The sequence below is a fragment of the Stegostoma tigrinum genome, unplaced genomic scaffold (assembly GCF_030684315.1).
Source record: "Stegostoma tigrinum isolate sSteTig4 unplaced genomic scaffold, sSteTig4.hap1 scaffold_86, whole genome shotgun sequence".
Lineage (NCBI taxonomy): Eukaryota > Metazoa > Chordata > Chondrichthyes > Orectolobiformes > Stegostomatidae > Stegostoma > Stegostoma tigrinum.
In genome coordinates, this window is record NW_026728811.1 from 1,369,910 (window position 1) to 1,441,998 (window position 72,089).

At 44.7% G+C, this 72,089-nt stretch overlaps 3 long non-coding RNA genes across 3 annotated transcripts; 1 reads left to right on the top strand and 2 right to left on the bottom strand.

The window, feature by feature from the left end:
* Positions 1–21,328: 21,328 nt before the first annotated feature.
* Positions 21,329–35,622, bottom strand: LOC132209332 (uncharacterized). The gene is made up of 4 exons (XR_009445439.1): positions 35,446–35,622; positions 34,208–34,339; positions 25,191–25,304; positions 21,329–22,907 (listed from the first exon to the last, which is right to left on the bottom strand). It is a non-coding gene; the product is annotated as an uncharacterized LOC132209332 (long non-coding RNA).
* Positions 35,623–51,837: 16,215 nt separating this feature from the next.
* Positions 51,838–65,216, bottom strand: LOC132209330 (uncharacterized). Its single transcript, XR_009445437.1, has 3 exons — positions 65,107–65,216; positions 64,104–64,234; positions 51,838–53,447 (listed from the first exon to the last, which is right to left on the bottom strand). It is a non-coding gene; the product is annotated as an uncharacterized LOC132209330 (long non-coding RNA).
* Positions 65,217–65,440: 224 nt separating this feature from the next.
* On the top strand, positions 65,441–71,553 carry LOC132209331 (uncharacterized). The gene is made up of 2 exons (XR_009445438.1): positions 65,441–69,851; positions 70,899–71,553. It is a non-coding gene; the product is annotated as an uncharacterized LOC132209331 (long non-coding RNA).
* The last annotated feature ends 536 nt before the right edge of the window (positions 71,554–72,089 follow it).

The following is a 72,089-nucleotide window of genomic DNA, read 5'->3' on the forward strand; positions in this document are numbered from 1 at the left end:
GAGGGTTAGATAGCGTGAATAGGGAGAGCATTTTTCCTAGGATGGTGATGGCGAGCACGAGGAGGCATAGCTTTAAATTGAGGGGTAAAAGATATCGGACAGATGCCAGAGGTAGTTTCTTATCTCAGAGTAGTAAGGGAATGGAACGCTTTGCCTACAATGGTAGTACATTCGCCAACTTTCGGTACATTTAAGTCGTCATTGGATAAGCATATGGACGTACATGGAATAGTGTAAGTTAGATGGGCTTGAGATCGGTATGACAGGTCGGCACAACATCGAGGTCCGAAGGGCCTGTACTGTGCTGTTATGTTCTATACAACTGCACCGAGGCCGGTATGCCATTACTAAGTCACCCTTTATTCACTCCTGCACAGAACTTTGCCTGTGCCCAGCCAGCTCTCAGTCATTCTCCAGCACTCAGGAGATTATAAAAGTGCTGGTTTCTTTTTGCTATCTTTTTTCTTTTTTTTAATTTCTTTTTTCCTTCTTTGTTTGTTTTCCCCAACACTGCAGAAGTGTGGAGTGGATTCACACCAACAAATTGTGTTTCACTAATTGTGTCTAGGGTTTGGGTTTAATCCCTGGATTTTGAATGGTTAGGTGGATCAATTGAGCTGGTTCTCAACCGGTGACCTGAGAATGGTCAATACTGTCTGGGAAGCTTTTATTTATCTTGCGGACTGTAAGCAGGTAGTTTTGTGTATGGCATTGGTTAATCCTACACATTGTAAATGGTCAGTTCTGCCTGTAGAGCTTGATTTTATTCTGTGGACTGTGGTCATTTCTGTTTGAAGGCTGCAATTGACCTTGTGGACTCTGGTCAGTTGTGTGTGCAGAGCTGGTTTTAATTTCTCTGCGGGGAACTGAGTTTATTCTTTGTTTTTTTTAATGGCTAGACATGTCTCTGTGTGTGTGCATCTGTATGTCTCTCATTTCTGAAGAGCTCAATTCTCTACACAGATGCTGCCAACCTACGTACTTTGTGCACCAACTTCTGTTCTGTTTCAGATCTTCAGATTTCACAGTTCTTTGTTTAATTTTAAAGCTTTAATTTCACCTGTTAGGGTATAGGGCATACAACAGTCATGAACCAGAACAGGTCCTTCAGCCTATCATTTCTGCGATGACCATGATACTATTTGAAAATAATGCTATCTGGCTGCACATAATCCATATTCCGCTCTTCCCTGCCCATTGATGTATCTGTCCAAATGTCTCTTAAACATTACTCTCATCTCTGCTTTGACCAAATACCCTGGCAATCTGTTCCAGGCACTTACTCACCTCTATAAAAACTCTCATGTCTGCTTTAAACTTTCCCCTCTCAGCCTAAACTTATGACCGTTGTATTTGATATTTTTCACCTGAGGGAAAAGACTCCGATTATTCACTATCCTTGCTTCTCAGTTTTATATATTTCGACAAGTTGCCCGCTCAGCCACTGACCCTCAAGCAGAAACAATCCAAGTCTATCCACCCTGTTCTTTCCGCTCATACACTCTCACCCATTTAACATCTCGTTCAGCTCTTCTTCCCTCCTCTTTAAATCCTCCCCATCCTTTCACGCCTGCGTCTCGGTAATTCTGTGTGGACTGCTGGTTCATATGTTGTGAATTACAAATTGTGCATGATCTGTGGGGAGCTTTTATTTATCCTGTGGACTTCAAATGGCCGATTTTTATGATCTAATTTTCATCAAATGAATTGTAAATAGTCAGTGTTGTGTGGAGAGCAGGTTTTATGCTGTGGAGTTTGGAGTAGTAAGATCACACACAACTGTCATGAATGTGGAGCTGATCTTTATTGTGATTATTCATACGTGTGTCTTTGTGTGCTCGGTGAATGTTCCATTTTTGCATATATGTTGGCACCTCCTCCTCAAATAACAAACACACCCTCATTACTGTGACTTCATCCAGTCCCCACAGCATTCCTTATGTCTGTAAATGACAGAAGCCCTAACATCATCCTGTTGTGACATCTCCTCACAATATCGAACCTGTTTCATCGCCACCTGCCCTGTTGGCCTCTGGTATATCTCATACCGCTTTGACAGTTTCCATTTTTGAAGCCTGTTATGGATTACACAACGTGCTTTGCAGTTGTAATGGTCTCCATGTTCTGTAACACTCCATATCACCTCAACCAACTCCATTATGGGGTCGGCCACAGTCTAGTGATAATACCACTGGGCTGTTCATCCAGAGACATAGATAATGTTCTGGGGACCTGGGCAGATTGTGGAATTAGAATTCAATAAAAATAATCATGAATGGTATGTCCGTTGTTGATCATCTTTTTGTAAAAGAAAAAGTAATCTCAACTCAATGACGAATGCCCTTTGGGGAACAGCATCTGAACAGGCCTGGCCGACATGTGACTGCAGATCCATAACAAAATGGCTGACTCTTAACTCAAAAGTGCAATAGGCACTGAATACTGGCCCATCCAGTGATAGCCGAGTCCCAGGAATGAAGAAATAAAAGGGTGTATTTCCCTCCACAACCTTTGCAAACAGTGCAGCAATTCGTACTAGGTTTGTGACATTGTTCAGGCCAATGCCACACTCTGCAACGCTCTCACTACCTTCAACACTCCTTGATCCTGTCATCTCATGGAACCCCAACAATGATTCCACTTCCTACCATGTTCCTCCTGCGAAGAGACCCCTTACAATCTGTTTAACACCGACTTCTATACTTTGGTAGTCTGCTGTCATTTTTTGAACCACATTGTTCCTCTTCAGAATTTTAGGGTATTTTTTGGTTGTCTTCTCAGCCTGTATTAATTGCATCTGATCATTTACTCCGAGTGACATGCACATAGGAATTTCTTGCTGAGATTTTGCCTGTTTCAGTGGAATATCTTTTTAATATTTTACACTGTTCCTTCAAATGTGTTTCTGTGTTCATTTGCGGCCATACATTACAGTCTCTTTACACTGTTTAACTTGGCCGGTTCTCTCCCCCCCCCCCCCCCCCCCCCCCCCCCCCCACCCGCCACAAAACTCATGTAATTGGCCTTGTTTCTTTTTGTTTGTAATTTGTATGATCACTTCAAAACTTCATACTTCCTTTGAATTCCACTTTTTCACTATTTCCCTGAGGATCTCTCGGTGTGACATTACTCATTTGCTCAACTTCATGATACAGCGGACGATCTGGGACAGCTACGTCCCTAGCCTGTTGCACAACGTGTTATTCAAAGGAACGCTGACACAAACAATCTCCGAGCTCCCCTTCGAATGACACTATCTTACTGCATATACTTGCCCTTCCCAAAAGGAACATTGTGAGGTACATTTTACCAACATTCCCCAACACATACCAATTCACAAATGTACAGTTTTGTTGCTTCCTATCCCGATCTGCTTGTCTTCACCAACATCACCGTGCTGCTGTAATTCTTCAGCTTTTGCTTTGGTCTGGGAATCTCCTTTCACCTGACCCCAGTCTCAGCATCCTCTCTGTCAGTTTACAGGCCTGTCCATAAATCTGCCGACTTGATTGACCAGGACAGTGGTTCCAGTTATTATTTATTCACTCATGAGATGTGCGTGTCTCTGCCTGGAGAGCACTTATTACACAGCCTAAACTGCTTTGAACTGAATGAAATGGCACAGCAAGCCAGAAGGTAGTTGAGAATCTGCCACATCCCTGTGGGTCTGACCTGACCAAGTGAGAATGGCAGACTTCTTTCCCTAATTACTGAGCCAAACTCGTTCACTACTGTCATGGGAGGCCTACTTTAAGCATTTTTGTAGTATGCCTTCCAAAGATAGCATAGGAAGTTCAGTTATCATTGCAGGCCTGTGCTGTCTTTGTGAGGATCAACATAAAAGTGAAAGCAAATTTCCAACAAGAGGGCGGTAATGCTGCCTCTGATCTTTCTGCTCTGTGTTCCTCCTCTATGACTGTGTCTATGTGGTCAAATGTAGACTCTTGTGGACCAGAGTCTTCAACTGTACCAACTCCACTAACTGCTCCTATTTCTGTGACCACCTCCCCGCTCGACAGTCCCTCCATACATTTGAAATATACTCCAATCCTGACTACTATCCCTATCTCTATAACTTGCTTCAATGTCTGCAACTTGTCTCGTCTTAGTCGTCTCTTTCTCCAGTAATTGGAGTCATAGAATTTTGCAGCACAGAAACAGACTATGTGACCCAATTCATCCATAAGTGCCAGGTTTCCTGAATGGAATAAGTCACATTTGCCTGAGTTTGGCCCATATCCTTTCAAAACTTTGCTGTCTATGTACCTGCCCCATTATCTTTTCAATGTTGTAGCTTTCTCTGGCAGCTCGTTCCATATATGCACCATTCACTGTGTGGCAAATGTTACCCCTCATGTCTCCTTAAACCTTTCCCCTCTCAACTCAAACCTATGGCCTCTAGTTTTGGGCGCCCTTACCCTGGGGGAGAGATGTTGGCTATTCATCTTATTGATGCTCCTCAGGCATTAATTAACTTGTAAATGGTCACCCCACAACCTCCTGTGCTTGAGTGAAATATCTGTGCTCGGGGTCCAACAGATTCGTCCCTGGTTCCCCAAAAGACATCAGGTACACTTGATCAAGCTTTTTAAGACATTAACATCACTGTTCTGTCGTGTAGACTCTTTTCAGGATATTACTCTTTATTTACCTGAATTTACTAGTTTGTCCCCACAGTGAGTACTGATATGAAATACTGTTTAGCGTCTCACCCATCTCCTGTGGTTGCCCATGTTGGTGGCCTCTTTGATCTGTACAAATCCCCATTTTCTGCCCAGTCGCTCTTTTGCCCTTAATATCCTTATTGAATTTCTTCGGATTCTCCTTAACCTTATCGGCCAAAGTTATCTCATACCCCATCTTTGCTCTCCCGATTTCCTTCATAAAGTTTATCCCTACACTCCCATAGTCCTCAAGGGATTCATTTGATCCAGCAGTGTCCCATTTTTCTTGATCAGAGCCTCTATATCACAAGTCATTCAGAGTTTCCTACTTCTGTCAGCATCGTCCATCACACTAACAGGAATATGCCGGCTCTGACCTCTCATTTTTGAAAGCTTCCAACTTGCCAGATGCCCCTGCAAAAAGCCTCCCCAACCGTCTTTTGAAAATTCCCGTCAAATACCATCATAATTGCTCTTGACCTACTTTATAACTTTATTTTGTGCACCAGGCCAATCTTTTTCCATTGCTGTTTTCAAACTAATAAAATTGTGATCTCTTTGCCAAAGTGCTGCCACAATACCACATCAGTCCCTTGCCCAACCTTGTTTCTCATGCGGAGGTCTGATTTTGCCCCTTCTTCAGTCGGGCTATCTAAGTATTGTTTGAGGGAGTTATTTTTAAACACACTTAACAAATTCCACCCACTGAAAGCACATAACACTGTGTGGTATCAGTCTCAATTTGGAAAATTATAATCCCCTACCATTACACCCCCATTGTTCTGATAGATAGCTCAGACCTCTGAACATATTTGCTCTTCAATTTCACACCAATTGTTGGGTTGTCCAATTATACCAAAGCAATTGCCCACTCTTATTTCTCAGTTCCACAAAAATAGTTTTGCTGGGCAAACCCCTGGAATATTCTCTCTAAACGCTGCCGTCATGTTTCTCCAATTCAAAAATACCTCTTCCCCTCCTAACTTGCCTCCCCTTCGAACCTTCCTGTGGTGTCTGTACCCTGGTACATTGAGCTGCTCGCCTTTTCTTTCCCTCAGCTGTTATTTTTCTGTAATACGTTAGCTGTCCCAATCCCATGTCCTCATCCATTCTCTGAGTTTATCTGCCTTTCCTGTCAAGTCCATTGCATGGAAATAAGTACAGTTCAATTAATCACTTTTACTTCATTTCTTGCCATGCTTTTGCCTGTCTTGTCTATTTAAATTGCTGTCTTCAACGTCTTTGCCCGTCTCTGCTGTTTCGGGTCCAACACCCCTCCTAGGCTGGATAGATCCTTTCGGGTACCTCTACTAATTCACCTTGTGAGGACGTGGCCCCAGTTCATGTGTCTTCACCACCCTGTCACGCTGTGTACCAAGGTCCTTTTTGTTTCTCAGTACTCTGCCTGTACCTACTGTTCATTATGTATGTCCTTCACTTGCCATACCTCGCACAGTGTATTATTTCAAACTTATTAGAAATAAGTTCCATCTGCCATTGCGCTGCTCAGTTTATCAGCTGATCAATATCAGACGTTTGTCTGAGACCATCCACCTCACGATGGACAGCGCGTCCAACTTTTGTCATCTACAGCCCTACTGATGATACCATCTACTTTCACAACAAAGACATTAATGTACAGAATAAACAGTAGTGGGCCTTGCAGCGATCCCTGCAGTCTGCTGATGGTCAAAGGCTGTCAATCACAAAAAAATACTCTCCACCAGTGTAGGATCTATTTTTGCCGACTTGTCTCAATCTCATGGGTTCCTACCTTTTGAATCAGCCTTCCATGTGAAACATTGTCAAAGGCTTCACTGATTTTCATTCAAACCATTCCATTTGCACTGACCTCATCAATATTTTTCGGCAAAATTTGAAAGAACTCAACTGAATTCATCAGACAGGATCTCTCTTGAAGAAATCTCTGCTGATGAGCCCAATGATTCCTTCCTTTGCAAGTGTTGATTTGTCCTTTCCCTCAGAATTTCTTCCAGTAATTTTGTTGCGACCGATGTCAGGCTATCTTTTCTGCAATTACTTGGCCAATCTTTGCTCCCCTTCTTGAACAAATTAAACACATTAACTATCCTCCAGTCATTCAGCACGACACTGGTGGCCACTAAGCGATTAAATATATCTGCAAGGCCTCTGCAATCTCCTTTCTTGCCTCTTATAGTAGCCTGGGATAAATTTTAATGGGCGCTGGTAATTTATCCACCAGTATGCTTGAAAAGCATTTAATTCTTGCTCCTTATTAATTGGAACATGTTGGAGATCCTCACCATCCTGAGCCACAACAATGCCACCTGAAGGCGGCAGGGACAGTACCTCATATTTTGCTTGGGAGCCCCGCAGCCCAATGGTCTCAGTGTGGACTTTGCAAGCTTAAAAATCTCCCCACCTCTGACCTCATCCCAAAACCAGCGAAGCTTGTCCCCTCTTCCTTGACCTCTCCGTCCCTTCTCCCAACTTCCTGCTCCTCCAACCTCACTGACCACTCCCCACTCCCACCTCCTACCTACCAGCCACATCCACGCCTCTGTGACCTGTCGATCTTCCCACAACTGACCGTCCCCATCCCAACTCCCTGCCGACACTCACCTTGACTGGCTCCAGATCTGCCTCCATGGCCTGTCCATCTCCTCTCCACTAATCTGCTTTTTTAGCCATCCACCACCACCACCTCCCCCCAATTTATTTCAGAATCCCATTCCTCTCCCCCCCCCCCCCCCCCCTTTTTCTGAAGAAGGTTCCAGACTCGAAACGCCAGCTTTCCTGTTCCTATGATGCTCCCTGGCCTGCTGTGTTCATCGAGCCCTACACCTTGTTATTTTATCAAGCATTCTCATTGTATCACTTTATAACAGTTCCACTTTCCGAATATAGACTCAAATGCAAGTAGTTCCTCCCCACATCTATATGTGCCAGGTCCTGTCTAATGAAAGTGATAATGCCTAATGGTAGAGGTAATCTAATAATAAGCTGCATTCCTCAAATTTAGACACTTAACTTCAGTACTAAATTGTCATTTTCCATTATGACATCCAAACGTAGAATTATTATATCTATCTCCTAAAAAATGATGGTAGGAGGAAACTTTATTTGCTTTTTCAGATGTATATTAAAGGTTCCCACTGGAAAAGCAAATTAATAAATTTGGACCACGTGGACTTGGAGGTGATGTGCTGGCATGTGTTGAAAATTGTTTAACAGATGGGAAAGCATGTGCTTATAATTTTGTTGATTTGTGTGTTTGCAGGCTGTACCTTTTGAGTTAGAGGAAGGATTCATGTTTGGGCTCCAGCTATTCACAGTATCTATCAATCAGTTCGACGCACAGATCAAATAAAATTTTTCCATGTTTGTTAATGGCATAAACATAGATGGGATTGTGAGTTGCATAGAGAATACAAAGATGTTGAAGGGACATGAATTGTCCGAGTTTCATCACATTTCTTCAGTCGCTAATGGCGTCCATTTCTGTTTTGGATCCTATTTTCTGTGTACAATGCACCATTCCATAAAACATTCCCTGTTTTTTGTAAAGCACCCCCATCCTATAAGCATCCTTACCCCTGCAAACTGCTCCAGCCCTCCTAACCTCCAACAATGAACTCATGCAGCTCCTACATCTCTGTCTTGATGTGAACTCCTCTTAGTTCTAAGGTCCTGTCTACGTATGAAATCTCATCCACTGAGCACAGCCCTCCCAATCTTGACATCTATTGACGTCTGTGTAATCTCCTCTACTCCTGACAACCCTTCCTATTTGTATTACCACATTCAGATCATATGCTTTTTAGCTCCCTGAAACCCCTTCTTGTGATTGCAACCCTCCGTATTTATGTAAAATTCTCACGTGCACAAAATCATCCTGATCTCAGTCACCTCCATTTACCTCCGATGCTGTTCTCGGGATGTTTCAGAGATAGGAATGTTATAGAACCTGGACATGTTCCAGAGAAAGGGACATTTGCAGACATGGGAGAATAGTGCAAATGTAGGAAAAGGTGGGATCCTGCAGAATGTTAGAGATTGGGGGATGTTTATTACCTGTAGGATGGTACCAAGGTAGAAAGGGTGTGGAGTGAGAAGGAGGTTACTTTTTGTATCATGGATTTTCCTGATTGCATCATGAAATTGTAAAACAAAATGGTTTGTATCTGCAAATGCAATTGTGAGATCTTGCTGAGCTGATATTGAGGCTGATTACTTAAATGTCTGAGCACCGCCTCAGATTCCCAGGCTGGGAGATGTGAGCTGTGATGTAAATCTATTTGCCCAGTCTGTCTGTGTATCTGACACTCATCTGGTACAGCTCTAGTCAGAAAGCACTCTGCATGCGTCAGGTGATCCCCACATCGACAGGACTGGCCAGAACTCCCCTCATCAACGCATTCATTTGGACTTTTTTTTTGATGTTACTTTGAAGTAGCAGTTTTGTGAGCTACAAAGAATTGTTCTCCAATGGGACAGAATGAAAAATGTAGTCTAAAATTTTGGCAAAGATCAATAGCTCGGGTTGTGGATAAGACTGTTGACTTGCTCACCGAGCTGGCTTGTATTTGTTCAGGCGTTCTGTCAGCGTGCCTGGAGACAGCCTTTGAAGCAATGTTATTCTACTCCGCTGGGAATTTATGCTGTCCGGTCCATTATGGTGAGTACTGTCATTTTCAGTTGTGATCTGTGTGGGTTTGTAAATAGGGTCCAATTCTATATATTTGTTGATTGAAGTATGGATGGAGAATCATGCCTCCAGGAATTCCCATGCATGTCTGTGTTTGGCGTGGGCTACTGTGGCCACTTAGCCTCAGTTAAATTGACGGCCTTCATTGTCTCAATGCACAGATATTGAGGAGAATTCATTGTGCCATTTTGCTGCTAGCTGATGTTCACATATTCTGATGGCTAATTTCCTTTCGGTCTGTCCAATGCCATGTTTTATGGTAGTTGTGGCATGGTATTATGTTTTGGAATAGACAACAAGACTGGATCTAAATTTGCTCACTGAGCTGGAAGGTTCATTTTCACAAGTTTCGTCGCTTTTTTTATTTGAAAAAAATGTACTTTATTCATAAGATGTACAAAAAAAACATATTTATACACCTAGGTAATAAAATGTGAGGCTGAATGAACACAGCAGGCCCAGCAGCATCTCAGGAGCACAAAAGCTGACGTTTCGGGCCTAGATCCTTCATTAGAGAGGGGGATGGGGTGAGGATTCTGGAATAAATAGGGAGAGAGGGGGAGGCAGACCGAGATGGAGAGAAAAGAAGATAGGTGGAAAGAGTATAGGTCGGGAGGGGATAGGTCAGTCCAGGGAAGACGGACAAGTCAAGGAGGTGGGATGAGGTTAGTAGGTAGGAGATGGAGGTGCGGCTTGGGGTGGGAGGAAGGGATGGCTGAGAGGAAGAACAGGTTAGGGAGGCAGAGACAGGTTGGACTGGTTTTGGGATGCAGTGGGTGGAAGGGAAGAGCTGGGCTGGAGGTGTGGTGCAGTCGGGGGAGGGGACGAACTGGGCTGGTTTCGGGATGCGATGGGGGAAGGGGAGATTTTGAAGCTGGTGAAGTCCATATTGATACCATGAGGCTGCAGGGTTCCCAAGCGGAATATGAGTTGCTGTTCCTTCAACCTTCGGGTGGCATCATTGTGGCACTGCAGGAGGCCCATGATGGACATGTCATTATAAAGAATGGGAGGAGGAGTGGAAATGGTTTGCGACTGGGAGGTGCAGTTGTTTTTTTGCGAACTGAGCGGAGGTGTTCCGCAAAGCGGTCCCCAAGCCTCCGCTTGGTTTCCCCAATGCAGAGGAAGCCACACCGGGTGCAGTTGATGCAGTATACCACATTGGCAGATGTGCAGGTGAACCTCTGCTTAATGTGGAATGTCATCTTGGGCCCTGGGATAGGGGTGAAGGAGGAGGTGTGGGGGCAAGTGTAGCATTTCCTGCGGTTGCAGGGGAAGGTGCCGGGTGTGGTGGGGTTGGAGGGCATTGTGGAACGAACAAGGGAGTCATGGAGAGAGTGGTCTCTCAGGAAAGCAGACGGGTGGGGATGGAAAAATGTCTTGGGTGGTGGGATCGGATTGTAGATGGCGGAAGTGCCGGAGGATGATGCGTTGTATCCGGAGGTTGGTGGGGTGGTGTGTGAGAACGAGGGGGATCCTCTTTGGGCAGTTGTTGCGGGAGCGGGGTGTGAGGGATGTGTTGCGGGAGACGCGGTCAAGGGCGTTCTCGATCACTGTGGGGAAAGTTGCGGTCCTTGAAGAACTTGGACATCTGGGATGTGCGGGAGTGGAATGCCTTATCGTGGGAGCAGATGCGGCGGAGGCGGAGGAATTGGGAATAGGGGATGGAATTTTTGCAGGAGGGTGGGTGGGAGGAGGTGTATTCTAGGTAGCTGTTTTCTTGAAATGGATATCAGTTACAAGCTGGTTGCCTGAGATGGAGACTGAGAGATCCAGGAAGGTGAGGGATGTGCTGGAGATGGCCCAGGTGAACTGAAGGTTGGGGTCGAAGGTGTTGGTGAAGTGGATCAACTGTTCGAGCTTCTCTGGGGAGCAAGAGGCGGGCCGATACAGTCATCAATGTAACGGACGAAGAGGTGGGGTTTGGGGCCTGTGTAGGTGCAGAAGACGGACTGTTCCACTTAACCTACAAAGAGGCAGGCATAGCTGTGGCCCATGCGGGTGCCCATGGCCACCATATTTATACACCTACCCAGTCATGCAAGCCGCACCGGGTTACCCAGGTGGTACGTACTCCAAATAAAGGAAGAAAAAACAAAACAAAGAAGAAAAAAAACAAAGCAAAGAAAATACCCCGGCAGTCGTCACCCCGCATGGTCCCAGTTGCCCCCCTGACCAGTTGTGGAAGGCGCCAGCTGGGCACAGTTACCAGATAGGGCCCTTTTTTCTATTCTGGACGAGGGGCTTCATACGGTGGTCTTTCCCCACCGTGCCTTGGCAGCGGCTGCCCCAGGCTTTAGTGCGTCCCTCAGCACGTAGTCCTGGACCTTGGAGTGCGCCAGTCTGCAACTTTCGGTCGGGGTCAGTTCTTTCAGCTGACATACCAGCAAGTTGCAGGCAGACCAAAGAGCGTCTTTCACCACATTGATGGTCCTCCAGGCGCTGTTGATGTCGGTCTCGGTGTCCGTCCCGGGAAACAGCCCTTAGAGCACGGAGTCCCACGTCACGGAGCTGCTCGGAATGAACCTCGACAAATACCACTGCATCCCCCTACAGACCTCCTGTGCATAGGCACACTCCAGAAGGAGGTGATAGACAGTCTTGTCGCCCCCGCAGCCACCTCGAGGGCAGCGCGCAGTGGCGCAGAGATTCTGGGCATGCATTAAGGATCTCACTGGCAGATCCCCTCTCACCGCCAGCCAAACAATGTCCTTGTGCTTGTTTGAAAGTTCTGGCGATGAGGCATTCTGCCAAATGACTTTGGCAGTCTGCGTGGGGACCCACACGACGGGATCCACCCTCTCCTTTTCCCGAAGGGTCTCGAGGATACTACGTGCTGACCACTGCCTGACAGCCTTGTAGTCAAAAAGGTGTATCCTTTCAAAAATTTCTCTACGAACGACAGGTGGTAGAGGACGGTCCAACTACTTGGAGTGTTCTGCGGCAATGAGGCCATGCCCATCCTTTGCCACACCGAGGACGGACAGGTAGAACCTCAGTAAGGAGTGACACTTGGCGTTTGCGTACTGAGGATCTACGCACAGCTTGATGCAGCCGCACACAAAAGGTAGCCATCACGGTGAGGGTTCGCGTTTGGTACACCCTTTCTCCCCATTTTCCAGGTCTTTGTACATGGTGTCCCTGCGGACCCGGTCCATCCTCGACACCCAAATGAAGTGGAAGATGGCCCGGGTGACCACAGCGGCACAGGTCCAGGGAATAGGCCAGGCTTGCGCCACATACAACAGTACCAAAAGCCCCTCGCACCTGACAACCAGGTTCTTATCATTTTTGGAGAGGGACCGGAACGTCCACCTGCCCAGTTTCTGCTTCAGTTTGGTGATACAATCCTCCCAATTCTTAGTGCACGCCCCAGCTCCACCAAACCAAACACCCAGCACCTTCAGGTAGTCTGTCCCTACGGTTAAGGGGATGAAAGAGTGGTCATCCTAGTTCCTGAAGAACATGGCCTCGCTCTTACCCCGATTGACTTTGGCCGCAGATTTCCAACAACCTACTCACCGACAGACGATCGATGCAGAAGACGGTGACATGGTCCATGTACAGGGAGGTCTTGACCTGAAGGCCTCCGCAGCCTGGGATAGTCACGTCCTTCAGGCTCACGTCCTTCCTGATGGATGCGGCGAAGGGCTCCACACAGCACACGAACAAGGCAGGAGAGAGCGGACAGCCCTGCCTGACTCCAGATCTGACGGGAAAACTGTCCGATTCCCACCTGTTGATCGAGACTGCACTAATGATGTTGGTGTAGAGCAGCCAGATCCAATTGTGGATGCCCTCCCCGAATCCCAATTTGGAGAGGACGTCCCTCATGTAAGCCTGAGAGACCCTGTCGAAGGCCTTCTCCTGGTCCAGGCTGACGAGGCAGGTGTCCACCCGCCTGTCCTGCACGTAGGCGATTGTATCTCCGATGAACGCGAGGCTCTCAGCGCTCTTCCTGCCCGGCGCAGCACAGGTTGCGTCAGGGTGAATCAGCAACTCCAGGACAGACCTGACCCGGTTGGCTATGACCTTGGCCAGGATTTTGTAGTCCACGTTCAATAGTGAAATGGGACGCCAATTCTTAATTTCTTCCCTCTCCCCCTTCCTCTTGTAAATGAGGGTGATGATGCCCTTCCTCATGGACTTGCACGTTTCCCCTGCCTGAAGCGCACAATCGTACAGCTCCAGCAGGTTCTGGCCGACCAGGTCCCACGGAGCGGAATACAGCTCCACTGGTAAGCCGTTGCTCCCGGGAGTCTTATTCCTCTCAAAGGACTTGAGGGCTCTGCTCAGCTCGTCCAGGGATAACTGCCGGTCCAGCCACTCCCGCGTGCCGCCGTCTAAGACCTCCGTGATAGATTACAGGAGCAAGTCGGAGGCTGTGCTGGCCGTGGACTTCGCGTCACGCAGTCTGGCATAGAAGGATCTGCTGATCCTCAAAATGTCAGGCCAAGACGACGTCACCGAGCCATCGGTCTCCTTCAGCCGGCTGAGCACAGAGCTCTTTGTGCACCCCCTGAAAGAAGAAACGTGAGCACATCTCGTCCTGCTCCACGGAGCGGACCCTGGACCGGAATATTAACCTGGAGGCCTCCGTGGCAAAGGGGGAGGCTTGCTGGCCCCTCACCTTGCAGACGTCCTCCGTGACATTGACCCCCATCGACTGCAGAAGGAGCGGGTTCTGCGTCCTTTTCTGGAGTCGCGACAGCTTTCCCCGCCTTTCTCTCACCTTCCGAACACCCTTGAGCACAAAGAACCTCTTGATGGTCTCCTCCACCTTATCCCACCAGTTGCCCGGACACTCAAAGAGGGGTTTCACGGTTCTCCAACCGGCGTACTCCCTCTTAAGCTCCTCAACGTTCTCTGTCGTCAACAGAGTTGTGTTGATGTTCCACGCCCCATTGCCGGCCTGCTGGTCGCCCAGTATGTGACACTCGGCTAGCAGGAGGCAGTGGTCAGAGAAGAACACCGGCTCGATGCCAGTGGACCTGACCGAGGAACGCTCGTGACACAAAGAGGAAGTCTACCCTTGAGCAGATAGACCCGTCTGTCCGCGACCAGGTGTATCTCCGCTGTGCTCCATCTGCAGGGGTGCCGAAGACGTCGGAGCTTGGCGTCCTTCACAGCAGGAATCTGGACGTGGCGTCTAGTTTACTCTCCCCACCCACTGTCCCCACGCTGGATCTTCCATCTGCATCAATGATGCAGTTGAAGTCTCCACCTAGAATGACTGGCCTAGACTTAGCCAGCAGGGGTGGAAGCTGCTGCAGGACGGCCAACCTCTCACTCTGGACCCGCTGGGGCCCTCCAGCGCGCCTTCCTCCTCGGCTTCCGGACCGTTGTCCACTCCCCTGGGTCACCTGTCGCCGCCTCCATCGACTCCGGGTTGTCGGAGGGGTGGGGCGGAGAAAGTGGAACATGCAGGGGCGCTTTGCTTGCCTCGGTTCCATCCTGTGGGGCTGGTCCCTCCTGCGCAGTAGGACAAAGGTCCTTGCATGGGCCTGGTGCATGCCTCTCCTACGGGGGCGGCGGGGACTTGCCCCGCATTGCCCCTGCTAGCGACCTGGACGTAGGTGGTCCCCCGCCGCGGTCATGGCCTGCAGATGTAGCCTGCTTCCCTACAAAGGTTGCAGCTTTTTTTCCTTTGGGCAATCCTTTGCAAGGGGTCCCTCCTCCTTGCAGTTCCATCAGATGGTGACTTTGCAGTCGGCCGCCACGTGACCTGACCTACCACAGGCATGGCAGACTTTGGGTTGCCCTGCGAAAGTCAGGTAGTCCTTGCTCCCGCCAATCGCGAAGCTGGCTGATGGATGTATGATGTTCCCGTCCATGCTCATCCTCAGCATCACCCTGACCTGCCTCTTACTTGTCCAGATCCCAAAGGGGTCCAGGATGTTGGTTAGGTCCCCTTCCACCTTCACGTACCTTCCAAGGAAGGCCAGGACATCAGCTGCTGGCACATACGGATTGTACATGTGTACAGTCACGATATGGCTCCTCGGCGCAGGCATCACAAACAGTAGGACAGCGGTCAATGCAGAGTGGGGGCCCCTCACCTCCTTTCTCCTTGAAAACCTCCAGGAAGCGCTCGCAGAGCTTGGCATTCCTGAAGGTTACATGGTTAAAAACCTCCTCCAGGGAAATCCTGCAGGCAGTAAATGTCTGCAGCAGCAAACCCACAACTGTCCAAAAGAACCCGCTTCACACAGAAGATGCAGTCCACACCTTCATCCACCTTCTTCACGGAAACATGGATGGTGTTCCGGACCCCCTGACCTGGGGCCCGAGCACTTGCTGCAGCCATCGTTGCAGGTTTGCTGCTCCCCTGAACCAGCGTTAGGCCAAAACCAGCATTAAGATGCACCGATTGTGCACCCTTGCAATCAACCTGACAACTTCCTTCCACCTCCAACACACTCGCTCTAACCTTATCTTAGTCCACAATTATAAGAACAGGTAAAAACACACCCTTGATCTTAGCCAAAAAAAGGCAAGAAGCAATGCCATTGTAACACTGGAATATCTTAGATCCCAGTTACCTTCCATATTTTCCATCAGCCTGAGTGAGTGCAAAGACTTGTAAATCACTGCTGACAGTTTTTACTGTTGTTCCTGTACTCCTGGGTTTCCGAAGCGGGGGAAACCGATAGTCAGTTTACACCAGTACTTTTTCAAGACCTTTTTCGATAAAAATCTCTTCGCAATGAGTGTAGATCATTGGAAATGTACCAATCAGATCAGGTGGGGCATGTCACTAACAAGCCTCATCAACCAGCTCCCTGCCTAGCAGAGGGTCAGTGAGATTGCAGCAACAATCGGTACAGAACCGCACACTCAGAGAATGTCCCAGCACAGAGGAAGGTGCTTCAGCCTGTCACTGTCTGCATCAGCTGTCTGTGTGGGCAACTTCACCAATCCCACCCACCATGCTCTTACCGATGCCCTATTAAATCTCTCATCATTCAACTCTCTCCTGAGTGTCACGAATGATTCTGCTTCCAGCACCCTCTCAGGCAGTGCACAGCCGGCAGGAACCACTCGCTGAAGACATTGGGTCTATCTCCCTCGATTAAATATGACGCTTTGTTGCAAAAAAGGCAAATCACCACCCCCTCCCTCCAAACCGATCCCACCCCATCTGTTTCTTTGGAATGTGCAACTGCCTGCAGTGTCAATGTGCCTGCAGTTGCTGAAAGGGTCTGATTTTGTGCTGTTCTATTTTGCACACTAAACAAACTGAACTGTTAGCAATGCAAAAAATGCCTGCCTCTTCCCAAATCAAATCAAATACTTGAAACAAATTCTAATTCTGATCAAGTAATATCACTGTCAGGAAGTACTGGGTCACAATTATAAATAGATTTTCTTAGACTAATCCATCTTATCTGGAATATATTGAACTCTGGTTCCCAAGCCACTCCAACATCCCTAACATCACTCCCATCCCTTCATGGATGGTGGATATGAAATTCAGTACATTGAATAAGTCACAAATGGTTTGGCTTCGACTCCAAACATTCCAATTACAATCTGCTAATTTAGAATTGCAAATTAAGATCCAAGAGCTGTAGAGATATAAAGGATGGAAACAGACTGAATGCTGCAACTTGTCAATTCGAACCAGATATCCAAAATAATTTTAGTTCCACTTGCCAGTATTTGTCTCATATCCCTCTGTCCCCTTCCTATTCATTTCCCAATCCTGATGCTGTTTAAGAGCTGGGATTGTACCACCTCCTCCATACATGCAGCATTCTCTACATGTAAAACTGTCCCTCAGGTCCCTTTTAAACCTTGCACCTCTCAACTTAAACCCATGCTCTCAGGTTTGGATTCCTTTCCCTAAGGAAAAGATATTGCCAATTCACCCCATCCAAGCCCCTCATGATTTTATTAACCTCTGTAAGGTCACGCGTCAGCCTATGACGTACCAGGGAATCAGTCCCGGCCTATTCAGCCTCCTCTCCCAGTAGCTCGAACCATTCAATCCATGTCCCATACTTGTAAATCTTTTTTTTCTCTGAAACCTTTCAGTTCAACAACTTCCCTGTAGCAGGGATATTATAACTGAGTGCAGTATCTGTACATCTGCATTGGAACGTCCAAACTCCGATAGTCAATACATTGATCAATAAAAGCCAGCATGCCAAATGCCTTCTTTGCCACCCTGTCTAACTGTGGCTCCGCTTTCAAGGAACTATGCATCTGCACCCCAATGTCTCTGTTTGGTGACACTCCCCAAGGCCCTACCATTAACTTATAAGTCCTGCCCTAGTTTGCCTTACGAATTCGCAACACCTCACATTTATCTAAACTAAACTCTATCTGCCACTCCTCGGCCCATTGGCCCATCTGATCAAGGTCGCGTTGTACTCTGCGATAACATTCCTCACTGTCCACAACAACATGAATTTTGGGGCCATCTGCAAACTTACTAACCATCCCTCCTATGCTTCCATCTAAATGATTTATATAAAATTATGGATAAGCAGTGTCCCAGCACTGATTCTTGTGACAAACCACAGGTCACAGGTCTCCAGTCCGATATATAACACTCTACGATCACTCTGTGCCTCCTGCCTTCAAGCCAGTCTTGGAACCAAACCACTAGCTTCCACTGTATTCCATGTGATCTAACCAGTCTACCATGAGGAACCTTTTCACACACCTTTCTGAAGTGCATCCAAACAATGTTTACCCTCTCTGCCTTCATCAATCTTCTTAGTCACCTCTGCAAAATACTCAAGTTAGTGGGACGTGATTTACATCACACCAACACCAGAGTCAGATAACTGAGAACAGCACGTGAAGCAAAATATGTACATGAGATAACAAAGCATGGAGCTGGATGAACACAGCAGGCCAAAAAGCCCACCGCCTCCACAGCCAGCAGCCCCAGAGGAGACAGCCACGCTGAACCCTGCCGAGTTTTCACCGTCACCCCTAGACCTCCCACTGACTGAGGTCAAATGGTCAGTCCTCAGTCAGGGACTCACCTTTATCCCCCTCTACACACACATCAACGAATACCAAACATGTTTGGACATCGAGCAGTTTTTCCGTTGCCTTCACCGCTCCACCTATCTTCTCCACTCTCCCTCTTTGATCCGCCTCTCCCTTTTTATTTCCGAATCCTCTCCCCATTCCCCTTTTCTGATGAAGGGACTAGGCCCGAAACGTCAGGGTTTGTGCTCCTAATCTGCTGCTTGCCCTGCTGTGTTCATCCAGCTCCACACTTTGTTATCTCAGATTCTCTAGCATCTGCAGTTCCCATTATCTCTGATACAAAATGTGTACATTACTGGTTAAAAATACTGAAATAAATTCATTGTCTTCAACTTTAAAACCAAATGCTGGAGTCTGCAGCTCAAAAGGCATCAGAACCATTGGGGTCAGAGGAAACCCACAGTTCATGAAATGCCCATGAATTGGGGTGATGTCACTAAGCAATTGCCCGTGTGTGATAACATCACCCACTTGAACACAGAGCATTCGCGTCTGCACAAACGGGTGGTGTGCACCAAGGATGTGAGGGTCTGTGGAGTGATTGAAAGGAGATTGATCAGAATGATTCAGGAACTGAGGGATATTAGTTGTAAGGTCAGGTTGGAGAAACTGAAGCTTTTCTGCATAAAGCGAAGGAGACTGAGGTGATCTTTGACAAAGGTGTCTAGGTTTATGATAGATTTAGATCAGGTAGGTAAAGAGCAGCTGTTCCTCTTCACTGATCGTAAAATTATTAGAAACAGAGATTTAAGATATTGGGCAATAGTTACTGGGAGATGAAAGGAAGTAACTTAATGTTACTTTTATTTTTCTCAATACTGACATTCAAAGACCAATATTATCCAGTGATGAATGATTAAAGAATCAAGTGGCACGCTTAGATCTTGCCGTATCTAAGCAAGTTTCTGATCTGCAAATCCTTTTCTAACGCTCTGAAGCTCTGGAATTCATTTCCTTCATCTGCCCAAACACTGTACTGCAAAGTAAAAACCTTGCTCCTTATTGAAACATGCAGGTTTTTTGGAGAATTAACGGTTTGGTTGCAGAAAGGTTGGTTCCGTTCTAGGACAGTCTAGGACCAGAATATCTCATGTCAGAGTGGGGTTTCATATTTAAACCAGACATGAGGAAGAAATTTTCTCTCAGACAGTTGTGAATTGGTGGAATTCTTTGCAGCAGAGGTTTGTTGTGGCTGGGCCAATAAGTATATTTAAGGCTGAGATTGACAGATCTTTAAGCAATAAAAGTATCAAGGATTATGGGGAAAGGCAACAAAGTGCAGATCAGACAGGATCTCATTGAATGGCAGAGCAGAGGTGATGGTCTGAATGGTCTCTTTCTGTTTGTAAACTCAATGGTCTTGAAATGAGGCTGCAAAACTCTCCGCAGTAAAATGTGCAAAATGAAAATTGCATGGAACCCCTCAGAAAGCTGAACCAAGGTGAGACATGGAAAGGGCAACACACAAATGATTGTCAATGTGGGTGATTGATCCGGAGTGATCTGTGTACCAGGGTAAACAGGAAAACTGGTCTTCAGCTCTCACGCTGAACTCGGCTCAAAGTTTTGGCAAAGATTTATAGCTCAGTTTGTGGGTGAGTTGTTGACTTGTTCGCCGAGCTGGCTTGTTCTTGTTCAGATGGTTCATCACCATGCTACATGACATCATCAGTAGAGCCTCCGTTGAAACAATGTTTTTCTCCTCCACTTGGAATTTATACTGTTTGCTCTGTTATGGTGAGGAGTGTCATTTCTGGTTTTGATCTGTGTGGGTTTGTAAATGGGGTCCAATTCTTTATGTTTGACGATTGCATGACGGATGGAGAACAATGCCTCGAGGAATTCCTGTGTGTGTCTATGTTTGGCTTCGGCTACTATGGTTATCTTGTCCCAGTTGAACTGATGGCCTTCATTGTCTGCGTGTCTCAATATTGAGGAGAGTTTGTCATTCCGTTTTGCTGCTGGTTGAAGTTTTTGAATTCCGATGTCTAGTTTTATTCTTGTCTGTCCGATGTAATGTTTACAGTTGTAATTGCATGGTATTTTGTAAACTGCATTGGTTCTGCATGTTGTGGGAATGGGATCTTTAATTCTTGTACGTGTTTGTCATTGAGCGGCTGTGGGTGTGTCTGGCCACCATGACTCTCAGTGGTCTGAGGGGTCTTGTTGTCACTTCTAATATATTCTTGATGTATGACAGTGTGGCCAGTGTGTGAGGCCGTACTGTGTCCTTCTATTGTTGTCTGTTTCACATCAGCAACCTCACCAAAATTCCCTCGCACAAGGTACTGCTGCAGAAGACCAGATAATCCCAGTTCCCAGGCCTGGAATCAGAGCCGCAGTGGCCCAGATACGAGGATACAACGGGAAATGGGGAATGGCAATGAGCGCTCTGGGCTACTTTGTGGTTCCTATCACACAATCGGTGAGCGTGCGGTCCTTCTGTGATGGTACAGAGGTGCGTAAAATGCCAAGGCTGTGAACTTGAACCTCACCCAGAGCTGCTTTTATTAACATGGAGCAGGGAATATTAGGTCATCAGGCTGTGGGAAATATCACAGAGCGATGTTGGTATGAACAGAATTTGTAAAAAGACTAGCTTCTTTTGTTGGATCTTGAACTGTTCTGGATGTGAGTTTGCTCGCTGAGCTGGAAGGTTATTTTTCAGACGTTGCGTCATCATTCTAGGTAACATCATCAGTGAGCCTCCGATGAAGCACTGGCGTTATGTCCCGCGTTCTATTTATCCGGTTAGGTTTCCTTGGGTTGGTGATGTCATTTCCTGTTCTTTTTCTCAGGGGATGGTAGATTGATTTGGAGCCAATGTGTTTGTTGATGGAGTTCCGGTTGGAATGCCATGCCTCTAGGAATTCTTGTGCGTGTCTCTGTTTGGCTTGCCCTAGGATGGATGTGTTGTCCCAATCAAAGTGGTGTCCTTCCTTATCTGTATGTAAGGATACGAATGATAGTGGGTCATGTCGTTTTGTGGCTAGTTGATGTTCATGTATCCTGGTGGCTAGCTTTCTGCCAGTTTGTCCAATGTAGTGTTTGTCACAGTTCTTGCAAGGTATTTTGTAGATGACGTTTGTTTTGTTTGTTGTCTGTTTAGGGTCTTTTAAGTTCATTAGCTGCTGTTTTAGTGTGCTGGTGGGTTTGTGGGCTGCCCTGATGCCAAGAGGTCCGAGTAGTCTGGCAGTCATTTCGGAAATGTCTTTGATGTAGGGGAGCGTGGTTATGGTTTCTGAGCCCGTTTTGCCTGTTTGTTTGGGTTTATTGCTGCGGAATCGGCAGACTGTGTTCATAGGGTTCCCATTCTTTTTGAATACGCTGTATAGGTGATTTTCTTCTGCTCTGCGCTGCAGTGTGTGGTGGCTCGTTTGAATAATGTTCTAATGCAGCTTTGTGACATTGTGTGTAAGTTAATCATACATTGGTGTGTGTGAGTCTGTGTGTGTTTGTGTGTGTGTTTGTGTGTGTGTGTGTGCGCACTGCCATTCGAAAGCAAGAAGGAAGTCAAATGTGTTCCAGTTGAGTTACCTGGCAGGGCGTGGTGTAAAGGGAGCATGCTGGGCCCATTACCCAGAAGGTCACTGGATTGAAACCATTCTCTGCTGTCGTCACCAACAAATTGATGTTTGTTAGCAGCTAAGTTAATTTTGCTCACATTGTCTCTGCATCAGCTTCTTGCTCTCAGTAACCACTTCAATCTACATTAAACCACATTTATCCTGACATGGCACACATTGTAAATGTTGCAAACATGCATCAGCTGGTACTTTTTCCTTTCACTCAATCCCTTTCTCAACAAGAACCAACACCGGTGTGATGGTCCAAATGGCCTTCTCCTGTTCTGTCACTCTGGGATGATCTGAACAGTGAACATTATCCTCTACAGTAAGGCAATACAGCGGAGAGATAGCAGTGCAGTGGTGATAATCCCTGGGGACTGAGACACAGCAGCTGCTGGAGTTTAAATTCAATGAATAAAATCTGGAAAGTAAACTTGAATTTCAGGAACAGAGGCCATGGCTTTAATTTCCTGAAATCCCATTCATTCATGTCCCTTTGGAAGGGAAGTCCTTGCCTGGTCTGGCATACAAGTGGCTTGAGGCCCACAACAACATGGTTGATCCCTATCTGCCCTCTGACATCAGTTCAAGGTAAATTAGGGATGAACAACAAATGCTGTCCTGACCAGCAATACCCACGTCCAACAGGAGAATAAGGAAGAACAAAAACACATTCACAACAAGAAAAAAATAGGCCTTCTCTCTGCATTGTCTCAATTTCACCTGATCGCCCAATCTGGACAAAGACAAGGACACGCACAGCACAGAGAAACCAGGGAACTGCATTTACGTATCGACAGGCCAGACAATTGACTGAAGGCTTGTCCACACAGACCACCTGTATGGTTTCTCTTCACTGTGAATGACACTTGTTCCTTAAATGTTCAAAGCTCCTGAGAATGAAGTGAATCTGACAGTTCTTGATCCAAAGTTTGAGTTGAGCAGCCTGTCAGTAAATACTTCCTTTCCAATTCCCTGGAAAAATAAATTTACAACAGTTAAAAGTAGAATGAAAGCTGCTAGATTGTCACCTGGATCATTAGAAACTGCAGATGCTGTAGATCAGGAGTGAAAAATAATTTGCTAGTAAAGCTCAGCAGGTCTGGCAACATCTGTGAATGAAAAAAACAGGTTAATGTTTCAGGTCTGATGATCCTTTCTCAAGTTCAGAGGAAGGGTCACCGAACTCAAAACATTAACTCTGTTCTTTCCTTCACAGATGTTGTCAGTCCTGCTGAGCTATTTCACTTGGATCATTTGATATCTTTGAAAGGACAGAAGATGAAAAATACAGGACAAATCAGGCTGTGGGAACTGGCTGCAGAGCCAATCATTATTTGTGCAGAGCCAGAGTGGGAGGTTTCAGTGAGACCACAACAATGCTGTCGGTGTAACAATACAAACCGTACACCTATCTGACCATAACCTGTGTCACTCTGTAACTGGATACGTGTAAATGACCGAGGCTTGCTGAAAATGCATTCCTGTAAGCAAGTCGGAATTCATGGTCCTCCTTTCGATAATTAATTCCCCTTTTGCACTGGTGGGATTTGTATTTGGAGTACTGTGTTCAGTTCTGGTCACCCGACTTAAAGAAGGTTGTTATGAAACATTTCAGGGAAGATTCAATGGACTAATATCTGGAATGATCTAGAGGAAAATACAGGCTCGGCCTGTATTGTCTGGAGTTTAGAAAAGAAAGAGGAGACTAAATTGAAACATGAAAGATCCTGAGGGGACCTGACCAGATGCATGGTGAAAACATGGTCCCTCTTGTGGAAGGATCTAGAACTGAGGGTCATTGTTGAAAGGTAAGGGTGAGTCCATTTGAAATAGTGAGGAACATTTATTTTCTCTGAGGGCTGAGAATCTTTGTGACTCCCTTCGTAAAAAGGTAGTGGATGCAGCATCTATTTTTTTTTAAAGGCAGAGACAGATTCTTGTTGACCAAGACAATGAAAGATATTCTGAGATATATAGGCACATAGAGCAGAGGTTGAAATTAGATCAGCAGTGATTTTATTGAGTCGCAGAGCAGGCTCGAGGGGCCGAGTGACCCACACTTGTTCCTCATTCCTACGTTTGAATAAACCGCAGGACAAAGAAGCTCAAGTCTTGTCTGATTACTGTGGGTGAGGAGGGTGTTTGTGCTCCCACTTCACTCACCCAGTGGATTAGTTCCTCTCTACACCCCGACCAGCTTCAATTTACATTTGAAAAGTTTTAATCACATCAGCTGTCATCCTTCCAACTTACAGGGAATACATCATTCCTGGTGAGATGATGCATTTTAATAGGAGTAGAGAACACACAAATTAGGAATCAGTTATCCATTCTGCCTCTCGAGCTTCAAAAAGGTCAAAGTTGATCTATTTAGTCTTCAATTCAACCTTCCCACTTGGCCTCGATAGTTTTTTTTTAAACAAAATCCTGTGGGCATTGCTGGCTGTGTTTAATTGTCATTAAGAAGGTGGCAGTGTTCTGTGTCCATGAACCACTGTAGCCCATGAATGGTAGGTGGACGCATAATGCTCTGAGGGAGAGAATTCAGGATTTTGACCCAGCAATACATTTCCAAGTCAGGATGGTGAGTGGTGTAGAGGGAATTCACGTCCAACGCAGAGTCTACAGCACGGAAAAAGGCTCCACTGGCTCTGGCTGATCTTGACACTACCTTCCAAGTGCACTGTTATTCCATCTTTTATAGCTGACCCGAAAATATTTTTTCAACTATCAATTTTATGCACATTCCCTGTTTTCTTTCTCACTCCCTTCTTACATATTAGGGTTACATTAGCGATCCTCCAATCCATAAAAACTGAGTCTAGAGAATTTGGAGGAAAACCATTTGTGAATCTGCTATTTCTACAGCCACTTCCTAAGGTACTTTGAGATGAAGGTTATCAGTGTCTGGGGATTTATCTGCCTGTTATCCCATTAGTTGTCCCAATATCATTTTCCTACTAATACTGATTCCACCTTCCTATTAGACCCTGTGATCCCCCTTAATTTTGGGACGTTATTTGTATCCTCCTTATTGAAAACGTCAGACATATCTAATTGGTCTGCAATCACTTTGCACCCCATTATAAATTCCTTGTTTCTGCTTGTAAGGAGAGCCTATATTCTTCTTGACCAGTCTTTCACTGCCAATCTTCAACTAAGAGTTTAATGATGATCATGAAACCGTTGTTGATCGTCAGGAAAAACCCATCTGGCTCACTAATATCCTTCAGGGAAAGGAACTGTTATCCTTACCTGGTTTGGTCTGTGAGTGCCTCCAGCCGTACAGCAATGCAGCTGACACTTGATAGCCCTCTGTGCAATCACAGATGGGCAATAAATTCTGGCCAAGCCAGCAAAGTCCATGTCCTGTAAATGAATATAAAACAACATTTTATTGGGTGTATGGTCCCTGCAAGCATGCACTCATGTTCTGTTTTGTCACTCTGATTGAATCCCTTTGTTTCCCTTTGCAGAAATCTAAACTGCTCCCAATCCTGTTGTCAGTTGTTTTATTGGCCTAATTGTGTATGCTGCTTCCTTAAATTTAATACCTGTTCATTTCCATTTCTGTGCTGTGGTTTGATCATGTTTCCCATTTTGTTATTATGCCAGGCTGCGATGAATAACTTCCACAGCTTGTCATTGTCCTCTTTCAATGTTTGTCATTACCCATTTCCCATCATCCATTTAAACACTGATTCACCATTTATCACAACTAGCTCGTGTCTCATACCATTTTAACTTCTTTCATTTAATTACAGGACCTGAGTCTCAGAAACTACAATATCACTCTCCAGCTTTGTGAAGAATTCTATCCTATTGTGGTCACTCATCCTTAAGGGCCCATACTCAACTGCATTGTCAATTATTCCATCCTCATTGTACAAAACCCATCTGCTTCTTCAACATGTTGATTCATAAAATTGTACCATATAGACACTAAAGATTCCTCCTGCACTGTACTGTTACAAAGTGCAGGACCCCCACAGCTACCTAGAATACACCTCCCCCCCACCCACGCTCCTGCAAAAAATTCCATCCCCTATTCCCAATTCCTCCGCCTCCGTTGCATCTGCTCCCACGATAAGACATTCCACTCCCGCACATCCCATGATCACTCTCCAGCTTTGTGAAGAATTCTATCCTATTGTGGTCACTCATCCAACCTTAAGGGCCCATACTCAACTGGATTGTCAATTATTCCATCCTCATTGTACAAAACCCATCTGCTTCTTCAACATGTTGATTCATAAAATTGTACCGTATAGACACTAAGGATTCCTCCTGCACTGTACTGGTACAGTGTGATTTGGGCAATTTATAAGTAGGTTGCAGTCACCTGTAATTAAAGCCATAACTTTATGCCTTGTATCTCTCAATTCCACCCTAATGCCTTCCCCAATATTACTGCAGCTTGGGGTCCATATGCAGCACTAAGGTCATTTTCTGTCCATTGGTGTTTCTCAGCTCAACCCAAACAGACTCTACTTCACTACACCCTATATCCTGGTTCACATGAGTTTCCTGTTTTAATCAGCAGCTCCTGACAAATCCTTTACCATCTTTCCTGCCCAGTCCATCTTCCTCAGACAACCCACTGATTGCAGGTTTCAATCTTGTAAACCTCCTCTGAGACACTTTGAATAAAAGAACGGAAGGCCAAAACCTGATACGGTATTTGAGATTTGGTCTGACCCCTTCCTTGTACAAATGAAGCAGAACATCTTTTAATTGATTATTACTTGTTGTCATAACAAGGGAGATGGCCTCGTGGCTTTCTGGATTTCAGAGAGATCTTGATCAATTGGAGCAATGGGCTGATAAATGGCAGATTGAATTTTATCTGCATAAATGTTTGTTTTACCACAACACAATACTTCACAAAGGCAGGACTTACACAATTAATGGTTGGGCTCTCGGTAGTGTTGCAGAACAGAAAAAAACCTCGGGTTTCAGGTACATCATTCTTTGAAATTTGCATCACAGGTAGACAGGGTGGTTAAGAAGGCGTTTAGCACACTTGTCTTCATTGCTCAGGTCTGAGTACAGGACTTGGGAAGTTATGTTGGCTAGTCCTCTTCGGTCGGACTGTGTGCTGCTCTGGTCGTCCTGTTATGGGAAGATTATTATTAAACTGGAGTGGGTTTGGTCAAAATTACCAGGATATTGCTGGGAATGGAGGGTTTGAGTTATAAAAATACGCTGGATTGGCTGGGACTTCTTTCACTGGAAGCTAAGGGGTTGAGAGATGGCCTTATATAGGTTAATAAAATAATGAGAGACACAGATAAGGAATAGCAAAGGTATTTTCCCTCAGGTGGGGGGTTTCAAAACCAGGGGCATTTTTTTAAGATGAGGGGAGAAAGATTTAAAAAGGACATGACGGACAACTTTTTGTTTTACACAGAGTGCTCAGTGTGGTGGATGTGGGTACAGTTACAATGTTCAAAAAACATTCAGATAAGTACATGAATTTGAAAGGTTGAGTGCGAATATGGGCCAAACGCAGGAAGATGGAACTAGTTTAGTTTGGGAACATGGTCGGCATGAACTAGTTGTATCGATGGGCCTGTTTCCATGCTGTATGACCCTCTGATAACATTCTATATCTGCACACTAACTCTGAAACTCAATTTCTTAATTTAAATTCTTCTGCACTTCAGAATTCCATTTAATGAATATTTTGCTCCATTCATTTTGGTAGGAAGAATTTTTCCACTTCATCCAACTCCTGCAAGATATTTTTCCTGTAATAATGTTCCAGATTTCAGAGGAAAGATCGAAAGGGGGGCAAAACAGGTGAGGGAGTAGCTTTTATTAATAAGGAAAACATTGCTGCTATCACCAGAAGAGATATTTTAGAAACACCATCCAATGAAAACATATGTTGAAATTAGAAATAAAAAGGAACGATCATCTCATGGGATTGTACCATAGGCTTCCTAATAGTCAGAGGGAAATTGAGGAACAAATGTGCCGAGAGATCTCAGATAGGTGTAAGAATAATAAGATTATAATAGTTAGTGATCTACAGTTTCCAAACATTTAAATGGGTTGACAGAGTGTTAAAGATTTGGATGGTGAGTAATTTGTGAAATGTGTTCAATAAAGTTTTCTTTACCAATAAATCAATGTTCCTATGAAAATAAAAAGCTTTTCTTGGTTAATAAGGCACAGCAAGTGACTGAAGTGGCAGAACAGAGAAACTTTGAATCTTGTGATAGTAATTCTATCAGTTTTAAAACAGTTGTTGAAAAGGATGTGTCTTCCAGAAAAAAATTACAAGTTTTCAATTGGAGGAAGGCAAATTTTAATGATATAAGACAAGAACTTTCAAAAGTTCCGAGGAAGGATCAACTGACCCGAAATGTTAACTCTGATTTTTCCTCACAGATGCTGGCAGACTTGGTAAGCTGTTCCAGCAACTTCTGTTCTTGTAACTTTCAAAAGGTATCAGGAGTAGACTGCAGGTATAAGGATGTCTGATAAGTGGGAGGCTTTCAAAAGTGTGATAATTCAGAGTCATTATGTCCCTTTTCGAGTGAAAGGTACAGCTGGTAGGATTAGAGAACAATGGGTGAAAAAGATACTCAGGTTTCAGTCAAGAAAATAATAATAATAAATTATTAGATGCAAACAACTTGGCTCAAATGAATATCTTGAACAGTGTAAATAGTGTTAGGGGAATTCTTAAACAGGACGTCAGGACGGCAAAAAAGCAACTTGAAACTGCCATGGTAAATAAGCTTCAGAATAATTCAGAGTTTTTGCAAGTGCATTTAGAGGAAGAGAGCACCGAGAGAGCAAGCAGGGCTCCATAAAGTTGAAAAAGGTCAACTTTGTGTTGAACCACAGGAGGAGAGAGGGATCGTAAAGGAATATATTGCATCAGTTTTTACTGTTGAGAAAGAAATGGAGGCTAGACAAGTCAGGAGTAGAAATATTTTGGTTTGAAAACAGTTCACCGAGATGGGGGAGATTTTAATGAATTTCTTCTCAGTGTTTATTAAGTAGAGAATCATGGATGCTAAGGAAAAAAAGGGAAGTAAGTGGGGATGTTCTGGACCATCGCGGAGGTGTTTACAGCCTTAAAGCACTTTAAGGTTGATAAATCCACTGGACCTGATGAAGTCCAGCTTCGGACACTGCGGGAGGCTGCGGAAGAAATTGCAGAGATTTTTGCTTCATCTTTTGCCATTGCTGAAATTCCAGAAGACTGGAAGGTGCCTAGTGTTGTCTCATTGTTTAAGAAAGGTAGCAAAAACCAGCCAGGGGACTACAGTCCATTGAACTAGTGGTAGACACGGCATTGAAGAAGATATTCAGAGAGTGGGTGCACAAATGCTTGGATATTCAAGGTCTGATTTGGGATAGTCATCATGGCTTTGTGCACAAGAATCATGTCTGACAAATCTATTCATGCTTTTCGAAGAGGTAAGCAAGAGGATTGATGAGAGTAAGGCAGAGAATGCTGTCTATGTGGACTTTAGTCAGGCCTTTAACAAGGACCTGTACAGCAGGCTAGTCATGAAGGTTCGGTTGTGCGGGATCCAGGGAGAGCTAGCTCATGTTTTCGATGGTAGGAATAAGAGCCTGATGGCTGAAGGTTGGTTCTTGGACGGGAGTCCTGTGGCTCATGGTGTAACACGGGTCAGTACTGGGACCTTTGTTATTTTTCACTTTCATAAACGATCTGGATGTGAATGTACACAGCATGATTAGTAAGTTTGCGGATGATACAACATTAAGAGGTATCACTGATTGCAGTGAAAGTTATCAAAAATTACAGCGGGAAGTGGGCTGAGGATTGCCAAATGAAATTCAATACAGCTAAGTGTGAGGTGTTGGCCTTTGGAAAGTTCAACCGAGGTCAGAGCCATACAGTGAATCGTAAGTTCTGAGGAGTATTGTGGGACAGAGACACTGAGGAGTACAAGTACATAGTTGGTTGAAAGCAGCATCACAGGTAGACAGGGTGGTGAGCAAAGCATTTAGCAGGCCGGCCTTCTTCGGTCAAGGCAGTGCTTATAAGAGTTGGGACATTAAAGATGTACAAGTCATTGGAGAGGCCACATTTGCAGTGCGGTGCACAGTTTTGGTCATACTGTTACAGGAAAGGCATAGCTAAACTGGAAAATGTGCAAAGAGGAGTTACAAGGATGTTGCTAGGAATAGTAGGCCTGGGTTCTGAGGAGAGGTTGGCCAGGATTGGATTTTATTCCTTGGAATGTAGGAGAATGAGAGCTGACCTTACTGAGGTGGATAAAATCATGAGGGGCTTAGATAGGAAGAATGCATGTAGTCTTTTTCCCAGGGATGGGGAATGGGAAACTGGAGTGTACAGATTTAAGGTGAGAGGGGGCAGATTTAAGGAGGATGCGAGGAGCAACTTCTTCACATAGAGAGTGGTGCATATTTGGAACGGGCTGCCAGAGAAAGTGGTTGAGACAGGCTCAAAAAGAACAATTAAAAAAAAAACATTTGGGCAGGTACATAGATGGAAAGTGTTTGTAGGGGGACGTGGACCAAATGCAGGCAATTAGAACTTGTTGAGTGGGCAACAGAGTCAGCATGGACCAGTTTGGGCCGAAGGGCCTGTTTCCGTGCTGTGTTACACTCTGACTTTAAACCTTTAGGTCCTGCTCTAGTGCATCAAACCATGTTGTGGGAAGTTAAAGAGAAAACATGGGGCCCCCTTGCAGAAATATTTGTATCATCTATAATTACGAGTGAGGTGCCAGATCACTGGAGAGTGGCTAAAATTGTGCCTTCGTTTAAGGGACATAAGGAGAAGCCTGGGAACTATCGAGCTGAGAGTCTGACTTCGGTTTTGGGCATGTAGTTGAAGGTAATTGTGAAATGTAGGATTTATGTATTTGGAGAGATAGGAATGATTAGTTGATTGATTTTCTTGGAGAAGTAACAAAGAAGATAATTGAGGGCGGAGTGGTGGAAGTAGTTTATATTGAGAAGACTAAATCCTTTGACAATGTTCCACAAGGAGGACTAATTAGTAAAGTTAGATCATATGGGACTCGGGGGGAGCTTGTCAACTGGATACAAATATGGCTTAGTGACAGGACACAGACACTGGTGGTGGAGGGTTGTTTATCAGACCGGAGGCCTGTTCCCAGAGGTGTTGCACAGGGTTCAGTGCTCGCTCTAATTTTGTTTGACTTTATATAAAAAAGCGATTTAGATGAGAATAGTGGAGACATGGTCAGTAAGTTTGCAGATGACACCAGAATAAGCAGGATAGTGGACAGCGAAGTAGGCTGTCCAAGATTACAAAGAGATCTTGATTTATAGGGTCAACAGGCTGAAGAATGGCAGGTGGTGTTTAATTTGGATAAAGGCGAGTTATTTCATTTTGGTAAAACAAACAAGATCAGGACGTAGACAATTAAACGTAGGGTCTTGGGGTTAGTGTTGTCGAACAGAGAGACCTCAGGGTTCAGGCCCTTAATTCTGTGAGGTTGGCATCACATGTAGAAAGGGTGGTTAAGTCGGTGTTTAGCCTGCTTGCCTTCACTGCTCAGATCTTTTGTGTATAGGAGTTGGGATGTGATGTTGAAGTTGTGCAGAACATCAGTGAGGCCTCTTCTGGAATAATGTGTCTACTTCGGATCTCCTGTCATACGAAGAATATCATCATGCTTGGAAGGGTTCAGAAAAAAATTATCAGGATGTTGCCAGGAATGGAGGCTTTGAGTCCTAAGGAGAGGCTTGATCGCTTGGGATCTTTTTCCACTGCAGTCTAAGAATTGGAGGCGTGGACTTATATGTTTATAAAATCATGAAGAGTACAGATAAGGTGAATGGAAGTTCCCTTTTCATTCACGTGAGGTATTTCAAGACTAGGGGGCTGGAGAAAACCAGCTGAAACGTTCACTCTCTATGTATGAAGTTGGACAGTCCCTTTTGCCAAACTATTTGACGAAGGGCCAAACAGATGGAGACTATGTGATGCTTCTCGTGGTTGGATTAACTTTCTACTCTGGGTGGCTTCATGCCACACTTACAGTCCATAGTTTACCAGTACTGGAGGGTATGAGTTATGAGGAGAGACTAGGATTTCACTTGAAAATAGGAGGTTGAGGGATGACTTTAGAGAGGTTTATAAAATCATGAGGGGTATAATGTGTACAGCAAGGGTCTTCTCCCTTGTAGAGGGGAGTCCAAACTGGAGGGTATATTTTTAAAGGGAGCGGAGAAAGATTTAAAGGTAGACAAGTGGGAGCTCTTTCAAACAGAAGGTTGTTTCTATGTGGAATGAACCGCCAACGGAAGTGGCAGATGTAGGTACACTTCCAATATTTAAAAGACATTTATACAGGTACATGAATATGAAAGGTTGAGAGGGATATGGACCAAACACAAGCAAGTGGGACTCGTTCAGTTTGGGAAACTGGTCGGCATGGACAAGTTGGAACGAAGGAGGCTGCAGAACTCAAATAATTTTTGACATTTTGGAAACAGTTCATGTTGCAGGAGAGGAAGAGTTAAATGTCTTGGAAATATGAAGATGGATAAATCTTCAGCACCTGATCTAATGTATCCCAAGACATTATGGGAAGGGAAGAAATTGCAAAAATGTTGGTATCATCTATAAATATGGGTGAGGCGCCAGATGGCCAGAAATGGCTAATATTATGCCTTTGTTTTAGAAGGGATGTCGGGAGAAGCCTGAGAATTATAGACCTTAATGTAACACTGGAAGACAGTAACAGAATTAGAGTCAGTATGGATTTATGAAAGGGAAGTCATGCTGGACAAAACTGCTGGAAAGTTTCATTTGGAGTTGAAAATCCAGTGGATGATGCTCATGTGCGCTTTGAGAAGGCGTTCAAAAGGTCCCACAGAAGAGATTAGCAAATAAAGTTAAAGCATATGAGATCTGATTGCTTCTGTGTGCCAGCCAGTGACCAGTGTGATAGTGTAGGGGTCAGTGATGGACGCCAGGTACTCACATCGTCTATTAGCTATTTAAATGAGAAAACTTGAATATCGTATCTGCAAGCTTGTAGGATTAGGACAGTGATCTGTGAGGAAGATGCAAGCATGCTTCAGTGTGACTTGGAGTTGAGTGAGTGGGGCAAAAATGCAAGGCAGATGAAATATAATGTGGATAAGTTCAAGACTATCCAGTTGGATTACAAAACTAGGAAAACACAAGTCACTGACAGTAAGCATGCAGGTGCAACGGGGGGCAAAGAGGGCTAATGGTATTTTGACCCTCAGAGTGACAGCATTTGAGTACAGGAGCAGGGATGTCTTGCTGAAATTGTACAGGATCTTAGTGAGACCACACCTGGGATGGTATGTGCAAATTTGGAATTCTTATCTGGAGAAGGATGTTCTGTCTATGGACGCTATTCACAAAGTTGATGAGACTGATTCCTGGAATGGCAAGACTTACGTATAAGTCCAGCACTGATTGGTTAGGATGAAATTCACGGGAGTTTAGATTAGATTAGATTCCCTACAGTGTGGAAACAGTCCTTCGGCCCAACAAGTCCACACCACCCCTTGAAGTATCGCACACAGACCCATCCCCCTCCAACCCACGTACCCCCGAACACTACGGGCAATTTAGCATGGCCAATCCACCTAGCCTACACATCTTTTGACTGTGGGAGGAAACCGGAGCACCCAGAGGAAACCCACGCAGACACAGGGAGCATGTGTAAACTCCACAGACAGTTGCCCGAGGCTGGAATCGAACCTGGGTCCCTGGTGCGGTGAGGCTGCCGTGCTAACCACGGAGCCACCGTGCCGCCCTAGTTTAGAAGGATGAGGAAAGATTTCACAGAAGCCAATAACATTCTAACAAGCCTAAATTCAGGACGGATGTTGTCAATGACCAGGGAGTCAGATCTTAGGGGCATGGGCTAAGCTGTTAACGGCTGAAATGAGGAAACCTTTTTTAAAAAAAACAGAGACTGGTGACCCTGTGAAATTTGCTGCCACAGAAAGCAGTTAAGGCCAAACACTGATGCTGATGATGATGACGACGACGACGATATTATAGTTGTGAGGGCTTAAGGGATCAAAGGGTATGACTATCACGTGGGAAGAGGCTGAGTAGAATGATCAGCCATGATCAAAGTGACTATCGGAGAAGGATCAAAAGCTACAATGGCCTGCAACTGTTCCTATTTTCTATGTTTCTAATATGGTGAAGGTGGAATAAGAACAAAATGATTACAACTGACACAAATATCAGCACAACCTTATCACCACTGGATGAAAATCCTATAACTCCTTACCAAATTGCAACATGGGAGCTACGTCACCACATGGATCGCAGCAGTTCAAGAAGGTGCAGCGTGATTTTGGAAGCTTCTGGAGTGGCTGCTCTGTCTCTCATTTTCAATCCAGTTTTCAAGTTGTTGAATGCCCTGAGAAAAGCAACATAGTATGTCAGAAATATCTTTGGACGTTTGCTGATACTGGGGGACCTGTGGGGTGGGACAGTGGCTGGGGGTACAGGAGGGGGTAAAGTTGGGGAAGAGGGACAATGAGAGAAACAACTGGCTGGATTTTGTGTTGGGGTGATGGGCGAAGAATAACCCCAATATGCAAACCACACAGCCACACCCTGTGCAGCTCTCTCCCTCCACTCTGGTCTTTCTCTGAGCCTCTGCCACACCAGCAGTCAGCTCAGCAAAGATGTGCATGAAGACGGACACTTTTCCATCAGTCTCAGGCACGAGGACAAGCATATTGCAAACAGTCTTCAGTGTACACAGCAATGATTTAAATCATTAGCTTTTGATACCAGCCCCATTCACACCAAAGACAGTCACAAGATAAATTTAAAAAAAACAAAACTGACCACATTACATAAGCAGTTTCCATGATGCACTGTTTCACATGGACAGAGGATTGTCAAATCTTTACCCTGTCACATCAGCAGATAAATACCTTTTCTCAGAAAGCCCCTGTTGTAAAGTCCTTCTGTTTGACCATGTTCCCTCCCAGACTTGCTGGCACCTGTTCTCAGATGCTGACCTTATTAATGGCCAAGAGTCTACACAGTTTTTGAATAAGAAACATCCAGCAATTAACTTTCAGGCCTGGCCTCAGAAACCAATAATTGATTTTGTATTTTTTAAGCACAACTGCTGCTCACAGCCCAGACGTCACCGTTCAACTCACAGGTTCAAGCCAAAATGACTTTTAAAAACTCAGCGAGGGTGCTAACACAGGTCACAGTGGAAAGACCTCTAACCAATGAGTGCACATTGGAGTTCTGCTTTACTGAGAACACCTCTCATTGCTGTAATCACATTCTGAAGTGGCTTGACAGGGTAAAACCTGACAGGGCTTTCCCTCTCACAGGACAGTCTGGGCCTGTTTCAGGGAGGAAGCCTGAGGCTCTCTGCAATCTACACGCAGCACCAGAAGACCCCTGTTTGAGACTTGAGACCTAAACTGAGCTGTCATGCAGCCCTCTTACTCGAATACAGCACCGAAGCTGCCCTCCCCTTCAACCTGTACTCACCGCTTGTGGCTCTCATGGAGGACCATTTCATTCCGGATATCCCTCCCAATACGCATGCTCCATAGCTGACCAAAACATCTAACGACCAATAACAAGCAAGAGGCGGAACAGGAAGAAGGCCCCGGATGTGCTTGTTCTCCAACCAATCAGAGGACGAGGCCACAATTCTGGGGGCGGGTCCCCGGATCCGAAACGTTAAACTCTGCCTGATCCTTCACAGATGCTGCAGACAGGCTGAGCTTTTCCACCAAAACAAAGTGAGGGGCTGGATGGACGCAGCAGGACAAGCAGCATCTCAGGGGCACAAAAGCTGGTGTTTCGGGCAGTTTTAATGCAGTTCCCATGATCTCTGAGCTTTTCCAACAGAGATGGTAGGAACTGCAGATGTTGGAGGATCTGAGATAACAAGGTGTGGGGCTGGATGGACACAGCAGGCCAAGCAGCATCAGAGGAGCAGGAAGGCCAACGTTTGGGGCCTAGACCCTTCATCAGATGTTGGGGAGGGGAAGGGGGCTTAAATAAATCGGGCGAGATGGGGAGGTGGATAGACGTTGGAGAGAGGAGAAGATAGATGGAGGGGAGACAGACAAGTTAAAGGGGCGGGGATGGAGCCAGGAAAGGTGAGTGTAGGTAGGGAGTTAGGGAGGTGATAGGTCAGTCCATAGAGGACAGACAGGTCAAGGGGCGGGATGAGGTTAGGAGGTAGGAAATGGGGTGGGTGGAAGGGATAGGTTGGGGCAAGAACAGGTTTAGTGAGGTGGGGACAATCTGGGCTGGTTTTGGGATGCGGTAGGGTAGGAAGATCTTGAAGCTTGTGAAGTCCTCATTGATACCATTGGGCTGCAGGTTTCCCAATATGAGTTGCTGTTCCTGCATCCTTCAGGTGGAATCGTTGTGGCACTGCAGGAGGCCCAGGATGGACATGTCGTCGAAGGAATGGGAGGGGGGTTTGAAATGTTTTGCGACTGGGAGGTGCAGTTGTTGAGTGTGAAGCCAGCATAGGTGTTCTGCACAGTGGTCCCCAAACCGCCACTTGGTTTCCGCGATGTAGAGGGTGACACAACGGGAACAGCGGATGCAGTATACCGCAATAACAGATGTGGGGTCTGGGATGGGGGGGACAGGGGAGGTATAGGTGCACGTGTAGCTCTTCCTGCGGTTGCAGGGAAAAGTGCCGAGTGTGGTGGGGCTGGAGGGGAGTGTGGAGCAGGCAAGGGAGTCATGGAGAGAGTGGTCCCTCCAGAAAGCAGATAAGGGTGGGGAGGGAAAAATGTCTTTCATGGTGGGGTTGGATTGCAGATGGCTGAAGTGTCGAAGGATGATGCGTTGGATTGGAGGTTGGTGGGGTGGTACGTGAGGAGGAGGGGGATTCTGTTTTGGTTGTTATTGCGGGGAGGGGGTGTGAGGGATGAGTTGTGGGAAATGCAGGAGACATGGTTGAGGGCGTTCTCGATCACTGAGAGAGGTGGTTGTGGTCCTTGAAAAATGAAGACATCTGAGATGCACAGTGGTGGAATGCCTCGTCCTGGGAGCAGATGTGGCGGAATTGGGAATAGAGGATGGCATTTTTGCAGGAAGGTAGGTGGGAGGAGGTGTATTCTAGGTAGCTGTTGGAGTTGGTGAGCTTGAAATGGATATCGATTTCTAGGTGGTTGCTGAAGATGGAGATAGAGAGGCCAAGGAAGGAGAGAGAGGTATTAGAAATTGTCCACGTGAACTTAAAGTTGGGGTGGAAGGTGTTGGTGAAGTGGATGAACTGTTTGAGCTCTTCCTGGAAGCATGAGGCGGCGTTGATACAGTCGTCAATGTAACAGAGGAAGAAAAGGGATTTAGGGCCAGTGTAGGTACGGAAGCGGGATTGTTCCACGTAACCTACAAAGAGGGCGGCATAGCTTGGGCCCAAGCGGTTACCCATGGTCATCCCCTTCATCTGTAGGAAGTTGGAGGAATTGAAAGAGAAGTTGTCGAGTGTGAGGTCGAGTTTGGCTAAGCAGATGAGAGTGTTAGTGGAGGGGGTCTGGTCAGGCCTGTGGGACAGGAAGAAGCAGAGGTCCTTTAGGCCATCTGTATGGGGAATGCAGGTGCACAGGGACTGGGTGTCCATGGTAAGAATGAGGTTTTGGGGACCAGGGAATTGTAAGTTCTGGAAGAGGTGGAGAGTGTGGGTGGTGTCACGGATGCAGGTAGGGAGTTCCTGGACAAAGGAGGAGAAAATGAAGTCCAGATAGGTGGAGATGAGTTCGGTGGGGCAGGAGCTGGCGGAGAGAATGGGTCAACCAGGGCAGGCAGGTTTGTGGATTTTGGGATGGAGATGGAAGTGGGCAGTTTGGGGTTGGGGAATGATGAGGTTGGAGGCTGTGGGTGGGAGGTCATCTGAGTTGATGAGGTTGTGGATGGTTTGGGAGACGATGGTTTGGTGATCGGGCGTGGGGTCATGATCAAGGAGACAGTAGGAGGTGGTGTAGGAGTGTCGGCATACAGCCTCAGCGATGTAGAGGTCAGTGCACCATACTACAACTACGCCTCCCTTGTCCTTGGGTTTTGTGGTGAGGTTGGGATTGGAGCAGAGGTCTGCACGTTCTGCAGGGGAGAGGTTGGAGTGAGTGGGAGGGGCGGAGAGGTCGAGGCGATTGATGTCATGACGGCAGTTAATGATGAAGCGGTTGAGGGAGGGTCGGGGGTCTTGGGATGGTGTGCAGGAGGGGTGGGTGCGTTGGAGGAGGGAGAAGGGGCCAGTAGAGGGAGGGTTAGGCTCACGACTGAAGAAGTAAGCGTGGAGGCGGATGCGGTGGAAAAACTACTCAGCGTCCAAGCATGAGCGGTTCTCGTTGAATTGTGGGTGGAGGGGGACAAAGGTGAGCCCTTTACTGAGGACTGACCGTTCGTCCTCAGTAAGGGGGGTAGTAAGGAAGGGAAGGTGTAGACTTGGCAGGGCTCAGTTTTTCTGTTTCCTCTGGAGCTGCTGGCTGTGGAGGCGGTGGGCAGAGTTGCTTCGGCAATGGCGGGTGGAGTTGCGTCAGCGTCAGCAGTGGGCAGAATTACGTACGGTGGCAGTGGGTGGAGTTGCATCGGCGGTGGGCGGAGCATGGTAAGAGGTGGCAGCCGCGGTGACGGTAGGTGTGTCCTCAGTGTCTATGGTGTTGGACTCGGAAATGGAGGCAGTGGCATTCACTGTCCTGGAAACGGTGTATCCGGCGGCGGAGGATGTGACATCTTTCCTGGTGGCTCCGACAGTGGCCACATGGCCAATGGTGGCGGGCACATTGTGGGGGAGTTCCTGGGTAGGGTTGGCGATTTGGGTGGTGGAGGAAGCCCGTTTTGGATGGTAGGCACCAGTAAGTTTACTGTACTTATGGTTTTTTGTGTCCACTAAAGCTGAGTAGAATTGTGAGTTCAGGTTGTGGATCCTACGAAGAATAAAAGAAAACAGAGCTCCTTTGCAGGTCTGAGAGAGGGAGGCTCTGAGCTGGGGAAGGCTGGATTGCAGTGCCTGGAGATGCCGGCGCATTGTTGCGAGTGTGTGTTTCAGGAGGCACAGGGAGAAACACTTCTGAAATGTCTTAATGTACTGAACGCTTCTGAAGTTCTGGATGTAGACATTGTCACGTTCGGGGTCAAATTGGGAAGGCTTGAATGTGGACTGTAGTCCAACGGGGATGATCTGGTTCCATAGGCAGGGACGCAGAAAGGTGATGTGGCAGTAGTACCTGGTTTGTTCAGGATGTGGTCGAGCAGTTTCAAGGCTGAAGAGGGAAGTTTTTGGAAGCTTTTCCAGGGTAATGGTGAGACTGCATTGAGAGCACTGTGGGCACGATGAAATCAGAAGCTATCCAGAGATGATTGGCTGAACTGATTCCTGTGAGAAATATTTATCTTCAGAGGAAATCATAACCAGACTGGCCCTGGATTTATTGGACTTTAGGCGAATGACACATGGTCTTGTTTAAACCCAAAATATTCTGAGCAGTCTTTTCAAGTTGAATGCTGAAACAATATTTCCATTTGTGAACAGTGGATGGACTGTAAAATGGAGAATATCTCAGTTAGACAATGGTGACTTATTTCTTTTACCCTTTCAAAGGATTGTGTGCTTATGGAAGTCTTTCCAGAGAGAGATGGAGGATAAAAAATTGAATATTCTTAAGGGAGAGGCAGAAAGATTCTTGACTAAGAATGGCACACGAATGTTATAAGGGGTGGAGAGGAATGTTTATTTGAGGCCACATCCAGATCTTTCAAGAACTCATGGCATGGCAGACTGGGTTTGATTTTTCTGATCACTTACTTCTGATCCAAGTTTGTACGTCTATTGTCTTCATAAACTGGAAAATAAGGAAAGAATTCATGTGGCCACGAAGGCTCTCCCTTTCAGAACAATGGGTACAACTTCCAAATCCGATTTTTAAACAGCACTATGAAAATATTCGGGAAAGTTTCATGGTTTTCCAGAAAGAACAGAGGAATAGAACAAAGTTAAATTCTCATTAAAACTGCTTTAGTAAACAGATTGGGCTGAATATATGTCTTTAATAGAACAGATTACTTTTATTTGTTCTGGTGAGATGAGTTTCATTGACAAGAGCAGCATTTATTGCCTCTGTCTAATTCCCATTCAGAATATGATGATGAAACCCAGGGACACTAACAGATATGTTTCATGGAGAAGTACAGGATTCTGAGCAAGTGACAGTGAATGGACAATGATATATATCCAAACCAGGATGCTGTGTGGCCTTGGACAGCGTAATCCTCAACATTTGATGCTCACAACATATGGAAATTGTAAGACTGTATTTTCTGTTTTCAAAAATTAAGGTCAGAGAGTCATTCAGTTGACAAACAGGACCTTCAGCTCAGCATGTCTATTCCAGTCAAACAAACAAAACTGCATTAATCACACTTACCTAGAAGTCTACAGCCACTAGGCTCTGGCATTTTGAATGCTCCTCCAGCTGCTTCTCAAATGCTGAGTTATCTAAATTATCTGTGACCTGAGATTTTGCTTTTTTCTTTCACTTTATGCTTGAACTGCGTTTTGCAAATATATCCCACAACATCAAAGACAGTGATTAGCTCGATAGATCATTACAAATGTCTACATTGTTTTATAATCTTCGGGAAAATCAGACTTTCTTTTGAATTCATTTGGGATTTTAATGTAGCTAGATCAGCCCTAATTGACCTTGAAAACTTCCAGCCCGAATTTCACCAAATTGGAAATGTCGTGGACACTTAAAAAGGTTACTTCAGAGTACAATGGGATCTTGTTCAGATGGGACACTGGGCCACGAGGTGGTAGATAGAGTTTATTTTGAATAAATGTGATGTGCTGTGTTTTGGAATTCAAATTAGGGCAGGACTTGTACTCTAAATGGTAAGCCCTTGGAGAGTATTGCTGGAAAACGTGTCCTGTTAGTGGGCGCATAGTTCCATGAAAGTGGATTCAGAGGCAGCTAGGATAGTGAAGAAAGAATTTGGTACAACTTGCTTTTATTGGCCAGTACATTGTGTATCGTAGTAGGGAGGTCCTGTTGCAGCTGTACACTAGTTAGGCCACTTTTGGAATATTGCATGCAATTCTCTCTCCCTGTTATCGGAAGGATGTTGTGAAACTTGAAAGGGTTCAGAGAAGATTTATAACGGTGTTGCCAGGGTTGGAAGGTTTTAGCTGCAGGGGGCAACTGAATAAACTTTTTCCTGGAGATTCGGAGGCTGAGGGGTGACCTTACTGATGTTTGTAAAGTCAGGAGGGGAATAGATAGGGCATCCAGACAAGGTGTTTTCACTGGGGTCGGGAAGTCTAAAATTACACGGTGTGGGTTTAAGGTAAGCTGGAAAATATTGAGAAGGGACGTCAGGGGTAACTTTTTCACACAGAGGGTGGTGTGAGTGTGTGTGGAATGAGTTGCAAGGGGAAGTGCTAGATTTTGGTACAATTACAACATTTGAAAGGATGGGTATGTGATTCGAAAGGGTTTAGAGGGATATGGGCCAAATGGTGGCAAATGGGAGAAGATTTATTTGGAATATGTAGTTGGCACGGACGAGGTGAAACTGAAGCCTCTGTTTCCGTTCTTCACAACTTTCTGACTCTATGATTTGGTGAATTTCTGATGAATAGTTACATGCAGGATATTTGTTTCTGGAAGTTGATTATTTCATTGAATATCAAGGGAGGGCTTTTGGTTTGCCTCCTGTTGGAGATAATTCCTGCCAGACAGCACTGAAGGACTACTCTTGTTAGCCATTCATCAGCTAAACCTGAATGGTGCCCACATCTTTTGGAATAACGACACAGATGACTGCAGTAACTGAGGACCATGAAATGGTGCTGAGGACTCGGTTTCAGTACAGTTGGGTTGCTGATGTTTTAATCTCCTGTCAATATGTTCTGTTAGTTTGTGAGCATTCACAATCCTGGCTCAAACAGAAACAGTCTCTTTGACAATGCATATTCGAGTGACACAAACATGGAACCGGATCATGGAAACAGCACTGGAAGGGAGTGGAGGTTAAGAACTGGCAGGAAAACAAATACATCATCAAAATGTGCATTTGGGAACAAGGAGTTTATTGTTCTTTTGAGGAATGACAACATAACAGCTAAAATACATTATTCTAATGAAGGGAAAGCTGTATCCATTTTATTAGCTTCATTAAAATAACGGTGATTAACAGCTGGAATAATCTGGCACTGACCATTTGAAAAAAGCTGGATGTTTTCAGAGACAGCTGGGCAGTCCCAGGTTGAGTGAGTGCTGATACTTTATGAGAGATGCGGTTTTGAAAAAAACTTTCTGAACACAGTTGATGGAACAGACAAACAAGTGCCATTGGCTAGTACTTTGGAATATATCAGGCCTTTCATGGCTGCTACCACATAGAATCAGACAATTGAGAAAAATCTCATTGAGACTGCACTACCAGGTGATCCAAATGCTTTTTATAGTTTGGCATGTTACCTGCCTCAGCTATCCTCCTAAGCAGTACATTTCAGACACCAAATAGCCTCGTCACAAATAGGACAAACATCACCTGACAGAATTGCAAGTCTATACTGAAAATTCTTCGGAATTTTGTGAGGACAGTGAGCACAGTGTTCTGTACTTTCACTCTTTATTGTTTCAGCTGGTGTTCCAATATCATTTGAAGTGAGATCAGAGTAACTTCCCATGCCGCCCATGCTACTTCACTCATTATGGCATCATGGACCCGAAGTAAAAACGTGATCAATGCAAATTGGAGACAATCCTGCACAATCTTGGAACCCCTTATAAACAGTTCTGTGTGTACTTCTGCACCACTTGGATTGGAAGCGTTTCAGGAAGGCAGCTTCATGTTACGTTCTCTAGAGCTCTTGATGAAAAATAAACATTGTCCTTGCTCGTGCCTGCTAAAATGCATGGATGAGTGTGTCTTATTAAGAATATCAAGATACTTTATGGTTTCAAAGTTGAGTCTAAAGTCTTGGAAGGTAAGACTTTGCCAAATGAGTATAAGCCCAGCAACATCAGGAGCATGGCATGACATTGTGGTAAGGATCCTCATCGTTTTCAATCAGAGGACTGACCATGCGATATCAGTGGCACTGAGTTCAATCCATTCTTGGCAATTTATCTCAATGCGACATGGCATCAATATTAGGGATCTTTAATGCGGAAACTTTGCAATGACTCATTTAATGATCATTCACAAATACTTGAAGGTCAACTCAAATGGCAGCTTTATTGTTCTGATCCAGATCAGACAAATTGTGACAGTCCAAAAGAAAGAAAAGAAATTCTGGAATGTAACTTATCCAGTCCAGCAGCATCTGTAATATGACTTTTTCAGAACAGGTTCATAACAGACTAGATATGTTAACTCAAAGTCTGTCTCCAGATGTTGCCTCATCTCCACCAATTTCTGTTTCTGTTTCAAATTTCCATAATCTCCAGCATTTTGCTTTTCTGGACTGGCCCAGCTTGGTCGGATTTTGACAATATCATCCATTCCTGTTTCCATTAGCGTTATTCTGCCGATTACACCCATCATGCCCCAGTGTCTGTTTCTTCTTTTAAGTTCCAAAAAAATGCGAATATCATCCTAAATGCATGAATATCTGGAAATCAATTTTGATTAAAAGTAATTTTAGAGGTGGCTGCACTTCATGAGACAACAGAAATAGATGACTCATGACAGCACAATCCGTGCCCTTCACTGAAAGCATCTCCCCTCAGGCTCTGAAAACTTTTCATACAAATCTCAGAATATTTACAGCAAAGCTGTGGTCACTCAGCCCATCATCTCTGTACCGGCTGGGGATGAACTGTATTCCTACTATTATTATTCTGTCATCTCGAGATACACCTAACATTTTGAAATCTTGATCTGCTTTTAATTTTGAATATCCTGGGGATACCCCATGATTAAAAAGTGTATACATAATACGTAATTTCCTACATCACATTTAAAGTTATCATACTATGATCATATTGTTGTTTGGCACTCCATCTCCCAAGTATAACGTATTGACTTGCTCTGCTTTGCATTTCATTCTGTCTGTCAGAATAAGTGCTAGTTAAATACTGGTGACATTGGGATATTACTGTCTTCCGCTCCAGTCACTACAGCCACTGCCACCATTCCACTCGTCTCTGAACCAATGTCACATTCATTTTGTCCCTGACTATTTCGTCCATGATGTTTAATGACAATGTCATTGTACACGCTGCATTTGATTTTAGTTTTGGTCAATTGAATCAAGAAATGTAAATGTTAGTGTGTTAAAGCACATAAACTGCAATGAAGAACTTTGCATGTTGAAGATACATTGTTGTTTTATTACAGCAGCGAGAAAACCACACTTACTCTGCAAGGTCAGCCCGACTATGCCCAGCGATTATTTTTTGTTGTTGTTGGTTGTGTCAGAGTAATCAGCACAGTAATAACATTTTGATTGTGTTCTTTTTTGGAGGGGGAGGGTGTTGGTGCAGGTGGTTACAGCATTGCACATGGACAACAGGGCAGAGCCATTTAGCCTGAAAAATGAAAACATCCATCATTCTCCCCCACGACAGACGTCATTAGAGCAATAGCTAATGGTATATAAGACCTACAGCCAACGATGTTAACGTGCAATCCAGTCCAGTTTTAATTGTGAACTGAAGATTCACTGAAGGTGTATTGAAAGGCGTTATCTGGAACTGTTTGTTCGGTGACTGTGATTGATGTCAGTCTCCACAGATTCGAACTGTGTCACAGGAGGCTTTCCCTCTCCTATTACTAAGGGGCTCCATTCAGTGTGTTATCCCACAGTACAAGTGAGACATCAGCAAACACACTAACAGGGATCAGCAGCTGCAGAGAGAGGGGGCGGAGAGATCAGAATCTGAGAACAATAGACTGGAATGTTACAACAATGGATCAGAATCTGAGAACAATAGACTGGGATGTTACAACAATGGATCAGAATCTGAGAACAATAGACTGGAATGTTACAACAATGAATCAGAATCTGAGAACAATAGACTGGAATGTTACAACAATGGATCAGAATCTGAGAACAATAGACTGGAATGTTACAACAATGGATCAGAATCTGAGAACAATAGACTGGGATGTTACAACAATGGATCAGAATCTGAGAACAATAGACTGGGATGTTACAACAATGGATCAGAATCTGAGAACAATAGACTGGGATGTTACAACAATGGATCAGAATCTGAGAACAATAGACTGGAATGTTACAACAATGGGCAGGAGTTTATCCTCGGGTCTTTACTATCTTACTAACTATAGGTCGACATTACCAGAGCGGATACTTGGTGTACTGTGGGTTATTCAAGTTGGTTACTATCCCATTCTCGCTATTGTTGGTGTTCCTGGTAAGTCTCTCTATCTCTGTCCAGTCATTACTTCCACAAAGTATATTCAACTTTATTGTTGTTTCTGTTGCCGACATTTGGAAAAGATGGAATCTATTATCTTCAGTTTAACTAAAACCTCACTTCATTGTTCATGAATTTCAGACTCATCCTTCAAAGGCATCTGAGAAGAAGACTTGTTCACATCATTGAGGGCCTTTATTGATTTATGTTTCGCTATTGTCTCCATCGCCAAACCTGTCCAACACCAGCTCCATAATGTCCCCACTCTCCCCCTCTGCCTCTGTACTGTTACTGAATAAACCATTATCTATGACGTGGTAAAATTCAGACTTGATAGTTCCAGCTCATTTCTGACCTGTCTTCCAAGTTACAATTAATTTGATCACACCCTTGTTCTTGTTTCTGAAGTAATCAACGATAGGAACATCATGTCAGATCAATTAAGTCACTCAGCAGGTAATTCCAGAGACACAGGTTATTACTCTAAAGATATTGTTTCAAATCACACCACAGTTGGTGGTAGAACTTAAATTCTAATGATAAGAATTGTAACGAAAGTGAATTTCAGTAATAACAACCATAAAATCAGCAGCATTTTGACTAAAAAACCGATCTCATTCCACTGATCTCCTCTGATAAAGAAATCTAACGTTTTACTGGTCTGGATTAAGTGTGAATTCAAACCCATAACAATGTGTTTGGCTCCAAACTGCCTTGTGGAATGGTCACAGTTAAAGGTAATTGACGATGGTTCACATGTTGCTGCTATCGCGACTGTGATACAGAAAATTGTGCAATTACATTGTCCACTGCTTCTATGAAGAGCAGACTCATTAATATTTCAGGCCACTGCGACTGTGTAGAGATATGTCTATTTATCAGCCAGGAAAATAAACTAAGGAGAGAAAGGCATTTCCAACAGTGGGAGAGTACACAATGTATGCATCAGGGAGAGGGCAGTACTGACAAAGAGCATCAAGTGAACTGGTTTCATTCTAGAACTTACTCAGAGATAGTAGGAACTGCTGATACTGGAATATGAGATTAGGTATAGAGCTGGATGAACACAGGAGGCCAGACAGCACCAGAGAAGCAGGAAAGCTGATGTTTCGGGTCTGGGCGCTTCATCCAGCTCTTCACATTGTTATCTCATTCTAGAACTTTCTTTGCAGCAGTGGGTGACTTATCCATCATGTGCCAGAGTGCCGACCTCCAATATATTCACAACATGACAAACGCCAGCCCTGCCTGGTGTAGTGAATGTGATGTTCTGTTTCCATGAAGGGAGGAACAGAAACTCTTCCAGAAATAGCAGGGAACATGGTGAATAGTGAAAATGAGGAACTGTGGGAAATTCAAATCAATTTTTTCCTGAGATAACTTGCTTCATTGTTCATTACATCACCAATTTTAGTGTCATCTGCAAACTTACCAACTATACCTCCTGTTTTAAAAGTGAAATCATTGTAGAATGACAAAAACAATGGCCCATTACTGGTCGTTGTAGGACACCATTGGCCGCAGGTTTGCATTTCGAAAAGCACTCTGTCACTGTGCTTTGTCTTCTTCCTTTAAGCTAATTTTTATTCAAATTGTTCGTTCTCCCTGTATTCCATGTGATGTGACATTGCTAACCAGTCCACCATGTGGAACCTTGTTGAATGCCTGACTGAAACCTATATAGACAACATCTAACACTCTGCCTCCATCAATCCTTCTCATCATTTCTTCAAATTTAATCAAGTTATTGAGACACAATTTCCCAGCGCAAAGCCATGCTGACAGTCCTCAATCAGCCCTTCCCTTTCCAAATACATGTAAATCCTGTCCTGAAAATCCCCTCCAACAATATGCCCATCACTGATGTCATCCTCACCAGTCTACAGTTCCCTATCTTTCCCTGATCACCTTTCTTAAATAGTGGGACCATGATAGCCAACTTTCAGCCTTCCATCACATCATCGGTGGCTATCGATGATACAAATATCTCAGCAAGGTGCCCATAAGTCAGTTCCCTAGGTTCCCATAAATGCTGAGGATATATTTGATCAGATCCTGATGATTTATTCATCTTTATACATTTTAAGGGGCCAGCACCACTACCTCCGTAACGTGGACACTTCTTGCTGTTTATTTCCCCGAGTTCCCTCAGGTTCGTATGCTTTGAACAGAAAGCACAGATACAATTTGTTCATTTTAGTAACTCACTCATCTCCTGCGGTTCCACACATAGGCAACCTTGCTGATTTTTAAGGGGCCCCATTCTCTCCTTATATACTCTTTTCTCCAAAATGTATTTGCATAAATCCTTTGACTTCTCCTTAACCCTATTTACTGAAACTCTCTCATGACCACTTTTTGCCCTCATGATTCCCTTCTTAAGTATACTCCAACTTTCCTTCGTCTCCTGTAGGGATGCATGCAATCCCCGCTGTCGATACCTGATACATGCCTCCTTCTTTTTCTTGATCCGAAACTCAATTTCTCGAGTCATCCAGCATTCCCTACACCTATCAGCCTTGCCTTTCATCCTAACCAAGTGTACTGTCGCTGGAATTTCGTTATAAATTTGTGACGATTTCCCATTGCAAGCCATCCCTTTACTTGCGAATATCATTCATATCAACTTTTGACAGTTCACGGCTAATATCGTTCAAAATGACCTTGCTGAAGTTTAGAACTTTAGCTTTTAGGTCAGGTCAATTCTTTTTCATACTTATTTTAAAATGAATAAAATTATGGATTTTCTTTGCCCCAGAGTGCTACCCCACTGACAACTCGGTTACTTTCCCTGCCTTATTCCCCAAGAGTACGTCTAATTCATTCTTTAACCTTCTCTTGGAGGTAAATCCACATGCTGAACAAAAAAAATTCATGAACATACACAGAAGAACCCTCCTTCTATCTGATTCTTTCACACTATGGCAAGCTCAGTCTATTTTTGGAAAGTTAAAATCCCCTACCGTGGCCACCTTATTATTTTAACACATAACTATCATATCCTAACAAATTTGCTTCTCAGTTGAACTACTGACTGTTTATTTTTGTGGTGGGGAGTACAATTCCTACAATGTGGTCAACTCTTTCTTATTTCTCAATTGCACCCAAATAACTTCATTGATCATACTCATAGGAATATCCTCCCTAAGTACAGCCAGAATGTTATCCCAAATCAAAAATGTCATCGCCCTTCTTCCCCACCTCCTTTGCAACGTTTTCGACCTGTCTGACAGCAGCTATCTGCTTGAACGTTAAGCTGCCATGACTGTCCATCCAGGAGCCACATTTCTGATAGCTATGTTATCCCAGTCTCAAGTCACTAACCGTGCCGAGTTAAGCTGCAATACTATCAGGCCACGTGCATTGATATAAATGCAGTTTAACTTATCATACCTACCTCATTCTCTGCTTTGCTCCAGCCTGCTTTGCCTACTTGACTTGCTTTTTTAAAAAAAAAACTACTGCAACAGACTCAGACTGCTCCCTTTTCTCACAATGTCACTTGATCCCTCCAGCATATCCATCTGCACCAACCCTGCATCCCACCCTCACCATCTTACCAGTTTAAATCCTCCTGGATGGCTAGAACAATTCTCAATGCCAGAATATTAGGCCACTTCCCATTCAACTGCAATCCATCCTCTTTGTAAAGTTCACTTCAACCCGGAAGAGATTCCAAATATCCAGAAATGTGTATCCTTTCCCCCATATCAGCTCCTCAGCCCCGAGTCCATCTGCTCGATCTTCTCTATTCCAAACCTCACTAGTTCGTGTCACCAGAAGTAATCCAGGTATTACTGTACTCAGCAACCAACTTTCATACATCCTTCCCTAATTTCCCATGTGCTACCCTCAAAATCTCATCCATTTTCTCGTCCTATGTTGTTAGTTCCAAAGTGTACAACAATCTCCTGTTCGTCTGTCGAGCCATTGAGAATATTATTTACCCTGTCCAAGACATCCTTAACCCTCGCACTCTGTAGGCAACACACTATCCTGCTGTCTTGCTGTTGGCTGCAGAAACGTCTGCCTGTGTTTCTGCCTTGACAGTTCCCTGAAATCAATCACTTGGAACCTGATGTAATCCTCATTACAGTAGAGACAGTATGGCTACCAGAAACTTGGCTCTGAGTGCTATATGCCTCCGAGAGTCTGTCACGCCCGAATTCCCCAAAACAGCATAATCGTTTGAGATTGAGATGGCTACAGGAGACTCCTGCATTGCCTGTCAACCCATCCTACATTTCCTACAAGTAACCCATCAACCTCACTGCATCTGCAGTATTTCCACCCCCGGAACAGATATTCATCACATTCCCTCGCTCCTGTAAATTCCTCTTTGCCTCCAGCTACTGCTGTAACTGATCCATGCGATCTGATATGATTCATAGAACATTACAGTGCAGTACAGAACCTTCAGCCCTCGATGTTGCACCGTCCTGTGAAAACAAACCGAAGCCCATCTAACCTACACTATTCCGTTATCATCCACTGTCCCTCCTAACCATCAGCAAGTGACATTAAAGTAACCGTTCTGAGAGAGAGTCACCGGACTCGAAACATTAACTCTGTTTTCTCCTTCACAGATCCTGCCAGAGCTGCTGAGTTTTTCCAGTGACTTTGTTTTTGTTCTGACGTTAAAGTCACATGTGTGTACCATGAGCAATGGCACCAGGAGAAACCACATGGAGCAGTCTGTGCATTCTCTGCTTCATTGGTTTGTCATGCTGGAGCATCAATGACATCCTTCTGTTTCTGTTTATGTGGCTTGAGGGTCGGAATGGCCGGCTCCTGGTCCCAGGGACAAGGTTCAAGGACCTGATCGGATGACCCCGGTACCTGTTTAACAGCTCGATGTGCTGTCGAGACTCCTTGCCTTCATGTGTAATAGGCAGGAGAGAGTGAATGGGCTGTGCCCCTTATTTCCCAATAGTTTTGATGAGCTAAATGGCTTCATCCCCTTCCTTTGAAACCAGCTTGAAGAGCTGGAAAAACTGCTCCATTATTACCGTGGACATGAGCAGTGTATAACTTTGTACTGTTACATGAATATTACCGACACTTCAACAGCATAAGCTTGACTGTTGTCATCCCACACATGTACACAGACTGCTTCGGGGGGCTGAAAGATGGCAATTTTTCTCTGAATATTGCGTGATACAGGGAACAGCCAAGGTCATTTTTTCTCAGGTGAGGGTGTGCAAAAATAGAGTGCATAGAGATATTGAAAGACGGAGGAGATTTTAAAGAGACCTGAAGGGTAACTGTTGCATGCAGAGGGTGCTGTGTGTAAGCAATAAGCTGCCAGAGGAAGTGGTTGAGGCTGGTACAGTCACAACATTTAAAAAGCACCACGATGGATACATGAATAGGAAGGGTTTAGAGGGTTATGGGCCTAATGCTAGCAAATGGAAATACATCAGTTTGGAAATTCTGGTCAGCATGGACGGGTTGGACCAAAGGGTCTGTTCCTGAACTGTATGACTCTGTGGCTCGACAAGACTTTCCTTCCAGGAATGGGTAACATGAAATAAATTTGATAAGCTTCTGAAGCAATTGCATTTTGTTTTCAGTTTCGGGAATTGTAACTGCTCGGAATATATCGGGAGTGGTCTTAGTAAAGCCCAGTACAGGTGTAGTATAACAATCCAATGATTATAGAGATAGGTTTTGCATAAAACAGCACCATTCCATATACTTTCTTAATCAGTGGCTACATGCGCAGACTAAAATTATAGGATTCATGTGCCAGGACTCACAGATACATCAGCACCACCATGTTCTGCAATCGCTTTCATGTACTTTACTGTTATATTATCCTTCCATCATAGCACAGACTTCCCCATAACCATATTCAGCCTGGAGTCAGGTCACTAGTGGTGTGCCTCAAGGATCTGTTTTGGGACCACTGCTGTTTGTCATTTTGATAAATGACTTGGCCGCCAGCATAGGTGGATGGGTGAGTAAGATGACACTAAAGTCGGTGGAGTGGTGGACAGTGTGGAAGAATGTTGCAGGTTGCAGGGAGACTTGGATAAACTGCAGAATTTGGCTGAAACTTGGCAAATGGAGTTTAATACGGATAAATGCGAGGTGATTCATTTTCAGACGTTTCGTCACCATTCTAGGTAACATCATCAGTGATGATGTTACCTAGAATGGTGACGAAATGTCTGAAAACAAACCTTCCAGCTCAGCGAGCAAACTCACATCCAGAACCTCAACCTGAGCTACAAATCTTCTCAAAACTCTTGAGGTGATTCACTTTGGGAGGAATAATAGGAAGGCAGAAGACTGGGTCATTGGAAAACAAATATTGGTAGTGTGGATGTGCAGAGGGATCTTGGTGTCCATCTACATAGACCCCTGAAAGTTGCCACCCAGGTTGATAGTGCTGTCAAGGCGGCTTACGGTGTGTTAGGTTTTATTGGTAGAGGGATTGAGTTCCGGAGCTGTGATGTTGTCAAGTTCGTTTTCGGAGACCCTCATGGACTTACTGCAATAACAAGACACTGGCCTGTTTAGAAAAACACAAATCCTTTTATAACCAGCTAAGTGCAAGCTGTGGAGAATTACTGTACTCAACCCAGCACAGAGTGCACAGTCTCAAGTAATTCTCCCCGAGCAGCGGACAGTCCCCGCTTTTTATAGTTTACAAAAGACATGATACATAAAACGATTTCACAACTTACAGTGACATGATACATAAAACAATTACTACAACAGACAAAAACAGGATACCAAACAGTTATTCCATCAACAATATAAAAGACCAGGATATAGTATCGATTGCTAGTGAAGCAGCTGCTAATGGCAGGAGGCGATTTCGAATTGTTGGCCGGGACAGATTCTGATTTCAAGTTGCCAGTGTGTCTGACTAGAACAAAGTCAGTGCCCTGGTCCCTTTGTCAGCGATAGAAGTTACATGCTTCAGAGGTTTCACACCTTTACAAAACTTCCCCAGCTAACCCTATTGAAACAGTTTGATTCGGATTTTAATTCAGTCAGGAATCTTAAGACAGTGTCTGCAGACCGATGTGTGAGAAGAAAAGGAGTTACAAAAGCTTTACACTGAATTCCTAACTGGGCAGGAAGCTTCAGGGTAGTGCCTGCATATCAATGTGTAGGTGGATAAGAGTTTACTTCTATAAATTAAAGTCTCTGTGCAGGAATCAAATGCAGACAAAAGATTTTAATTTATAGAAGTATATAAATGAATGGGATGTTTTCACATTCACATGCCTCAGACAGTTTAACTGAAGGTCCATAACAGCGAAACATCAACAGTTACTTAGGGCTCTGAAACTATCTGTATAACAGTCATGTAAATATTACTCGCCCAGCTGTGAGCTGATAGTGGGGTAGAGAAGCTCTGAAGATAGTATGGAAGTGGCAGTCCTGTTGAAATTAGAGGACTCAGAACTTTGTCAGAAACTGAACAGCATCCTGTTTTGTTGTAAGAACTTACATATACATTTATTTTATATCAATGTTACATGCAACCCTTCTGACGTGAAAATGCCTTAATATGCTGTTTCTGAGTAGCTGTAAATGGAAGTGTCTCCGAGCTCGGCTGATAGACCTCTTCCGCGTGTATGTGGTACAAGTTTGAATAAACTCACCTTGTTTCAATCCAGTGAGGTCTGAAGACACAATGTTTTTTAAAAACCAGCTATCCATGGAAGAATAATATTCTCTGGTTCCTATTGAACTTAACTTTGTCATGATTCCTTAATACAATGCTCTGTCAAATGGAGCCTTAAGATAGTGGATAGTCACTCTCACATTTGGAATTCAGCTGTTTGGTCCATGTTTGCACCAAGAATGTAGGGAGGAGAGGAGATGAGTGGCCCTTGCTTAACTCAAACTGAGATCCATCACTATGATATTACAAAGCAAGTGCTGCTTGATGTCATTGTTGTCACCCTGTTTTGACTGCATTTACGTACTGACAGGCCAGACAACTGACTGAAGGCTTGTCCACACAGACCACATGTATGGTTTCTCTTCACTGTAAACGATGCTTGTTCCTTCCATGTTCAAAGCTCCTGAGAATTACGTGTCCCTGGCAGTTTTTGATCCCGTGTTTGAGTTGAGCTGCCTGTCAGTAAATGTTCCCTTTCAAATTTCCTGGAAAATAAATTTAATACAGTAAAAGTAGAATGAAAGCTGCCGGATTGTCACCTGGCTCACAAGAAACTGCGGGGTGTTGCAAGTCAGGAATGAAAATAAAAGTTGCTGGAAAAGCTCAGCAGGACTGACAACATCTGTGAATGAAAAAAAACAGAGTGAATGTTTCAGGTCTGGTGACCCTTTCTCAAGTTGAGAGTAAGGGTCACCAGACACGAAACAGAAATTCTGTTTTTTTTTCCTTCACGATGTTGTCAGTCTTGTTGAGCTATTCCACTTGGATCATTTGATATCTTTGAAAGGACAGAAGATGAAAAATACAGGACAAATCAGGCTGTGGGAACTGGCTGCAGAGCCAATCATTATTTGTGCAGAGCCAGAGTGGGAGGTTTGAGTGAGACCACAACAATGCTGTCGGTGTAACAATACAAACCGTACACCTATCTGACCATAACCTGTGTCACTCTGTAACTGGATACGTGTAAATGACCGAGGCTTGCTGAAAATGCATTCCTGTAAGCAAGTCGGAATTCATGGTCCTCCTTTCGATAATTAATTCCCCTTTTGCACTGGTGAGATTTGCATTTTGAGTACTTGTGTTCAGTTCTGGTCACCCAACTTAAAGAAGGTTATGAAACATTTCGGGGCAAATTCAGTGGACTAATACCTGGAATGAGTGGATTGCCTTAAAAGAAAATCTAGAGGAAAATCGAGACAGGCTCGCCTGTGTCCTCTGGAGGTGAGAAAAGAAAGAGGAGACTAAATTGGAACATGAAAGTTCCTGAGGGGACCTGACCAGATGCATGGTGAAAACGTGGTCCCTCTTCTGGAAGGATCTAGAACTGAGGGTCATTGTTTAAAGGTAAGGGTGAGTCCATTTGAAATAGTGAGGAACATTTCTTTTCTCTCAGAGGGCTGAGAACCTTTGTGACTCCCTTCGTCAAAAGGCAGTGGATGCAGATTCTTGCTGACCAAGACGATGAAAGATATTCTGAGATATGCAGGCACATAGAGCTGAGGTTGAAATTAGATCAGCAGTGATTTTATAGAGTCGCAGAGCAGGGTCGAGGGGCCGAGTGGCCTACACTTGTTCCTCATTCCTTTGTTTGAATAAACCGCAAGACAAAGAAACTCGAGTCTTGTCTGATTACTGTGGGTGAGGGGGTTCAGGGTTTGTATTCCCACTTCACTCACCCAGTGGATTAGTTCCTCTCTACACCCCAAACAGCTTCAATTAACATTGGAAAAAATTTAATCACATCAGCCGTCATCCTTCTAACTTACAGGGAAAACATCATTCCTAGTGGGATGATGCATTTTAAATCGGAGTAGAGAACACACAAATTAGGAATCAGAGTTGTCCATTCTGTCCCTCGAGCCTCAAGAAGGTCAAAGCTGATCTATTTACGCTTCGATTCCACATTCCCACTTGGCCTTAATAATTAAAAAAAAACACCCTGTGGGCATTGCTGGCTGAGTTTAGTTGTCATGGAGAAGGTGGCAGTGATCTGCCTGCATAAACCACAGTAGCCCATGAGTGGTAGGTGGACACAATGCTGTTAGGCAGAGAATTCAGGATTTTGAACCAGCAGTACTGAAGGTGTAGCAATACATTTCCAAGTCAGGATGGTGAGTGGCGTGGAGGGAATTCACGCCCAACACAGTCTACAGCACGGAAAAAGGCTCTTCTGGCTCTGTCTGCCCTTGACACTATCTTCCAAGGACTCTGTTATTCCATCTTTTATAGCTGACCCTAACATATTTTTCCAACCAACAATTTTATGCAAATTCCCTGTTTTCTTTCTGACTACCTTCTTACATACTGGGGTTACATTAGCAATCCTCCAATCCATAAAAAACTGACGGTGTATAGAATTTGGAGGATAACCACTTGTGCATCTATTATTTCTACAGCCACTTCCTAAGGTACTTTGAGATGAAGGTTATCAGTCTCTGGAGATTTATCTGCCTGTTATCCCATTAGTTTTTCCAATATCATTTTCCTACTAATACTGATTCCACCTTCCTATTAGACCCTGAGATCCCCTTAATTTTGGGACATTATTTGTATCCTCCTTCTTGAAAACCTCAGTTATATTTAATTGGTCTGCCATCACTTTGCACCCCATTATAAATTCATTGTTTCTGCTTGTAAGGAGAGCCCATATTCTTCGTGACCAGTCTTTCACTACCAATCTTCAACGAAGAGTTTAATGATGATCATGAAACCGTTGTCAATCGTCAGGAAAAAAAAATCATCTGGCTCACGGCTATCCTTCAGGGAAAGCACGGCCCGTTTCTATCTCCTTCCCAAAATCCACAAACCTGCCTGTCCTGGTCGACCCATCGTCTCAGCCTGCTCCTGCCTCACCGAACTCATCTCCACCTATCTGGACTCCATTTTCTCCCCTTTGGTCCAGGAACTCCCCACCTACGTCCGTGAAACCACCAACGCCCTCCACCTCCTCCAGGAATTCCAATTCCCTGACCCCCAACAGCTCATATTCACCACGGACGTCCAGTCCCTATACACCTGCATTCCGCATGCAGATGGCCTCAAGGCCCTCCGCTTCTTCCTGTCCCGCAGGCCCGACCAGTCCCCCTCCACCAACACTCTCACCTGCCTAGCTGAACTCGTCCTCACCCTCAACAACTTCTCTTTTGACTCCTCCCACTTCCTACAGACTAAGGGGGTGGCCATGGGCACCCGCATGGTCCACAGCTATGCCTGCCTCTTTGTAGGTTACGTGGAACAGTCGCTCTTCCACACCGACACAGGCCCCAAACCCCACCTCTTCCTCCGGTACATTGATGACTGTATCAGCGCCGCGTCTTGCTCCCCAGAGGGCTCGAACAGTTCATCCACTTCACCAACACCTTCCACCCTAACCTTCAGTTCACCTGGGCCATCTCCAGCACATCCCTCACCTTCCTGGACCTCTCAGTCGCCATCTCAGGCAACCAGCTTGTAACTGATGTCCATTTCAAGCACACTGACCCCCACAGCTACCTAGAATACACCACCCCCCCACCCACCCTCCTGCAAAAAATTCCAACCCCTATTCCCAATTCCTCCGCCTCCGTCGCATCTGCTCCCACGATAAGACATTCCACTCCCGCACATCCCATGATCACTCTCCAGCTTTGTGAAGAATTCTATCCTATTGTGGTCACTCATCCATCCTTAAGGGCCCATACTCAACTGAATTGTCAATTATTCCATCCTCATCATACAATACCCATCTGATTCTTCAACATGTTGATTCATAAAATTGTACCATATAGACAATAAGGATCCCTCCTGCACTGTACTGCTACAGTGTGATTTGGGCAATTGATAAGTAGGTTGCAGTCACCTGTAATTAAAGCCATAACTTTATGCCTTGTATCTCTCAATTCCACCCTAATGCCTTCCCCAATATTACTGCAGCTTGGGGTCCATATGCAGCACTAAGGTCATTTTCTGCCCATTGGTGTTTCTCAGCTGAACCCAAACAGACTCTACTTCAATACACCCTATATCCTGGCTCACATCAGTTTCCTGTTTTAATCAGCAGCTCCTGACAAATCCTTTTCCTTCTTTCCTGCCCAATCCATCTTCCTCAGACAACCCACTGATTCCAGGTTTCAATCTTGTAAACCTCCTCTGAGCCACTTTGAATAAACGAACGGAAGACCAAAACCTGCAGACAGTATTCGAGATTTGGTTTGACACCTTCCTTGTACAAATGAAGCAGAACATCTTTTCATTGATGATTATTTGTTGTCATAACAAGGGAGATGGCCTCGTGGTTTTCTGGATTTCAGAGAGATCTTAATCAATTGGGGCAATGGGCTGAGGAATGGCAGATTGAATTTTATTTGGATAAATGTTTGTTTTACCACAACGCAATACTTCACAAGGGCAGGACTTGCACAATTAACGGTTGGGCTCTGGGTAGTGTTGCAAATCAGAAAAAAAAAACCTCGGGTTTCAGGTACATCTTTCTTTGAAATTTGCATCACAGGTAGACAGGGTGGTGAGGAAGGCATTTAGTACACTTGTCTTCATTGCTCAGTCCTTTGAGTACAGGAGTTGGGAAGTGATGTTGGCGAGTCCTCTTCTGGAGGACTGCGTGCTGCTCTGGTTATCCTGTTGTGGGAAGAATATTGTTAAACTGGATTGGGTTTGGAAAAACACTTACCAGGATATTGCCAGGAATGAAGGCGTTGAGTTATAAACATACGCTAGATTGGCGGGAACTTCTTTCACGGGAAGGTAAGAGGTTGAGGGATGACCTTATGTAGGTTTAAAAAAAATAATGAGAGACACAGATAAAGAATAGCAAAGGTCGTTTCCCTCAGGTTGGGGATTTCAAAACCAGGGGCATATTTTTAAAATGACAGGAGAAAGATTTTAAAAAAGACATGACGGGCATTTTTTTGTTTTATATAGAGTGCTCAGTGTGTGGAACGAACTGCCAGAGGAAGTGATGGATGTGGGTAGTAACGATGTTTGAAAAACATTCAGATAAGGACATGAATTTGAATGGTTTGGAGCGAATATGGGCCAATCGCAGGGATTTTTTTTAAAAATAAGGAAAACATTGCTGCTATCACTAGAAGAGATGTTTCTGAAAAATCATCCCATGAAAACATATGTTGAAATTAGAAATAAGAAATAAGAAAGGAACAATCATCTAATTGGATTGTACCATAGGTGTCCGAATAGTCAGAGGGAAACTGAGGAACAAATATGCAGAGGGATCTCAGATATGTGTAAGAATAACAAGGTTATAATAGTTGGTGATTTTCAGTTTCCAAACATTTACTGGGACTGCCATTGTGTTAAAGGTTTAGATGGGGAGTATTTTCTGAAATGCGATCAAGAAATTTTTCTTTATCAATAAATCGATGTTCCTATGGGAAAAAAAATAAGGCATAGCAAGTGACTGAAGTGACAGTACAGGGAAACTTTGAGTCTTGTGACAGAATTACTATCAGTTTTAAAACAATTTTGGAACAGGATATGCCTTCCAGAAAAAGTAAAAGCTTTAATTGGAGTAAGGCAAATTTTAATGCTATAAGAAAAGAACTTTCAACACTTCTGAAGAAGGATTAACAGACCCGCAACATTAACTCTGATTTGTCCGTCACAGATGCTGCCAGACCTGCTAAGCTTTTCCAGCAGCTTCTGTTTTTATAACTTTCAAAAGTTGACATGAGTAGACGGCAGGTATAAGGATGTCTGATAAGTGCGGGGAGGGCTTTCAAAAAGGTGACAATTCAGAGTCATTATGTCTCTGAAAGAGTGAAAGGTAAGGTTGGTTGGATTAGAGAACAATGGTGAAAAAAGATACTCGGGTTTTAGTCAAGAATAAAAAAATATATGAATTAGTAGATATATAAAAAAAACTTGGCTCAAATGAATCTCTTGAAAGTGTAAACAGTGTTAGGGGCATTCTTAAACAGGAGATCAGGATGGCAAAAAGGAAACATGAAACTGCCTTGGTTGATAAGCTTAAGAATAATTCAAAGAGTTTCTACAAGTGCATTAAAAGCAAGTGAGCACCGAAAGAGCAAGCAGGGCTCCATAAAGATGAAAGAGATTAACTCTGTGTTGAGCATCAGGAGAGGAGAGAGATTTGAAAGGAATATATTTCATCAGTTTTCACTGTTGAGAAAGAAATTGACGGGGGACAAGTCAGGGGTGGAAATATTTTGGTTTGAAAACTGTTCATGGAGATGGGGGAGATTTTCAATGAATATTTCTCCTCAGTATTTACTAAGCAGAGAATCATGGATGCTAAGGAAACAAGGGAAGCAAGTGGGTATGTTTTGGACCATCGAGGTGGCGTTTGCAGCCTTAAAGCACATTAAGGTTGATTATTCCACTGGATCTGATGAAGTCCATCTTTAGACACTGTGGGAGGCTGGGAAAGAAATTGCAGAGACCCTTGCAGAGATTTTTCCCTTCATCTTTTCTCACGACTTAAATTCCAGAAGACTGGAGGGTGGCTAATGTTGTCCCATTGGTTAAGAAAGGTAGCAAAGACCAGCCAGGGAACTACAGGCCAGTGAACCAGTGGTAGACAAGGTATTGGAGATGATATTCAGGGAGTCAATCAACCAAAGCTGGGATATTCAAGATCTGATGAGGGATAGTCAGCATGGATTTATGCACAGGAATCATGTCTGACAAATCTATTCAAGTTTTTTGAGGAGTTAAGCAAGAGGACTGATGAGGTTAGGGCAGCGAATGCTGTCTATATGGACTTTAGTAAGGCCTTCAACAAGGTACGTTATGGCAGCCTAGTCATGAAGGTTCGGTTGTGTGGGATCCAGGGAGAGCTAGCTCATGGGATTCGAAATTGGGTCGATGGTAGAAAGCATAGCATGATGGCTGAATGTTGGTTCTCGGACTGGAGGCCTGTGGCTAATGGTGTGCCACGGGGGTCGATGCTGGGATCTTTGCTATTTGTCCCTTACATAAATGATCTGGATATGAATGTATATGCCATGATTAGTAATTTTGTATCACCTGCAAATTTAAGAGGTATCGCTGAGGTATCAAAAATTACAGGGGGATTGTGATCAGATGTGGAAGTGGGCTGAGGATTGCCAAATGAAATTCAACGCAGCTAAGTGTGAGGTGTTGGCCTTTGGAAAGTTCAGCCAAGGTAGGAGTTATACAGTAAATGGTGAAGTTCTGAGGAATATTGTGAAACAGAGAGACCGAGAAACACAAGTGCACAGTTGGTTCAAAGCAGCATCACAGGTAGACAGGGTGGTTCAGAAAGCATTTAGCATGCTGGCCTTCTTCAGTCGATGCATTGCATATAAGAGTTTGGATGTTGTGTTAAAGATGTGCAGGTCATTGGTGAGGCCACACTTGCAGTGTGGTGTACAGTTTTGGTCACCCTGTTACAGGAAAGGCAAAGTTAAACTGGAAAATGTGCAAAGAGGAGTTACAAGGATGTTGCTAGGAATAGTAGGTGAGTTCTGAGGAGAGGTTGGCCAGGATTGGACTTTATTCCTTGCAATGGAGGAGAATGAGGGCTGAACTTATTGAGGTGAATAAAATCATGAATGGCATAGATAGAATGAATGCACGTAGTCTTTTTCCCAGGGATGGGGAATGGAAAACTAGAGTGTACAGATTTAAGGTGAGAGGGGGCAGATTTAAGGAGGACGTGAGGGGCAACTTCTTCACACAGACAGTGGTGCATATTTGGAATGGGCTGCCAGAGGAAGTCGTTGAGACAGGTACAATAGCAACGTTTAAAACACATTTTGGCAGGTACATGGATGGAAGTGTTTAGAGGGGGATATGGACCAAATGCAGGCAGTTAGAAATTGCTGAGTGGGCACCATAGTTAGCACAGACCAGTTTGGGCCGAAGGGCCTGTTTCCATGCTGTATTACACTCTGACTTTAAACCTCCAGGTCCTGCTCTAGTGCATCAAACCATGTTGTGGGAAGTTAAAGAGAAAACATGGGGCCACGTTGCAGAAATATTTGTATCATCTATAATTACGAGTGAGGTGCCAGATGACTGGAGAGTGGCTAAAATTGTGCCTTTGTTTAAGGAATATCAGGAGAAGCCTGGGAGCTGTAGACCTGAGTCTGACTTCGGTTTTGGGCATGTAGTTGAAGGTAATTGTCAAATGTAGGATTTATGCATTTGGAGAGTCAAGGAATGATTAGTTGATTGAGTTTTTTGGAGAAGTAGCAAAGAAAATTATTGATGGCAGAACGGTGGACGTAGTTTATTTTGACAAGAGTAAAGTTTTTGACCAGGTTCAACAAGGTGGACTAATCAGTAAAGTTAGATCGTATGGGATTCGGGGGAGCTTGTCAACTGGATACAAATATGGCTTAGTGACAGGGCACAGGGACTGGTGGTAGAGGGTTGTTTGTCAGACCGGAGGCCTGTTACCAGAAGTGTTCCACAGGGGTCAGTGTTCACTCCAATTTTGTTTGACTTTATATAAAAAAAAGCGATTTAGATGAGAATAGTGGAGACATGGTCAGTAAGTTTGCAGATGACACCAAAATAGGCAGGATAGTGGACAGCGAAGTAGGCTGTCCAAGTTTACAAAGAGATCTTGATTTATAGGGTTAAGAGGCTGAGGAATGGGAGGTTGTGTTTAATTTGGATAAAGGCAAGGTATTTCATTTTGGTAAAACAAACAAGATCAGGACTTGTACAATTAAACGTAGGGCCTTGGGGTTAGTGTTGTCGAACAGAGAGACCTCAGGGTTCAGGCCCTTAATTCTGTGAGGTTGGCATCACATGTAGAAAGGGTGGTGAAGTCGGTGTTTAGCCTGCTTGCCTTCACTGCTCAGACCTTTTGAGTATAGGAGTTGGGACGTTATGTTGAACTTGTGCAGAACATCAGTGAGGCCTCTTCTGGAGTAGTGTGTCCACTTCAGATCTCCTGTTCTTCGAAGGATATCATCAACCCGGGGAGGATTCAGCAAAGATTTAGCAGGAAGTTGCCAGGAATGGAGGTTGAGAATCATAACGAGAGGCTTGATTGGTTGAGGCATTTTTCCACTGCAGTCTAAGAATGGAGGGGTGATTTATATGTTTATAAAATCATGAAGAGTACACCTAAGGTGACTGGAAGATCCCTTTTCATTTGCGAGGGGAATTTCAAGACTGGGGGGCTGCAGAAAGCAAACTGAAACGTTCCCTGTTCATGTCAGAATCTGGGCAGTTCTTATTGCCAGACTATTTGACGAAGGGCCAAAGAGGTGGAGGTTAGGTGATGCTTCTCGTGGCTGGATTAGCTTTCTACTCTGGGTGGCTTCATGCTGCACTTACAGTCTACAGGTTACCAGTACTGGAGGGTATGAGTTATGAGGAGAGACTGGGACTTCACTGGAAAATAGGAGGTTGAGCAGTGGCTTTCGAGAGGTTTATAAAATCGTGAGGGGTATAATGTGAACAGCAAGGGTCTTCTCCATTGGATCGGGGAGTCCAAAACTAGAAGGTATTTTTTAAACAGGAGAGGAGAAAGATTTGAAGGGAAACCAGGGGAAGCTGTTTCAAACAGAAGGTTGTTTCTATGTGGAATGAACTGCCAAAGGAAGTGGTAGATGCAGGTACACTTCCAATATTTAAAAGACATTTGGACAGGTACATGAATAGGAAAGGTTTAGAGGGATATGGACCCAACTCAAGCAAGTGGGACTCGTTCAGTTTGGGAAGCCTGGTCGGCATGGACAAGTTGTAATGAAGGAGGCTAGAGAACTCAAATAATTTTTGATATTTTGAAAATAGTTCACATTACAGGAGACGAAGTGCTAAATGTCTCAGAAAATATAAAGGTTGACAAATCTCCAGTACCTGATCTAGTGTATCTGAGGATGTTGTGGGAAGTAAGGGAGGAAATTGCAGAAATATTCGTATCATCTATAAATATGGGTGGGTGTGAGATGACTGGAGAGAGGCTGATATTATCTCTTTGTTTTAGAAGGGATGTGGGAGAAGCCTGAGAACTATGAACCTTAGAATAACACTGGAAAACAGTGACAGAATTAGAGTCAGTATGGATTTACGAAAGGGAAATCATGTTGGACAAAACTGCCGGAATGTTTCAAGAATGCAACATTTAGAGTTGAAAAGGCAGTGGATGTGGCTTATGTCGGCTTTGCGAAGGAATTCAAAGGTCCCACAGAAGAGATTAGCACGTACATTTAAAGCATGAGAGATTGGGTATTCACAGGGATACAGAACTGTTTGGCACAAGGTAACAGTCACTTCTTGTATGCCGACCAGTGACCAGTGTGGTACTGTGGTCCATGGTGGATCCCAGGTATTTATACAATCAATTAGTCATTTAAATGAGAAATGTGTCTCAGTTCGAGATTATCAAGTTGGATTACAAAACTAGGAAAACACAAGTCACTGACAGGAAGCATGCAGGTGGAGCAGGGGGTGAAGAAGGCAAATGGTATTTTGACCTGCAGAGTGACAGCATTTGAGTACAGGAGCAGGGATGTCTTGCTGAAATTGTACAGGATCTTAGTGAGACCACACCTGGAATGGTATGTGTAAATTTCTAAATTTTATCTGAGGAAGGAACTTCTGGCTCTGGAGGCTGTTCACAGCAGTTGATTAGACAGATTCCTGGGATGGCAAGACTTCCATATAAGAATAGGACGGATTGGTTAGGATGAAATTCACTGGAGTTTAGAAGAATGAGGAAAGATTTCACAGAAACCAATAAAATTCTAGGTAAATACAGGAAGGATGTTGTCAATGACCAGGGAGTCAGAGATTAGGGGCATGGGCTAGGCTGTAAAGGATTGAAATGAGGAAATCAAAAAAAAAATACAGAGACTGGTGACCCTGTGAAATTTGCTGCCACAGAAAGCAGTTAAGGCCGAACACTGGATGCTTCCAAGAAGAAGATAATATGTATAGTTGTCGGGGCTTAAGGAATCAAAGGGTCTGGCTCTCAAGCGGGAAGAGGCTGAGTAGAATGATCAGTCATGATCAAAGTGACTAGCGGAGAAGGATCGAAAGCTACAATGGCCTGCACCTGTTCCTATTTTCTATGTTTCCATTCTGTTGAAGGGTGGAACATAAGAACAAAATGACGATAATTGATACAAAAAAACAGCACAACCTTATCACCACTGGATGAAAATCCTGTAACTCCTTACCAAATTGCAACATGGGAGCTACTTCACTACGCAGATTGCAGCAGTTCAAGAACGTGCAGAGTGATTTTGGAAGCTTCTGCAGTGGCTGCTCTGTCTCTCATTTTCATCCAGTTTTCAAGTTGTTGAATGTTCTGAGAAAAGTAAGAGAGTATGTCAGAAATATCTTTGGAAGTTTGCTGATACTGGGGGAAGCAAGGGGTGGGATAGGGGCTGCAGGTACAAAGGGGGCAAATTTGGGGAAGGGAACAATGAGATAAACAACTGGCTGGATTTTGTGGTGGGGTGATGGGTGAAGAATAACCCCAATATCCAAACCACAGGGCCCCACCCTGCTCAGCTCTCTCCCTCCACTCTGTGGTCTTTCTCTGAGCCTCGGTCAGACCAGCAGCCAGCTGCTGTGACAGAGGCTCAGTGTCAAAGATGCGCATTTGGCCCAGTTTTAAAGTCATTCTGTTTGACCACATTCCCTCCCAAACTTGCTGGCACCAGTTCTCAGATGCTAATCTTATTGATGGCCAAAAGAGTCTACACAGTTTTTGAATAATAAACAACCTCCAATTAACTTCCAGGCCTGGCCTCAGAAACCAATAATTGATTTTGTATTGTATTTTTAGCACAACTACTGCTCACAGACCAGACGTCACCGTTCAACTCTCAGATTCAAACCAAAATGATTTTTAAAAAACTCAGCGCGGGTGCTAACACAGGACACAGTGGAAAGACCTCTAACCAATGAGTACACATTTGAGTTCTGCTCTAAAGAGAACACCTCTCATTGCTGTAATCACATTCTGAAGTGGCTTGACAGGGTAAAAGCTGACAGGACGTTCCCTCTCACAGGACAGTCTCGGCCTGTTTCAGGGAAGAAGCCTGAGGCTCTCTGCAACCTACACGCAGCACCAGAAGACCCCTGTTTGGGACCTGAGACCTAAACTGAGCAACCCTGCAGCCCTCTTGCTGGAATACAGCACCGAAGCTGCCCTCCCCTTTAACCTGTCCTCACCGCTTGTGGCTCTCAGGGAGGACCATTGCATTCGGGATATCTCTCCCAGTGCGCATGCTCACAGTCATAATGAGCTGTGCGCATGCTCCATAGCTGAAGATGCCGGTTGACATCTAACGACCAATAGCAAGCAAGAGGCGGGACAGAAAAGGCACCGGAAATGCTTCTCCTCCAACCAATCAGAGGACAAGGGCGGGGCCCATTTCTCAGCGAGAATCCCCGGACCCGAAACGTCAGCTGTATTTACTCCGTCACAGAAGCTGCGAGACCCGCTGGGCTTTGTTTTTGGTCACGTCATTCGTGCGGCGGGTGGGCGGGGTTATTCTTCCACCAATCAGGGGGAGACAATGGGAGCTGCGGATGCTGGAGAGTGTGAGATAACAAGCTGTGGAGCTGGATGGACACAGCAGGACAAGCAGCATCTCAGGGGCACAAAAGCTGGTGTTTCGGGCCTCGACCCTTCTTCATAAAAGGGGGATGGGGCGAGCAATGGGAGGGGGAGTGTTTAGTGCGAACCGAACATGGGTGATCTGCAAAGTTGTGACCAAGACTCCGCTTGGTTTCTCCGGTGTAGCGGAGCCACAATGGGAACAGTGGATGCAGTCTACCACATTAGCTGATGTGCGGCCTTTGATCGAGATGAGTGGGGGGGAGAGGGAGGGGTAGGGGCAGGTGGAGCACTTTATGCGGTTACAGGGAAAAGTGCCGGGTGTGGTGGGGCTGGAGGAGAGTGTGGAGTGGACAAGAGAGGCTCGGAGAGAGTAGTCCATCCGGAAAGCAGACAAGGGATGGGACGGGGTGTGAGGGATGAGTTGTGCAAAATGTGGGAGACGCGTTCGAGGGAGTTCTCAACCACTGAGTCGGGGGACGTTGCGGTCCTTGAAAAATGAGGACATCTGAGATGTACAGGGGCGGAATTCCTCATCCTGGGAGCAGTTGCAGCGGGATTGGGAATAGAGAATGGCATATTTGCACGAAGGTGGGTGGGAGGAGTTGTATTCCAGGTAGCTGTGGGAGTCAGTGGGCTTGAAATGGATATTGGTTTCTGGGTGGTTGAAGGAGATGGAGACAGAGAGGTCCAGGAAGGAGGGAGAGACATTACAGATGGTCCAGGTGAACTTAAGGGTTGGGCGGAAGGTGTCAGTGAAGTGGATGAACTGTTTGAGCTCCTCGTGGATGCATGAGGTGGCGTCGATGTAGCCATCACTGTAACGGAAGAAGAGGTGGAGTTTAGGGCCTGTGTAAGTATGGAAGAGGGATTGTTCCACATAACCTACAAAGACGCAGGCCCAGCTTGGGTCCCTGCAGGTATCCATGGCCACCCCTTTTGTAGGTAGTGGGAGGAATTGAAAGAGAAGTTGTTAAGGGTGAGGGCAAGTTTGGCTAGGCGGATGAGGGTGTCAGCGGAGGGGGACTGGTTGGGCCTGCGGGATAGGAAGAAGCGGATGGCCTTTAGGCCATCTGTATGGGGAATGCGGGTGTATTGGGACTGGACGTGCATGGTAAAGATGTGTTGGGGCTGGGGAATTGTAAGTTTTGTAGGAGATGGAGAGCGTGGGTGGTGTCACAGATGTAGGTAGGGAGTTCCTGGGCTAAGGGTGAAAAAATGAATTCCAGTTAGGTGGAGATAAGTTCAGTGGGGCAGGAGCAGGCAGAGATAATGGGTCAACCAGGGCAGGCAGGTTTGTGGATTTTGGGAAGGAGATAGAAGCGGCCGTTGCAGGGTTGGGGAATGATGAGGTTGGAAGCTGTGGGTGGGAGGTCATCTGAGGTGATGAGGTTGTGGATGGTTTGGGACATGATGGTTTGGTGGTCGGGTGTGGGGTCATGATTAAGAGGGCAGTAGGAGGTTCTGTTGGAGAGTTGGCATGTAACCTCAGTGTTGTAGAGGTCAGTGAGTCATACTACAACTGCGACTTCCTTGTCCATGGGTTTTATGGTGAGGTTGGGATTGGAGTGGAGGGCTGCACGTTCTGCAGGGAAGAGGTTGGAGTGAGTGCGAGGGGTGGAGAAGTTGAGGCGTTTGATGTCACGGTGGCACTTGGCGATGAAGAGGTCGAGGGAGGGTCGGAGACCTTGGGATGGTGCCCAGGAGGAGGGAGTGCATTAGAGCTGAATGAAGGGGTCAGCAGACGGAGTGTTAGGCTGACGGTTAGAGAAGTAAGCATGGAGGGAGAAGCAATGGAAAAACTACTGAACGTCCAAGCATAACCGGTATTGATTGATGTGTGGGTGCAGGGGGACAAGGGTGAGCCCCTTACTGAGGACTGATCATTTGTCCTCAGTAAGGGGGAGGTCTGTGGGGATGGTGAAGACTCGACAGGGCTCAGTGTTTCTGTCTCCTCTGGAGCTGCTGGCTGTGCTGGCTGTGGACATCGGAGATGGTTGTGTGTCGAGTTGCGTCAGCAGTGGGCAGAGTTGCATTGGCATGGGCGGAGTTGCATCGGTGGTGGGCGGAGCGCCGTTTGCATTGGTGGTGGGAGGAGCGGGGTCGGAGGAGGCAGCAGCGGTGATGGTCGGTGTGCTCTCAGTGTCTGTGGTGTTGGACTCGGAAATGGCGGCTGTGGCATTTGCTGTCCCGGAAACGGTGTATCCGGCGGTGGAGGATGTGAAGTCATCCCTGGTTGCTCCGACAGTGGCCACATGGCCAATGCTGCGGGCACATTGTGGGGGAGTTCTTGGGTAGGGTTGGGAATTTGGGAGGTGTAGGCTGCCCGTTTTGGAAGGTAGGCACCAGGAAGTTTACTGTACTTACGGTTTTTTGTGTCCACCAGAGCTAAGTAGAATTGTGAGTTCAGGTTCTGGATCCTATGAAGAATAAAAAACAGGAGAGGTCCTTTGTAGGTTTGAGAGAGGGAGGCTCTGAGATGAGGTAGGCTGGATTGCAGTGCCTGGAGATGCTGTCGCATTGCTGCGAGTATGTGTTTCAGGAGTCGCTGGGAGAAACACTTCTGAAGTGTTGTAATGTTCTGGATGTAGACATTGTCACGTTTGGGGCCAAGTTGGGAAGGCTTGAACGTGGACTGTAGTCCAATGGGGATGATCTGGTTCCATAGGCAGGTACAAAGGAAGGTGATGTGGCTGTAGTACCTGGTTTGCTGCAGGATGTGGTCGAGCAGTCTCATGGCTGAAGAGGGCAGTTTTTGGACACTTTTCCAGAGTAACGGTGAAACTGCATTCGGCTGTGTGCATGATGAAATCCGAAGCCATCCAGAAATGATTGACTGAAGTGATTCCTTCGAGAAGTATTTATCTTCAGAGCAAATCATGACCAGACTGGCCCTGGATTTATTGAACTTCAGGCGAATGAAACATGATCTTGTTTAAACGCAAAATATTCTGAGCAGTCTTTTCAAGTTGAGTGCTGAAACATGATTTCCATGTGTGCAAGAGATTAACACCACAAGATGGACCGTTAAACTGGAGAATATGTCAGTTAGACAATGGTGGCTTATTTCTTTTACACTTTCAAAGGATTGTGTGTTGATGGAAGTCTTTCCAGAGAGACATGGAGGATACATCATTGAATATTCTTAAGAGAGAGGCAGACAGACTCTTGACTAACAATAACACACCAATGTTATAAGGGGTGGAGAGGAATGTTTATTTGAGGCCACATCATTCAAGAGCTCACCGCATGCCAGGCTTGGTTTGATTTTTCTAATCACTTACTCCTGATCCAAGTTTTCACATGGCCACGAAGGCGCTGCCTTTCAGAATGATGTGTACAACTTGCAAATACGATTTTTGAACAACACTATGAAAATACTCAGGAAAGTTTCATGGTTTTTCAGCAAGATCAGAGACATAGAACAAAGTTAAAATCTCAATAAACCTGCTTTAGTGAACAGATTGGGCTGAATATATGTCCTTCATAGTACAGATTACTTTTATTTGTACTGTTGAGATGACTTTTGTTGGCAAGACCAGCAATTATTGCATATGTCTAATTTCCATTCAGAATATGATGGTGAAACCCAGGGACACTAATATATGTTTCATGGAGATGTTCAGGATTCTGAAGAAGTGTCAGTGTATGGACAATGATATAGATTCAAGCCAGGATGCTGTCTGGTCTTGGAGATTGTAATCATCATCACTTGATGCTCACAACATATGGAAATTGTGATCAGAGATAATGGGAACTGCAGATGCTGGAGAATCCAAGATACCAAAGTGTGAAGCTGGATGAACACAGCTGGCCAAACAGGCTCTCTGGAGCTCAAAAGCTGACATATTATGGAAATTGTGAGACTGTTTTTTCTGTTTTCAAAAATTAAGGTCAGAGAGCAATTCAGCATAAAAACAGGACCTTCAGCTCAACATGTCTGTTCCAATAAAAAAAACAAAACTAAATTAATCACACTTACCTTGACGTCGACACCCACTAGGCATGGCATTTTGAGTGCTCCTCCAGCTGCTTCAAAAAATGCTACGTTGTCTTTAATTATCTGTGACTTGAGCTGTGATTTGGCTTTTTCTTTCACGTTATGCATGAACTGCATTTTGCAAATATATCCCACAACATCAAATACAGCAATTAGCTCTATAGATCAATATTTTTTCTGGAAAATCAGACTTTCGTTTTCATTCATTTGGGATTTTAGTGGAGCTAGACCGGCAGTATTTGACCTTGAAAACTTCCAGCTAGAAGTTCACCAAATTGGAAATGTAGTGAACACTGGAAAAGGTTACTTCAGAGTAAAATGGGATCTTGATCAGATGGGACAATGGACCAAGGAATGGTAGGTAGATTTAATTTGAAAAAATCGGACATGTCGCATTTTGGAAATCAAATTAGGGCAGAACTTGTGCTCTAAATGGTAAGGCCCTGGGGAGTATTGCTGAGCAATAAGTCCTGATGTGCAGGCGCCTGGTTCCTTGAAAGTGGATTCAGAGAAAGATAGGATAGTAAAGAAAGCACTTATCATAGAACATAGAATATTACAGTGCAGTGAAGGCCCTTCGGCCCTCGATGTTGTCCTGAAATGTGAAACAATCTGAAGTCCACCTAAACGACTTTATTCCATTATCATCCACATGTTTATCCAATGACCATTTAAATGCCCTTAAAGTTCGGAGTCTACTACTGTTGCAGTTGGTACAACTTGCCTTTATTGGCCAGTGCATTGCGTGTAGTTGTTGGGAGGTCCTGTTGTGGCTGTACACTGGTTAGGCCACTTTTGGAATATTGCATGCACTCCTTGTCTCCCTGCTATCGGAAGGATGTTGTGAAAATTGAAAAGGTTCAGAAAAGACTTGTAAGAATGTTGCCAGGGTTGGAAGGTTTGAGCTGCGGGGAGAAACTGAATAGGCTTTTGCCTGGAGGTTCGAAGTCTGAGGGGTGACCTCACTGAGATTTATAAAATCAGGAGGACATTAGATAGGGTATCTAGACAAGGTGTTTTCAGCGGGATGTATGAGTCCAAAATTAGAGGTTGTGCGTTTAGGGTGAGCTGGAAAAGATTTAGAAGGAACCTCGGGGTAACATTTTCACACAGAGGGAGGTGAGTGTGTGGAATGAGCTGCAAGGGGAAGTAATGGAGTTTGGTACAATTACAACATTTGAAAAGATGGGTATGTGACTAGGAAAGGTTTTGAAGTATATGGGTCAAAAGCTACCAAATGGGACAAGATTTATTTGGGATATGTAATTGGTATGGATGAAGTGAACTGAAGCCTCTGCTTCCATTCTTCACAACTTTCTGACTCAATGATTTGGTGAATTTCTGATGAATAGTTACACACAGGATATTTTTCACTAGCAGTTGATTATCTCATTGAATATCAAGGTGGACCTTTTGGATTGCCTCCTGTTGGAGATAATTCCTGCCCGGCAACACTGACAGCACTAACAGGGATCGGCAGCTGCAGAGAGAGGGGGCAGAGAGATCAGAATCTGAGAACAATGGACTGAAGTGTTACAACAATGGATCAGAATCTGAGAACAATAGACTGGAATGTTACAACAATGGATCAGAATCTGAGAACAATAGACTGGAATGTTACAACAATGGATCAGAATCTGAGAACAATAGACTGGAATGTTACAACAATGGATCAGAATCTGAGAACAATAGACTGGAATGTTACAACAATGGATCAGAATCTGAGAACAATAGACTGGAATGTTACAACAATGGATCAGAATCTGAGAACAATAGACTGGAATGTTACAACAATGGGCAGGGGTTTATCCTCAGGTCTTATTTATCTTGCCGCATCTTGGTCAACGTTGCCACTTCGAATAGAAGGTGTACTGATGATTGTTCAGGCTGGTTACTATCCCATTCTCGCTGTTGTTGGTGTTCCTGGTAAGCCTTACTATCTCTGTCCAGTCACTACTGCCGCAAGGCATATACAACTTTGTTGCCGTTTCTGTTACCTGTATTTGGAAAAGATTTAAACAATTATCTTCAGTTTCAATTAAAACCTCGCTTTATTGTCCATGAATTTCAGACTCATCCTTCGCAAGCATCTGAGAACAAGGCTTGTTCACAACATTGAGGGCCTTTTTTGATTTATGCCTTACTATTGTCTCCATCACCAAATTTGTCCGACACCAGCTCCATAATATCTGCACTCTCCCCCTCTGCCTCTGCGCTGTGGCTGGATAAACCATTATCTGTGCCTTGGTAAAATTCAGGCTTTATTTTTCCAGCTGTCTTCTGACCAGTCTTCCAAGTTACAAATAATTTGATCACACCCTTGTTCTTGTTTTCCAACTAACTAACGATAGGGACTCCATATTAGAGTAGTTAAGTCAATCAGCAGGTAATGCAGAGACACTGGTTATTACATAACAGATATTGTTTCAAATCCTACCACAATTGGTGGTCGGACTTTCATTCTAATGATAAGAATTGTAACCATGGCCAATTTCACCTGTAGCAACCATAAAACCAGCAGCAATTTGTCAAAAAACCGATCTCATTTCACTGATCTCCTCTGGTAAAGAAATCTAACGTTATTACCCGGGGTGA